Source organism: Notolepis coatsorum (genome assembly GCF_963971535.1).
Source record: "Notolepis coatsorum genome assembly, chromosome: 1".
NCBI lineage: Eukaryota > Metazoa > Chordata > Actinopteri > Aulopiformes > Paralepididae > Notolepis > Notolepis coatsorum.
In genome coordinates, this window is record NC_140165.1 from 213812032 (window position 1) to 213884120 (window position 72089).

Genomic DNA, 72089 nt, shown 5'->3' on the forward strand with positions numbered 1-72089 from the left:
ATTATTTTATTTAAGTGTAGGCTATAGTTAATGTTTTATTTTTTGTATTTTTCTGACATGGTAAATGGCTGCTTTTTTATATAGCGCTTTTATCCAAAGCGCTTTACAATTTGTTCCTTACATTTTACCCAATCACTCACACATTCACACAACGACGGCGCAGGCAACCATGCAAGGTGCCAACCTGCTCATCGGGAGCAGTTAGGGGTTAAGTGTCTTGCTCAAGGACACATCGACACGCTGCCCGGGAGGAGCGGGAATCGAACCGGGAACCTCCGGATTGCCAGACGACTGCTCTACCTCCCGAGCCACTGTCGCCCCTGACATGGGGGCTCAACAATAAATGACAATCAGAAATGTCAAGTTGCATGTTGTTATTCTAACCAGCTTAGTTCTGTTGCATTTCCAATTTATTTATTTAAATTATAAATTGATCAGGTATCGATAAGAGAATCGATAAAGAATCGAATCGATAAGCAGAATCGATAATGGAATCGTATCGATAAAATCCTATCAATTCCCATCCCTAATCATAGGGGGGGACTTCAACCTAGTTGGAGACACCTCGCTAGATAAATCATCTCAACCCAGGAACACTGACAATACAGGGAGATTGGCGGTCAGTGTATTGGTAGATGAACTGGGCCTAGTGGATATTTGGAGGGTCTTGAACCCACAGGAAAGAGACTACACGTTCTACTCTCACCCACATGCCTCATACTCTAGAATAGACTATTTCCTGATCTCTAGCACACTGGTGGAACAAATAGCAGATAGTAGGATAGGGAACATTGTAATATCTGATCATGCTCCAGTTGAATTGATAATCACATCCGTAGAGGAAGGGCAGCGGTCCTTGAAATGGCGCTTCAACAACCTAATGCTGAATGACGAGGTATCATGTGTGCATACATTATATGCACACTACGACGACACTACGACGAGCTAGTCAAGATGAGAAGCTCGTTCAGCCACAGACTCATTCCCCCCCGACACTCAACTAACCGCCTCGGACAGTCCTTCATACCAGCGGCCATCAGGCTCCACAACAGTGGGCAGCGACTAGCAGCCTCCAGGCTCCACAACAGGGGGCAGCGACAGCGACTGCTACCAGACATTGACCTGGGACTTATAGGAACCCAAGGAGGACAACCTACACTACCTTAGGCTTACTGCACCCTATGTGGATACTGTGATACTGTGAATAATGTATATTTCAGTGGATACCGTGATACTGTGAATAATGTATACTCAGTAGATAGTAAATTATAACACTACCTCATGCATACGGCACCTTATGTGACACTGTGAATAATGTGAATATTCCTCAGCTAGTCAGATAGTAAATTATATTGACCATATTGATCAAATTGTTTACACTGCCTGTGTTGTTTTTTACTACCTGTATACTGTGTTGTTTTACTACCTGTACCCCCCCCCTCCCCCCCATGCTGCTATGATGCCTGAATTTCCCCAAGGGGATCAATAAAGGAATATCTTATCTTATCTTATATTTAAGGAATTCTGGGAACTTAATGAGGGATCAATAGATGATAGTGGCATAATGTCGGACACATGTAAAGCATACATGAGAGGACGACTCATACAATACAGTGCAATACTAAAAAAGGCAGAGAAACAGAAAATGACAGCATTAGATAAAGAAATTAAAGCACTCTCGAAACAGCACAGCCAAAGACCAGACCCAGAAACATGGAGGAAACTGAACAAATCCAAATATGAGTTGAACAACATATACCAAAAAAATACTGAGTTTGCTTTATTTAGGACCAACCAAAGATATTATGAACAAGGGGAGAGAGCGGGTAAAATACTAGGGAATCGGGTTAACCAAATGCAAAATATTATATCCTCAATTCATAATAAAGACAACGAAATTATTACAGACAAAAAGGAAATTAACAATGTTTTCAGGTGCTTCTACCAGGATTTGTATACCCCACAGGCGGCGGTGGATCAGGTAAAAATGGATGCGTTCTTCACCAAGATTAAGTTACCATCGTTATCGAAACAACAAGTGAAGTCAATGGAGGGGGATGTCTCGATAGAGGAAATACACGCGGCAATCAGTAGCCTTAAATTAGGTAAAGCACCAGGAGACGATGGGTTTACTCCCGATTTCTACAAACAATTCAGTGATATAATTTCTCCAAGATTATTAAAAGTATATCAAGACTCGCTATTAAAAGGGAGCTTGCCCACTAGCTTGAGGTCGGCCACTATTACGTTACTACAGAAAAAGGGCAAAGACCCTCAATATTGTGGGAACTATAGGCCTATTTCCCTGAGTAATTTAGAAGAAAAAGTATTAGCAAAAATACTAGCAAATAGAATAGAGGATGTACTACCAAATTTGGTACACTCAGACCAAGTGGGTTTCGTGAAAGGGAGAAATTCAGCTGATAATATTCGCAGACTCCTACACATAATGTGGAAGGTTAGGAACGATGTAGAGCCTACAGTGGCCTTCTCATTAGATGCCGAAAAGGCCTTTGATAAAGTGGAGTTTGCGTTTTTGTTTCACACGCTAGAGCGTTTCGGATTCGGACCATCGTTTGTTGGATGGGTAAAATTGTTATACACAAATCCGATGGCCTCTGTCCTGACTAATGGGATCATATCCTCGCCCTTCAACCTAGAACGGGGGACGAGGCAGGGCTCACCGCTTTCTCCCCAAATGTTCGCGCTTTTCCTCAAACCACTTGCCATCGCACTAAGAACAAGTCAAGACATCAAAGGGGTAATGGCGGGACAGGTGGAACATAAACTATTTTTATATGCAGATGATATTTTATTGGTATCCAGCAAAAAACAACAGCTGGGGTCATTGGAACAGTTATCGAGTCCTTCTCAGAAATATCTGGATACACAATCAACTGGAGCAAATCAGAAGCAATGCCTCGCTCTAGCCTAAATGCTGTCCCTCTGATATCAGGAGGGGGTGGCAGTTCAGGTGGATGCCGTCAGGGTTGATATATTTAGGAATAAAGCTGATCCCAGGTCTGAAAGAGATAGTACAAGCTAATATTGCCCCTATAATCGAACACGTTAGTGCTTTAACCCAGAATTGGGCCAAGATGAATATGTCCCTTCTTGGTAAGATAAACTTAGTAAAAATGATATTGGCTCCCAAATTAAATTATATCCTATATATGCTTCCACTAACCCTCCCAACTCAGTTACTCAAACAATATGACAAGGTAATTAATATATATTTGTGGGGGGGCAAAAGGCCGCTATTTGGTCGGGCCAAAATGTATGCAGCTAAAGAAGATGGCGGCTTATCCCTGCCTAAACTAGACTGGTATCACTATGCGTTCTCACTCTCCCAGCTCTCCAAAATGAACCACTCGGCTGAAGAAGCACCTGCTTGGGTCAAGATGGAGGAGGAAATGGTATATCCCTCATCTCTGGAATCCTTCCTGACACAATCAGACAGACCTATACCTTTTAAGAACCCTCTCCTGGCATTTACCAGAGAAACTTGGAATCAATCACACAGGCTGACTAGAGATAACCCATATCTAACTACAAGAGCCTCTATATGGTTTAATAAAAAACTTAAGATTGGTAAGAAATCAGTCATATGGGAGGACTGGGTTAAAAAGGGGATGTACATGTACTAGGTGATGTAGCTGGGGAAGATGGGGTATTACCGTTTGAGGATATTAGAAAGGACTTTGGCATAGATAATAAAAACTTCTATAGATTCCTGCAGATTAGACATTGTATATCGTCATCAGTGGTTGGGGCAAAATGTGGCCCGATTACTGCAATTCAAGAAATATTTTATAAAGGATGGCATAGGAAAGGCGGTGCGTCAAGGTTCTATGATGTTATAATTAAGCATTACATCACACGCAGGAGTGGGTTGTGACAATTAGACCATGCCTAGGGGTGGTCGTTAGGCCCGAGGCGCAGCCAAGGGTCGTTAGACCCCCCCTAGGCATGGTCTAATTGTCACAACCCACGACTACAAGTGGTGTAATGCTTTTATACAACTGGCACATTCATCCAACCTTATTATGGTTAAGGTTAGAGTTTGGAATCAGGGCTGGTGGTCTATCGCCCTGCTCTAAAGACAAACTCTAACCTTAACCAACTTCGAAAGAGGGCCTAAACTTAACCAGTTGGAAACAAGGTGTACAGTAATAAAATTAGCAATCAATCAATTCAATAGTCCACGCTCACTTAAAACAGCGCACCTCCCAGCTGCTTCTATAGATGACTCATGACCCATCAATTACATCATCCAACATTGTTTAAGCAACTAAGACATTCGCCGTGACAGAATCGTTTTCCATTTAGTCTTTATGACCCTATCACCATTATCCTTTCGTAATGTTTCCTGTCCGGTTTGTCCGCCATCTTGCTTTAATTCCAAAAACCACGAACGGCGGAGTGATTGTAATTCGGTTGTGGGCGGGTTCTGGGACCACGAGCGTGGGTTATAAGAAATAACCACGTGTAATTTGACTGTTTCAGCCAATCAGAATCGAGAAATTTGCATGCCGTTGTATAAGGGAACACAATGCACCCAAATTGGCGGGTCTGAGGTTGAGCTGGGAGAACGATGTACGTGAGGATATTACTGAGGAAATATGGGAGAAGCTGGTGTCCAAATGGGGTAAATTCTCTCGGGAGGCGCAGTCACAACTTATCTTTTACAAAGTCTTAAACAGAAGCTATTGGACGCCTAGTAAACTAGCCAGACAAAAATTAAGAAACAGTGACATCTGCTGGAGATGTGAGAAGGAGACAGGTACTCTACTACATGTTATACGAATGTGAGAAAGTTCGGAAAATGTGGGATCAAATTGTGATATTCAAGTAAAGTTCTGAATGTAAAGGTGAATAACTCCCCAGTGGCATGCGTATTGGGTATAGTACCGAAAGAGATTAAACTGTCTAAGTACCAAGGAATGTGGTATAGAATGGCCATGATATCAGGATGTAGAATTGCCTTACGACATTGGAAATCACCCATTGATATTACTTTTAAAGAATGGATGGAACTAATGTTCCGGACAGCATCATATGAAAGGGTAACATATAGAGTCGCAGGGAGAGAGGATATCTTTGCTGAGATATGGGATAATTTTCTACACCTAACTGAACGGGACGAATGATTGAGGCGGGGTTTCAGTATTGTCAATGATGAATGTGAAAAGTAGGATCTCACCTGATGGTACCTATATTTTATTTTGTATTATGTATGTATATACATATATTGTATGTCCGAATGGTGTATCTATGGAATAGCCACTTGCTCTATCACACTCTCACATACGCATATCTAGCCGCATACGCATGTCTAGGACACACACACTCTTATGTGTACATAACTGAGCTACACACACTCACATGCACATGGCTGAGATATACATATATGAGGCACACATACACGCATATACTCACATCAGGGTTAGAAATTAAAAAAAAAAATCCAGGGCTTTTTTTGCCCCCCTTAATTGATTTTCGGGGGCTTTTTTTTGTATTTCGGGGGCACCGAATTTGTATGATAATTTACATAATGATTATAAAACAGTCGACACTTTTTTTTACAGTCTTCGTCCCTATGTTTGATAACGTAATGTTAATGTCTCCATATATTGTAAGTACTTTTTTAATTTCCATGTCTGTTTTTGGTATGTCTGTATAAGTCTTTTGTATGTTTTATATGTCGATACGAAAAAGAAAAAGACAAATCTTGGATTTTGCATATTATGCTGTTGAAAGATGTCTTGAATATTTGTAAGATTTGTGCAAAAATATCAATAAAAAAAATAAGAAAAATAAAAAAATTACTAGGCAACCTTGCATGGCTGCCTCCACCGTCGGTGTGTGAATGTGTGAGTGAATGGGTGAATTTATGGCATAAGTGCTTTGGATGAAAGTGCTATATAAATGCAGTCCATTTACCATTAACCATTTACCATTACATGTAATTTTCCTGCACGAAAAGCTCTTTCAAACAGTAAACAAGATTTACAAAAAAAGATCCAGAACTTGCTCTACACAGTCTGGGTATATACAGCTCATATATAAATAATCACGTATGCATTGCTTGTGTTGCTTAGCAACAAGAGCAGAACTTGGTTTTGTGAGTGAAAGGGGACATGTCAGCAAATTGGTGTTTTTCTTGGGCAGTGTGACTGGGTCTGGAACCAGCAGTGTGAATTGGTATAGATCCAGTGGTGTGACTGGGTATAGAACCAGCCGTTTGAATGGGTATAGAACCAGCCGTTTGAATGGGTATAGAACCAGAAGTGTGAATGGGTATAGAACCAGCCGTTTGAATGGGTATAGAACCAGCTGTTTGAATGGGTATAGAACCAGCAGTTTGAATGGGTATAGAACCAGCCGTTTGAATGGGTATAGAACCAGCAGTTTGAATGGGTATAGAACCAGCAGTTTGAATGGGTATAGAACCAGCCGTTTGAATGGGTATAGAACCAGCAGTGTGAATGGGTATAGAACCAGCAGTGTGAATGGGTCTGGAACCAGCAGTGTGAATGGGTATAGAACCAGCAGTTTGAATGGGTATAGAACCAGCAGTGTGAATGGGTCTGGAACCAGCAGTGTGAATGGGTATAGAACCAGCAGTTTGAATGGGTATAGAACCAGCAGTTTGAATGGGTATAGAACCAGCAATGTGAATGGGTATAGAACCAGCAGTGTGAATGGGTATAGAACCAGCAGTTTGAATGGGTATAGAACCAGCAATGTGAATGGGTATAGAACCAGCAGTGTGAATGGGTATAGAACCAGCAGTTTGAATGGGTATAGAACCAGCAATGTGAATGGGTATAGAACCAGCAATGTGAGTGGGTATAGAACCGGCAATGTGAATGGGTCTGGAACGGCAAAGCTGCATTTGGAAAATTCCACCTTTTTGCCATCTTCTCTCTGTGAAAAGGGCTTTAAGATTAACAGCCTGACCCCTTCTACACATGCACCATCCAGTGGCAACCACTCAAGAACTCACTTTTCACCTCATATTGCAGCAGATTATAATTTTACTCAACATAAAATATCATCACATTTAATTATTTTCTCTGAATATATTGGTTTTGTAGGAAGTACTTTCATCGTTGCCTCCATTTTTAGCGTTACAGATGTCTCCATTCAAACCCCCCAGGAGTGCTCCATCTCCTCATTAGAGTGTTTCTGGCTTCCCCACATAACGTGAAATGTGAGAGACCAAAATCCAAAATGGCTGCCGTGGAAATTAACGTTTTAATGGTTTGACCTACAATGATGCACAATACATGGTACCAGCCCCCTCTCAGTCATGTACCAGCCAGCCCCCTCTCAGTCATGTACCAGCCAGCCCCCTCTCAGTCATGTACCAGCCCACTCTCATTCATGTACCAGCCAGCCCCCTCTCAGTCATGTGTACCAGCCCCCTCTCAGTCCTGTATACCAGCCCCCTCTCAGTCATCTACCAGCCCCCTCTCAGTCATGTACCAGCCAGCCCCCTCTCAGTCATGTATACCAGCCCCCTCTCAGTCCTGTATACCAGCCCGCTCTCAGTCATCTACCAGCCCCCTCTCAGTCATCTACCAGCCCCCTCTCAGTCATGTATACCAGCCCCCTCTCAGTCCTGTATACCAGCCCCCCTCTCAGTCATGTATACCAGCCCCCTCTCAGTCATGTACCAGCCCCTTCTCAGACATCTACCAGCCCCATCTCAGTCATGTACCACAGCCCCCTCTCAGTCATGTATACCAGCCCCCCTCTCAGTCATGTACCAGCCCCCTCTCAGTCATGTACCAGCCCCCCTCTCAGTCATGTACCACAGCCCCCTCTCAGTCATGTACCACAGCCCCATCTCAGTCATGTACCAGCCCCCCTCTAAGTCATGTACCACAGCCCCATCTCAGTCATGTACCAGCCCCCCTCTCAGTCATGTACCACAGTCCCCTCTCAGTCATGTACCACAGCCCCATCTCAGTCATGTACCAGCCCCCCTCTCAGTCATGTACCACACGACTGGCGGGGGGGGGGGGGGGTGCTTAGTAAGAGATGTGATTGGGCCAGCCCAGTGTCAGTCAGTACCAATGGGCCGCTCTACCAGCATAGTAGTGGGCCGGTCATTGGCAAATATATATATTAAAAAAAAAAGTATTATTATAAAAAAAATATATATATATATATATATATATATTTTTTTTATAATAATACTTTTTTTTTAATCAAATTATAACGGCCCATACCTGTATATGCGTCGGCCGACTGGGAAATTGCCCGGTATGCCAGATGGCCAGTCCAGGCCTGATTGGTAATGGACATATCACAGCATGAAATGAACATGAAATAAGAGTAGCACTATTTTGACTGAAGAGATGCTATAAAAGACTCAGCATTTCCCCCCCCCCCTCTCTCTCTGATGTGGTATGTCAATGTTACAGAAAGCTAGCTGACTGGAATCGTTGGTGTAATGAGGTTTGCACATCAGGGGGGCGCTGACATAAAAACAGCAGAGGAAAGCCCTCTCTGTAAACCCTGCTCTCTCTAAGCTTATTACCTTTTATTTATTTCTGCGCTGCTATTTCCAGTATGAATCCCCCCCCCCCCCCCCCGAAAGGCACTGGCTGTACAGAATAATACAGCTTTAATGAATAATTGACACTCAATAATAAAAGTTTAGGGCAGTGATATGATGTTGCAAAATACCTAAATAATACTTCTTGTTCTAGGCCAAAGACAGGAGGCTACTGGCTACTGGCTAAAGGCGTCTGAATTACAGCAGACTACCTGTGACAACAGAAGAAGAACTGTTAGGATTGGTGGGGTAGTGAGGGAAGGAGAGTAGAACCCAATTTGCAGGAAAATAATGAGGGAGGCAGAGACGGCAGGATTCGTGTAGATAAGGACTTTACTAGTTCAACTTAACACTACATGAAACAAAAAGAACATAAACGGCGCAGCCGTGCTGGCACTAATAACAGCGAACTGAAGACACGGAAAATGAACAGGCAACATCAAAACACTAACACTTACTTAAACATACTAAACATACTTGATAACACAGGTATGATAGCATGCACCATCTGATGCACCATCTGATGGTACCCACTAGAGGGCGCCATGAGACTACTGAAGGGAGGTAGGGGACCAATGTTTCTCTTCTCATCACAGGCCCACAAAGGGCTGGGCCTGGGATCGAAAGACCTGAATGACCTCTCAGCTGCTGAATATCCAACATTCTTTCAGAAATGTTCTTATTTGTTCATTGTAATTATACCAAGGTGTTTGTTGTAATGATACCAAGTAGTGGGGCAGCTTAGCTGAAGAATTGTGCACTTTGTGATAAAAGCGTCAAACTTGGTAGGCCTAGATATGTAACGCAGGGTACAAAATAGTTACACGCCCAGCGCCATTGACTTGTAGATTTATTCTTTGGCGATTAGAATTTAAGGTCTGCCCGCCACCTGGCGGCTAACAAAATAGACTGCATCTACCGCTTCTCCTCCGCTCCAATCCACTCCCTCCAGGCCGCTCACAGTGGTTTTACATGTAATATACATGTAGTACAATGCCAAAGCAACAGATGGCGATGTACAAACATGAAGGCCATTTTCAACCAATGAGAAGGGTGAACCTGTGATATCCTGTTCAGGCTTTGTCACTCACATCCTGTTAGAAAAAGTTTTGACGCCATTGTTGTTGTCGTTAGCTTGTTGCTAACGTTAATGGCAGCGACCATAGCATTGTGGCTAGGCTAGCTATCATCGCTTAATAGAGCTAGTGAATGGATAAACAACGTTATTTAACATTGCAGAATGGGTACAATTACAATGCGGCTCAATACAAACAATTGTTAAGGGGCCCAGGGGGTGTAGACTGTTGTAGTTTGAGCTAATGTACACCATGCTCAAAAAAAAAAAAAAAAAATGCCGAGCGATGTGGCGCGGGGAGCGCTCGATTCAAGGTGAGCGGTGAGCGAGCGGAGAGCGACTTGGGGGCGGGGTCAACATGAGCGATTAGCGGAGCAATTCATTTCCTTATATCGCTTCCAAGTCAAGTCAAGTCAAGTCAAGAGTTTTAATTGTCACGGCATACAGGTATACAATGAAATGCGGCTGGTCTTGCTCCAGGGTTCCAACTTGTGTTGACAAAATGCAACCCTGCTCAGCTACGGGGAATCAGCGCTCTCTCTCTAGACTAGAAAGGTGCACTCAGTAGAGCACAGATGTCCGCCAGGGCGGCAGCCACACATAATAATAATAATAGATTGGATTTGTAATGCACCTTTTGTTCACTGGGATCCCAAAGTGCTTCACTACATGGTTAAAACAGTTAAAAAAAAATAAAAAAAAAAAATAGAACATAGTTAATTCAAAACATAGTATAAACAGACAATTTAAAAACAAAAGCGCAATAAAATTTAAATAAAAAGCTAACAGTCAAAGGCCTTTTTGAACAGGTAGGTTTTCAGGCCTGCCTTCTCTCTCTATCTATCTACCTCTCTCTCTCTCTGTTCAATGATTTAAAGTGGCCAAACGTTACAATATAAATACTAATTGGATTTGTGGCTGGTAAAAAATCTGCCCGGCTGGTAGTTTTTAAAATCTACCAGCCAAATGGCTAGTAAGTCAAAAAGTTAAGTTTGTTCCCTGATGTAACGGTTGTGACATTGTCAGCTCAAACTTCGATGCCAGAGGGAGTTTCGAACCCGTGGTCTCCCACACCGCGGGCAACAGCACAGACCGCTATAACAAGAAGTGAACTCACTACTTTGCAACATGTCTATCTGTCTTTCGAGAATGAGAGTGAGTTTAACCCATAGGAGCACCGCTACTCACCCCAGCCAATTCACAACATCTGAAGTCCTTCGTGACTGCGCTTCACGATACCATCCGTTACACATATGTAGCTTAATATATTTAGAATAAATCTGGATTTTGGGCCAGTGCAAATTCCCCTACTGGCCATGGCAGGCATCAAGAATGTTACCTTTTCAGAGATACCAATATTATTATTGTAGTCAAAATAGAACCAGAGACATGCCATTTTACATATTGAATGTCACCAATGCATGTTGTAAAGGTTCCCAGTAAATTTTGAGACATTCAATGGCCGATATGAAATTTAGGGGTGCATAACTATAATCTTTTTATCTGAAAAATTATTTAGCTTTTATTTAACCAGGTTTTCCCCATTGAGATCCAGGATCTCTTTTACAAGAAAGATTTGGTAGAGAATAGCAGCAACACAGAAGCTAAGCTGCCACACTAAAGTGTTCATTGTAATTATACCACCAGGTAAATCACCATGGGTATTGTCATAGTGTCCTTGAAGCATTTCCACTAATAACCATCTATGGAGCAGCTCTGGGATTTATCATCATCACTTGGTATTCAGAAGCAGAGACTTGTATACAAATAACATGTGGACTCCATTATAGGGTAGATTTTTCCATTTGAGCCATAATCTCCCAGGGCCACCTTAATTTATTGTCCCATCCTCATCATCATAAACCTCAAATTAAATAATTTAGCTTCTTCTGGTAAACTAGTGTTCTCTCTTGGGGAAATCATGACACAGTGACTGGCAGGGGAAACCGCCCTTGCCTTCGACGTTTCACACAGGAAGCAAGGCGAAGACGATAACCAGAGGTGGGCAGCACCGATGCTTAGAATTAGCAGCTGCCATAGTGATGCTTGTGTGAGCTGTCAAAGACGAGACAAAGGTTTTTTTCAGTTTCTGGCAAACAACAGCTGTCTCCAAGAGCCATCAAGAGAGAGAGAGAGGCTACAAAGAAGGATCCAACCGCTCATTTAAGAATGTTTGCTGCGGGGAAAGTCGTTTGCTGAAGGAACTTAATGAACCCGTCCAGGACGGATACCAAAAATAGGTCCCTTATATCAACTAGACTCTACCCCAAAAGTTATTTTCAGTCTCAAGTTCTGTTGTTTGTTACGTTTTCTGGGAGAATGGAATGAGATAAACAGAAAGTGACACTATATACACATACCATATACCAGGCAATGAGGATTTGTGTGTCAAAGTGACATGCGTATACAGAAGTATTGCACATGTATTGCACATTGGGTATCTAGCAATCCGGGTTCAATAGCAGTAGTTATAGTTGATGGTGCATTTTTATGTAAACAGTGCAGACAGCAGGTAGGCAGACACGTGGTATATTTAGGTTTTTTAGTTGAGATGCCTGATGGCCTGGTGGTAAAAACTGGTGTCTGGTGGTGCATCCTGTATCGTCTGCCAGACAGTAACAAGGAGAACAGTCTGTGCGCTGGGTGGATGTGGTCCTTGATGCTGTGTGCCTTCTGCAGGCACCGCTGATGAAAGATATCCAGGATGGCCGGGAGTCTGTTGCCAGGGATGTGCTGTGCCGCCTCCACTTCTCTCTGTAGTGATGTGTGGCTGTGGGCAGAACAGTTCCCGTACCGGACCATGATGCAGCCCGTCAGCAAGCTCTCCATGGTGCCTATAGAAGGATGCTGGTGTTCATGCAAAACCTCCTCAGTCTCCTCAGGAAATACAGCTGCTGGCGAGCTTTTTGACCAATGTGACCATGTGTAGTGTCCAGGAGAGGTCATTGGAGAGGGAATATGAGCTTCCATTGTTTTTCGTAGTTTTGTCAAATGTTTTGCTCACAGTGATCAGCTCGAAGACGACGAAGAATCACCCTTAAAATTATGAAGAGTGTGAGCGTCCCTGGTATCACAATAGACCTATATTTGTGTTTGGAGGAAGGGGGGGGGGGGGGGGTCATGACCTAGCCTAAATCTCTGACGGACACGTTTCAGTTGAATATCACTAACTGAGGAGCTCCTTTCAATGTCGTGCTTTGTTGGAGCACTTTACTTTACTGTATTTGTTTATTTGGATGGGGCAATGCAAAATTAATAAACACAGTGAACATGAAGCAGATACAGTCACCTGGAACATGGTAAGAGTGTAAAGATTGCCGTATTTAGCATCAGGCTAATTTCCATCCGTTGTCCCCAAACATAAAGATGGATATATAAAACAGTAAGAAATGTACGAATAGCAGCAATACACTAGAAAATCCATAGCAGCAATACACAAAAATACTAGTGGCTAGAGACATATCACATGTGATGTCTTCAGCAATTTTTTTAGTTGACCTCTAATAGTAGTGTAAAAGGGTAGGGCTTTCCCTCAGGGAGACTGTTCCACGTTTGGCTGCCTTTTATAGACAGGACGTTTTGGCCAAACGTGGTCAGTCTACGTTGGACCATGCAGTCACCGCTCCATGCAGTGTCTGACCTGGTGCTAAGTCCAATGGTTCTTTTTTATATATGAATTCCTGTACAGGAGGGGGAGCTAGTCCATGTAGGCATTTGTAGATAAAACAAGCACCTTTAACACTCGCTCAAAAAGCGATGTTGTTCCATAATGTTATAATGGTGGTATGCCAATGGTTTTCTAGCAAATACCTTGATGGCTCTATGAAAAAGCTGTTCAATGGGTTTCATGACAGTGGCACCTGCAAAATGACCAGTTTGGAGGAAAATACCATGCAATGAAGATACGTTGCAGCCTCAACTGTTAAAAACGGCCGGATTTGCCTAAAATTTTCTCAATTAAAATGACTTTGTTTTATATGCTAATTGTTCAGGCTCATTAAGATTACACACCACTTTCTCATTAGTCATATCACCCTCTCAAAGCAGGTGAAGCCTTTTATGCGAAAGCTTAGCGCAGTGTTCCTATAACACAGGTGACTACAGAGGGTGGCTCCCCAGTCCCTCGCTCGCAGACAGGAGTGCGCCTGCTGTTGAACAGGCCCACTTCAGCTGCACTCCAACAGCCACGCAGACAGAGCCGTTTGCTTCCCCGAGAGGCTGAGGGTTATGTGAGCCAGCAGCTGGTTCCATAAATAGGTTCATGGTTTTTCAATACTCATGTGTGAAATGAACCGCGATGAGAAATGTGAAATGAACCGCGATGAGAAAATTGTGAGCGTCACCACCACCACCTCGATAACCTAATTTAATTTGTATTCCCCGCACACGGCAGAGGTTTGCGGATGAGTGAGATATATTTACATTTATATACGAAAACCGAGATGAGAACAGGGATGATGCCTCTGGTATCTGCTCTCGGGATTCAGTGTGATAGAATTTAGAGTCATTTCATGCCGGTAGGTTGTATGGACTAAGCCTGCACAGTGTTGCTGTGCTATTCTTGGAAGATGAGAGTGCATCTACGGTCTGACTGTGATTATAGAGTGGAGGCAGTGAGACTGAATGACCTCGCCACTACACCCCCTGGTGATGAAATGCGTAAGCTTCCTGTATGCAAGCCGGGGCTTCCCACTCTCCAGGACATTTACAACAAGCGGTGCATGGGTAAGGCTAAGAGAATTATCAAAGACTCCAGCTACCCAAACAACTGCCTCTTTGAACTGCTGCGGTCGGGCAAGCGATACCGGAGTCTCATGGCAAGCACAGAGAGACTCAGAAGAAGCATCTATCCTCAGGCCATCAGAATGCTAAATGACAATAACACTATGTAACAACCATCAAATGCACGCACAGCACACACATCCACACGCACACACTCACTTTAAACAAACAACTCACTGCAGCACCCACTTTACCCACTTTAGAACACCTAAACACACTTTATATTTATTGGTAAAGAATTTGCACTACAACCCATACCTCATTACACCTTACTATAAATTGTACCTAAATTGTACCTCATCCCATTTCTGCTTTGCACTGTATAGTATAATGTATTGTAAATCAGTTACTTCTACTCTGCATTGTACATTGTATATATGTATATACTGAACACTTTTGTCCATGTACTTGACTTCTATTTTATACTTGCTATACTTATTATTTTTATAATTATCTATTTTTGTCTAGCACAGTCTCTGGAGCGTAACAGAAAGAAGCATTTTGTATAAAAGTATTCTGTACTTCTGTATGACAACTAATAAAGAAACTTGAACTTGAAAACTAGATGAAATGGAATAAAAATTAAATATAAAATATATAATAATTACTTTTTTTTCTTTCTCCCAGTTGTAAAAAAAAAACAATACTTACAACACAACATCCGCTGGGCCACAGAGCTGCTTACCGCTGCTGAGCCTGAGCAGCAGACCTGGCTGGTGACCAGTGGTCTGAACCGCTTAGTTCACGATGGTGATGATTTATATGGAAGGAGACCGGCTGGCCCTGATAGTATTCCTAATGGCTGCTGTTAGTGTCTTTGTCCCGACGGTGCAGGACGCCCTCCTCCTGGTCCCGATGTTACAGACCATTACTCTACATCACCTCTTTGTCCCAAACACTCACACACAGCATAAACCTGTCCATGTATCAACACTTCAAGTGTGTGTGTGCAGGGCCGCCTTGGAGAAATGCGAGGCCCTGTGCGAGATTTAAAGGCGAGGCCCCCCCCCCCATATACATATTATCGGCCGATATCGGCAGTAAAATGTGATATCGGAAAATATCGGTATCGGTTTAAAAAAAATAAAAAACAATAACAATATTTGTTATATATATATCCAGTGAAATTATTAGTTACCTGAAATTATTCAGTTTTTTGGACGGGGAAACCCTGCATATATCGGTATCGGTTGATATCGGTTGATATCGGTATCGGAAATTAAGAGTTGGACAATATCGGAATATCGGTATCGGTAAAAAAGCCAATATCGAGCATCCCTAGTTATAAATAATGTAGAACTAATCTGTAAATGTTATACAAATATATTTATAAATGATTTAATAATCATTTATGAATGTATATAAATGCTTTGTTCATGATTAGTTCATTATCCACTAATGCGTTATAAATACTTTGTAAATGTTATACAAATATAGTTATAAATTATTTAATAATAATTTATGAATGTATATAAATGGTGTGTTCATGATTAGTTCATTATCTACAAATACCTTATAAAAGTATTATAACAGGGTGTTATTATAAAGTGCTACCCAATCTACTAAGATGATGTAGGTTACTGTACTTTTCTTGCCTTCCTTTGGTGCAGAAGAGGGTTGTAGAATAGCAGGATTCTGTACTGGGTGGGTAAAACTGAAAAACTGAATTAAAGTAACACCTTTCCCCATGAGTAACTAATGAGTTTTCTGCTGCGGTCTCAAGAGAGATGCTGACTATCTCTGACGTGGGCTTCAGCTGGGAGTCTTACTGTGTTCTGTACACTAATTGCCAACCTGTAGCTATTCCCAGACAACCAAGTCCTGATGATGGCTTCATACTGTCTTTTACTATTATTCACATTGCTACTAAGGAATCTACCTTGCCTATATTACTAATGTCTATACTACTATGCAGTTCAACACTGTTTGACAGACAATGTTACTTACCCTTAGCTGCCAGAGTTGTACCCTTCCTGCACAGAACTTGTAAGTACAGTAAGTCAAGTCAAGTCAAGAGTTTTATTTGTCACGGCATACAAGCATACAGTGAAATGCGGGGGGTCTTGCCCGCAACGATTGTGCCATAATACAATAATAAGAATAGGATGAGAATAAGACATTTGTGCAATAATACAAGTAATAAGAATAAGACATAACAGGTATATGTACATAAAGTTTACAAAAAGCATGGTAGACATGCTAAGGTCCTGCGATAGTGCAATACACTGTTAGCTACGGATGAGGCACTGGGTCTTATGTACACTACTATACAATGCTATACTATACAATCTACAGTTATACTATGTGTCCGTATGCTAGCTTGCTATCCATCTGTTTACTATACAAGAACCACTCCCGTTCTTGTTTTTAAAGTGACTGGTAGCTTTGGTGTCAGCTAAATGACTATGTAAATGTATTCATCAAACACTTTGCTTTATTGTGCTGTGACATCACAGCAGCCATCATTCAGCTCAACCTATCAATAAGTGGCGAGCCTCTGGGTTCTTTGTGAAGGTGAAGTGACAACACATGTGTCCATAGATAGATTTTCAAACGAGTTCCAAACTAGAGTTTCAGGACAGGTTTGTTGGATTACCGGCAACTGAGAAAAAGTAGTTACTGGTAAAACACAATGCATGCCCGCTGTAAGCAAGGTTTTTATCCACTGCTTTTATCCACCCTGCACATGTTCCCCACGGCACACAGGACTGCTGCCATGGGCTATACGTGGCAGATTGTGGTCACTCACTCACTCACTCACTCACTCACTCACTCACTCACTCACTCACTCACTCACTCACTCACTCACTCACTCACTCACTCACTCACTCACTCACTCACTCACTCACTCACTCACTCACTCACTCACACATGGCCATTTTAGTGACGGCTTTCTCTGGATCTCCCTGAATCATCAGCTCAAACAATATTATCCACATTATCCCTCCTTTCTTTTTTCTTGTAATTGGATTTTGTTGTTGCACTAAATTAATTGTAGGGGGGTCGTCGGGTACAATTGCCAATTTACTCTCAGGGCTGGATTGTTAAAGGCACCTTATCATTAATTTGGTCTTCCTCAGGCGGGTTCGCCAGCGGAGATTCCAATCATCCCGGTCCTCCATACATCCGGCCAGTTCCGTAGAGCTCTCCACTCCTGCGTCCTTTCTCAGTATGTCCATTCTGCTGGGTGGGCTTCAGGGTCCATGATTTGCAGCCATAGAGGAGTACAGACTCCACGGTTGCTTGGAAGAAGCTCATTTGTATGTGTTGGGGGAGACTGGATTTCGACACGCTATTCATGCACCTTAGAAGCTGTAGGAATTACACATACCCTTAACCTCGTTAGTACATACCCGTAACGTTGTTAGTACATACCCATAGCATCTTTAGTACATACCCCTAACGTCGTTAGTACATACCGGTAACGTCGTTAGTACATACCGGTAACGCCGTTAGTACGTCGTTAGTACATACCCGTAACGCCGTTAGTACATACCGGTAACGTCATTAGTACATACCCGTAACATCTTTAGTACATACCCGTAACGTTGTTAGTATATACCCGTAACATCTTTAGTACATACCGGTAACGGCGTTAGTACATACCCGTAACATCTTTAGTACATACCCGTAACGTTGTTAGTATATACCCGTAACATCTTTAGTACATACCCGTAACGTCGTTAGTACCATAACGACGTTAGTACATACCGGTAACGTCGTTAGTACCATAACGACGTTAGTACATACCGGTAACGTCGTTAGTACCGTAACGTCGTTAGTACATACCCATAACATCTTTAGTACATACCCGTAACGTTGTTAGTACATACCCGTAACGTTGTTAGTACACACCCGTAACGTTGTTAGTACATACCCGTAACGTTGTCAGTACACACCCGTAACGTTGTTAGTACATACCCATAACATCTTTAGTACATACCCGTAACGTTGTTAGTACACACCCGTAACGTTGTTAGTACATACCCATAACATCTTTAGTACATACCCGTAACGTTGTTAGTACATACCCGTAACGTCGTTAGTACACTGCAATTGTATTCTAGACACAGGCTAGTTGAAGGTATTTTCTTAGGGGAGAGGTTATGTAATGACACAGATGATTATAGGGAGGTGTGTTACAAAGATGAAAACAGGAATGTCCAGTCGTTGCTTTTCTTTTTGAATCAAATCTTAATTTATTTTATTTTCTATTAGTTACAATTTCTAGTTCAGTTCAGTTCTTTTCGTTCAGTTCAGTTCAGTTCAGTTCAAAATCATTTTACATTCTGTGTGCTTGACGAGCCGCACCAAACATATCACAGCTGTTTCTAATACAACAATCAATTCGGTCACACGCAGCTCAGCACGGCTGCAGTGTTGGCAGTGCGTTGGCAGGAGCTGTCCACTCTTGAGTGGTGCTGAAAGACAAATGTGTTATTTTGTGGCAAACACGCAGTGCACTTTCAATGTCATTAAAGCAAATAAAAACAAATAAAACAAAAACGTTATCACCAATTAAACTATGTGTGTGTATTATATTTTACTTTATGAGTCTGTAATGAAAGTGTATATTATCTATATAATAGTTGCAACAAACTCCGGCCCGATGAACACTGTTCATCAATTAATCTCAAGGTTATGCAATAACTGTATTGGCCGTCTGATTATTTTTCTTCCTGGCAACTGTATTGAGCAACTTCTAGTTTTGCCATCACGACCTGGGAATACTTCATGTATCCTACCCATTCTCCAGAGTTGTCTTGGCAACATGTGTTCATTCACTAGTACCACATCGCCTTCCTTCAATGGTGTTGTTTTCTTTGTGGAGGATGCGTGAGCAGATCTTAATTCCATCAGGTATTCACTTCTCCACCGATTCCAGTATCCATTGACGAGACGTTCTCTGTACCGCCATCTCTTGTTCATGACATATTTAACCTGTCCTTAGAACAGGCTGTCATCCCCACCTGCCTGAAGAAGTCCACTATTATCCCTGTACCCAAAAAATCCAAGCCTGCTTGCCTCAACGACTACCGCCCTGTAGCTCTCACCTCCATAGCCATGAAGTGCTTCGAGAAGCTAGTAAAGGGCTACATCTGCTCCTCCCTCCCCATCAACATGGACCCCCTGCAATTTGCATACCGCCCCAACAGGTCCACGGAGGACGCCATATCCCATGTGCTGCACACAGCAGCATCACACCTGGACAAGAGGCAGGGGAACTATGTGAGAATGCTATTCATCGACTACAGCTCGGCATTCAATACCATAGTCCCCTCCATACTCATAGCCAAGCTCAGGGACCTGGGCTTGGGCTATGACCTCTGCCAGTGGGTCTTGGACTTCCTGACTGGCAGACCCCAGGTGGTGAGAGCAGGCAACTGCACCTCCTCATCCATCACCCTCAACATAGGGGCCCCCCAGGGCTGTGTTCTGAGTCCCCTCCTCTACTCCCTGTACACACACGACTGTGTGGCTCAGCGGAGTAGCAATACAATCGTCAAATTTGCTGACGACACAGTGGTGGTGGGCCTGATCTCTGCCAACGACGAGAGGGCCTACCTGGAAGAGGTCAAGGTCCTGGCGGGATGGTGCCAGGAAAACAGCCTCTCCCTGAACGTCAGCAAAACAAAGGAGATGATTGTGGACTTCAGGAGGTCGGGGGTCAAGGACTACAGCCCCCTCAGCATCGACGGGGCACCGGTTGAGAGAGTCAACAGCTTTAAGTACCTCGGAGCCTACATATCCGAGGACTTGACATGGACCACACACATTAGCAGTGTTGTGAAGAAGGCACGACAACGCCTCTACTTCCTCAGGCGCCTAAGGAAGTTCCAAGTCAGCCAGAAGATCCTTAAGAACTTCTACTCATGTACAATAGAGAGCATCTTGACCGGCAACATCACCTCCTGGTTTGGGAATAGCACTGCACAAGACCAAAGCAGACTACAAAGAGTGACACGTTCAGCCGAACGCACAATTGGAGGGGGGCTCCCCACCCTCCAGAACATTTACTACAAGCGTTGCAAGGGCAAGGCTAAGAGAATCATTAAAGACTCCAGTCACCCGAACAACTGCCTCTTTGAACTGCTGCGGTCAGGCAAGCGATACAGGAGTCTCAAGGCGAGCACAGAAAGACTCAGAAGAAGCTTCTATCCCCAGGCCATCAGGCTGCTAAACGAACAATGAATGAACACTACACAACAACAACCAACAAACGCACATAGCACACACATCCACACGCACACACTCACTTTAAACAAACACACTGTAGCACCCACTCCACACACTTATAGCACACACCCACTTTAAACAAACACACTGTAGCACCCACTCCCCACACTTTATATTTATGGATGAAGGATTGCACTACAACTCGTACACCTTACTGTAAATTGTACCTAAAATTGTACCTCATCCCATTTCTGCTTTGCACTAGATAGTACTGTACATTAGTACACTGCATAGTATTGTGTATTGTATATTATATGGTAACTCAGAACATTGTACATATGTCTATACCGAACACTGTGACCTCATTTTCTTCTTCTAAATTCATGCTATATTATGTTATTATGTTATTTGATACTATCTTGTCTAGCACAGTCTCTGGAGCGTAACAGTAAGAAGCATTTTGTATGAAAGTATTCTGTACTTCTGTATGACAACTATTAAAGAACTTGAGAACTTGAACTTGTCCTTTCGAGTTCCTTGTTGTATGTTTGACTCTTTTACCGTCTGTGGTGGTAGTGTCGTCAGTCGGTTTCCTACCAGGAAGTGAGCTGGGGTAAGAGGTGCCACCTCGCTTCCGTGGTCCACATAAGTGAGCGGTCTTGAATTATCACAGCCTCCACTTCAGTCAGAAAGGTCTGCAGTTCCTCGAAGCTCAGAAATGCCTTTCCCACGATTCTTTTGAGGCTGGTCTTGACTGAACGCACCATACACTCCCATATACCTCCCCACCATGCAGCTCTTTCCACAATAAACCTCCAGGTTATCCGTTTTTCTGCAAAGAAGTATTAACGTGCAGGTGCTTTCATCGTTCCCAACCGTGCGTAAATAGCCTACGGCGCCGTACGCGGTTTCACTGGCATCGCAGAATACGTGGAGTTGTCGCTCTGTGATTGAACTCGGGGTTCCAGTGTCGTAGGGTCTGGGAATGACCATAGTCTTGACAGTTTGTAACTCTCCATACGATTCTTTCCATTTTGAATTTAAATTGGTGGGCAAGTCTTCATCCCACTCTAGGCCTCGTTCCCATGTTTCCTGGGATAGTCGCTTGGCCCTCACCGTGAATGGTGACAGGAACCTGATAGGGTCGAATAGCCTGGCGGCTGTTTGCAGGACTGTCCTCTTTGTGCATTTTGTATTCTTTGATTCTCGTATAATACTTGTCAGATCAAACATGAAATCGTCCAATGTCGTTCTCCACGTCATTCCCAGAACCTTGACTGGGGCATTCTGGTCCAATTTCGTTTCCTGTAGTTTGTTCTGTAGTTCAGGCGAATTAGTTTTCCATTTACACATCTTCATCGCGGCCTTGTCCATGATTATTTTGGATTCTTTATACAACTTGTATGCATCTTCTACTGTATCCGCTCCATTTATGAAATCATCCACATAAAGAGTTTCTCTTAATGCTTTTACCGTAGAGGGGTATGTTGACTCCAATCCCTCCAGATGATGTCTGATCGTTGCTGACAGCAGGAATGGGCTGGCAGTCGCGCCAAATGGAACCCTTGTCATCCTCATTATGCATTCATTATGTTCGTTTTCATTCTCTGTATGAGGTGTCTTGTCTGTCCACAGGAACCTCAGTGCGTCTCGATCTGTCAGGTTTATTGAGATTTGTAGGAAGGCCTTTTCAATGTCCGACATGAAAGCAATTTTGTGTTGCCTGAATTTCAATAGAACACTCAATAAATCAGGGTTCAAGTTGGGCCCAGTTAATAGACAGTCATTAAGTGAGTCACTATTTCCATCATGTGACGACGCATCGAATACAATCCTGACTTTCGTCGTTGCGCGTTCCTCCTTCACAATAGCATGATGTGGCATGTAGTACAATGGGTTACCGGTAGTATTGGTTTTGACTGGTTCAATGATTTTCTTCTCCAAGTAGTCATCGATCACCTCATTGTATCTTGTGAAGAGTTTACCATCATGTTTGAATCTTCTCATCAGACGTTGAAACCTGTTCTCTGCAATTCTGTAGTTGGATGACAGTTTCAAAGTATCTGTGCGCCATGGTAGTTGCACTTCATAACATTCTCCGTTGTGCGTAATGGTTTCTTTGAATTGTTTCAGGGAAATTTCATCATTGGCGCTCAACTTAGTTTCTGGTTCAGGGTTGATTCCCAGGGATTCTAGCTCCCAGAATAAGCGCAACTGTTCAGACAGTATTTTATTATCTACATTGACATGCATCACTCCAACGTTGGTTATGGTGCTGACGTGCATTGTAGTTACCGTGCCTTGAATGAACCATCCGAAACTGCTCTCAGCTGCCACTAGTCCATCTTGTAGTCTTTCAATCTTTCCAGAGCCCACTTTCCAATAGTAGTCGGATCCGATTAATATTTCCACATCTTGATTTTCCATTCCGTGGACCTTTACGTCGGCCAACAGCATTCCTTTTCCTTCCATCTCCGTGTGTAATGGCTCTCTGGGTACACTCATTAGTGACGTGCACTCTTGTGGTGATTCCAGTAATTCAATTTCGATTGTTTGGCCATTTCTCACATCGGATAATTTTGCCTGTACTTTATTGCAATGCACTCGTTGCAAACCTGTGTAATTGTATTACCTCGGAGCCTATTACCGGTAGATTTAGTTTGCGTGACAATTCTGTTCTTATAAAGCTACGTTGACTCCCACCGTCCAACAGGCATCTGGTCAATTTACTCCTGGTTGCTTTTTGGCTAACCAACCACACTGTTGCTGTTTGGAGTAAAACATTGCTGTTATGGCCCGAATTATATCCGACGGTAGTATCAGTTTGTAGGTTTGTAGGTTGTTGCGCTACGCGCAGTCTTGGTTCATAGTGGCGCATATCGTGGGGCTGAGCGCATATTACTTTGTGGTGTCGCCGGCCACACTTCTCGCATGAAACATGCGCCTTACAAGTTCTGGCCATATGTCCTGTCCCCAAACACACAAAACAACGTCCTTGTTTTTTAAGGAATTCTCTTCTCTGTTCGACTGTATTTTCCGTGCAGTGTTTGGAGATATGGTTGGCTTTGTTGCAAAATATGCAGTTCTGTGGCGCTCCCGTATATAATGCAGCGGTAGACGCTCTATAGGCTGCGGTGCGGTAGGCCTATGTCTTTGCTCATAATTTGGTTTGTCAATTTGTGGGTTCAGATCAATCAAGTTTGCCGTTCTTTCTCGGCTTTCAACTTCTCTTTTCAGGAATTTCATTAACTTCCAACATGTCGTCTTCCTCTCTTTGGCGGCTGAACGCGAGCGTTATGCTCTCTGGCACCATTTTCATTAGGATAGGGCAGAGTAGGCTACCATACATTTCAGAGACGACTTTAAGCGCTGACAGACTTCTGACTTGTATTTCGATCTCATCATATAGTTTTCGTAGGGCGACTGTGTCGTTTGCACGTTTAACCGGGGTCAAGTTTAATAACTTATTCATATGGGCATTGATTAAAAGATCCTTTCGGCCAAATCTGTTTTCCAACATTTGAATTGCAGTATCATAATTTTCATTGGTTAATGCGAGACCCGTGATTGCGTTTGCAGCCCTTCCCGTGAGATAGGACTTCAGATAATTAAACTTGTCAGCCTTGCTGAGGTCTGGGTTTCTATGAACTGCCATGTCGAACTGGCTCCAGAATGTTTGCCATAGGCTAATTTCTCCGTTGAATTTGTCAATGATCAGTCTCGGGAGTTTGACTGCAAAACCATATCCCTTGTTGGAGCCCACTGATGAACGGTCATCTTCTTTTCTTCTCATAGCCTTTTTCAGTTTGGTTTTGCGCACACATATATCCTCTTCATATCGTTGCACACCCTCAAGTTCATCTTCAAAATCCTCTTCCTCAATTCCGTCTTCAATTTCTGTGTTCAAGGCTTTCAATGCAATTTCTTTTTCCACAAGCATGTCCAATATTTCTTCATAATCCGCGTCCACATCTTCTAATGACACTCTTGTCTTCTCATCTATCACATTGATTAACTTTGTTATCGCAGTCCTTACCACCCCTCTTTTCAGAAGTAGTTTCTTTAGTTGTGTCTTGGACATCGCTGCTGTAGGCATGTCTGTACATTCCCTTGATCCTTCTTTGTCTTCAAAGCACTTCTTTTCTTTGTTCCTCCCTGGTTTCGGCACCAGCTTTTGTTACAAAGATGAAAACAGGAATGTCCAGTCGTTGCTTTTCTTTTTGAATCAAATCTTAATTTCTTTTATTTTCTATTAGTTACAATTTCTAGTTCAGTTCAGTTCTTTTCGTTCAGTTCAGTTCAGTTCAGTTCAGTTCAAAATCATTTTACATTCTGTGTGCTTGACGAGCCGCACCAAACATATCACAGCTGTTTCTAATACAACAATCAATTGGGTCACATGCAGCTCAGCACGGCTGCAGTGTTGGCAGTGCGTTGGCAGGAGCTGTCCACTCTTGAGTGGTGCTGAAAGACAAATGTGTTATTTTGTGGCAAACACGCAGTGCAATTTCAATGTCATTAACACTTTCAGTGCCACCAGGGGGCGCACGACTTAGTGCTTGAATGCCACCATCCACTTCAATGTTAACGTTAATATCGCCTAATCTATGTTTTAAATTATGGCTATATGTCTAATCTGCCCGTCGCTTATCAAAGAATCATTTTCCAGTCAGTGCTGTCAAGGCAGATTGGTTTTTTATCACTTCATTTTCGTTTGAGAGCATTTTGAAAAGCACCCGTTTTGAGGTAAAAAACAGCCCATTCTGGGCCATTCTGTGATAATCGTCTTTTACTGGAATATTCCAGAACGTTGATATTTGTCAGCCTATTTATGAATCGTTTTCAAATAAACGCTAGATGATCAATATTATACGTACATGCACGCCCATTCGAGCCGTGCGCTGATAATAGCCGTTTTCATTTCCTCATGGATTTTACAGTGAAACCGATAGAGCACATTTCACAAAACAGCTTATATCTTCATCAAAACGAGTCTGATTATCCTAACACTGATAACATAGATTCCTTACCTGACATCAGATGGTATCCAACTGGTATATTCCAATTCCTGATCACCATTCGAAAAAATCGATAAGTGTATAGATCTAACGTGTATACAGTAGAACTCATGATCCGCGGCGCTCAGAGGATCCATAAAGAACTCTGGTAACCCCGGCTGCATCAGTGGACTGGAAAATGTGGAGTACAGGATTTTTTCCCCCATCCATTTTCATTGAGTCCATTCCAAAATCCCTGATGTCATCTGGGAGACGATAGGGGGCGCTTTTTTCCACATCTGATCGCCGGCGGTTCTTGGGTAGGCTAGGGTAGGCTCGCGTAATGCAATATGATTTCAGATCGCTAAAAAAAAAAAAAAATCCGAGAAATCTCGTGAGTGGCTTTCAACGCAACTATTATAAATCCGAGAAAACTCGTGAGTGGCAATCAAAGTAGCAAATAAAAACAAATAAAACAAAAACGTTATCACCAATTAAACTATGTGTGTATTATATTTTACTTTATGAGTCTGTAATGAAAGTGTATATTATCTATATAATAGTTGCAACAAGGTGTAGTCTGACGTCACTTTAGTTTCCCGCACGATCCACCCGCATAGGGATTTATCATTGGGAAAATGTATTATCGGCTATTGTAATAATTCTGCCTCATGAACATTGGCAAGTGTTAAGTGTAAGTGTTAATATGTTTGCATGTAACTGCACTTTAACTGTTCCACAGTAAGAGGGCACTATAGGCGTATGGAGACGCAGCTATTGTAGCTGACGTCAGGTAGCAGGTATAAGGGATTGTTCCCTCCCCCTCTGTCTCTCTCTCTCTCTCTAGCTCTCACGGAGAGCAGGTCTAGTGGTGCAATGTACATATGTGAAATAAACCACGCCAGTTAAGGCTAAAGAAGACCTCGTCGTCATGACCAGTTATTGCTCCCCATGTGACTCTGTCAACAGTAAGCTTTCCATTTTTGCACAAAATGAGTTCCCTTCTATCACTAACATTATTGTTTACGAATTTTTGGTTGAAATAAAGTTAGTTATAATGTTGTTTAATTTGTCGTTAATAAATAACTTACCAGTAGAACACCTGTCGTTCAGTGCTGTCGCCTAATACACGTCACAGCCATTGACAGTTGTGCTGATACCAAGCTAACTAACGTTAACTTTACCCATAGCTAACGTTACCTAGCTAAACATACTAGACGTTAGCAATGTCTACTGTCGTGTCCATAAGTTCCCTGGCAGCATACTTTGTTGGTGAGGACAAAAGTATACAAAGAGGAGAGAACCATTTAAAATTAGGGCATGTAGAGGAGTTTTGAATCATATAGAATACTGAACCATAGATATAGAATAATGAATTGCCAAAGTGAAGTGTAGTTTCTCAGTGAATGAAAACATACGATTAATTGCGAATTTTTTCATGTTGAGCTATAGATTATGGATGAATACACACAGAAAGGTACACCATGCCAATGTTCACGATTTATTTGTTTTAAATTAGACGATTTAGAAATGTGTCCATTGGAAAATGGAAATACATTGCAATTTCAAGTTGGGTGGACCGTGCGGGAAACAACAATGACGTAACCACTTCACCTCACTATAATGATCTCCTTTTACGAGCTGGAGCTGGAGAAGTGATGCCTCACTGCACAGCAGGATGAGAGTCTTTGGATACTTTTACTGTCCCTCTATTGCACTGACTTGATGCTGTAGTTATACACCCATGTCTGAGAATCACAGCAGGTTGGATATCTTGGATATCTCATTACTGGGGCTAGTTGACGCACGTTCCCTCACACCAGGCCACGTGAGCGGATCGGCGCGGCCGAGAAATCCGCTCTTCGCTCTTTAAAGCTTGGTCCGCTCCGCTAATCGATCATGTTGACCCCGCCCCCAAGTCGCTCTCCGCTCGCTCCCCGCTCACCTTGAATCGAGCCCCGCGCCAGATCGCTCGGCAGATTTTTAATTTTTTTTTGGAGCATGGTGTAAATTAGCTCAAACTACAACAGTCTACACCCCCTGGGCCCCTTAACAATTGTTTGTATTGAGCCGCATTGTAATTGTACCCATTCTGCAATGTTAAATAACGTTGTTTATCCATTCACTAGCCCTATTAAGCGATGATAGGCTAGCCGAGCCACAATGCTATGGTCGCTGCCATTAACGTTAGCATGTAAGCTAACGTCAACAACAATGGCGTCGATACTTTTTCTAACAGGAGTGAGTGTGGGCGTCTCTACAGTGACAAAGCCTGAACCGGATATCACAGGTTCACCCTTCTCATTGGTTGAAAATGGCCTTCATGTTTGTACATCGCCATCTGTTGCTTTGGCATTGTACTGCATGTATATTACATCAACAGTGTTAAACCACTGTGAGCGACCTAGAGTGGATTGGAGCGGAGGAGAACTCTCGCTCCGGACGTCGCGCCGACCCATTTTAAAACCCACTCCTCGCTCACGTCAAAACCGCCCGCTCCGCGCCCCACGCCGCTCACGCTCCGATCCGCTCACATGGCCTGCCTCACACCCATTGAAAATGGTCGACCTGCCGATCGCAGGTTCACTTCCTTGGTTATTTAAAAGCACAGAAGGTCCCGAAGGCCAGCTACTATTGATTCATTCTTGGGTCACTATCTGTGCTGAAAGAATTCCCCAGGGGCCTCTGTCTGCTGGACTCTGCCTCCCGACAATTAGAAATGTATTTCTCTGATAGCAGAAATAGCCCGGGCCTCTGTCCCGCCGCAGCTGAACCTTTGTGCCTTCCTTACTACATGCTGAGATCATGATGCTTAAAGCACGAAAATGTGCATCAAGTTCAAGGTCATACAATTTGTAATTTTTTATATTAAACTTTTTTTTTCCACAATTACCACTAAGAACCTTACCTCAAGATATCTATAAAAGATTAAAAATATTTCTGAATTATAACCACTTATATTCCTGTTTGTTTGATAATAACTGCCTTTTTATGACAAAAAAATACACAAAACGGCATTTTTTTAATATTTATATACGTTTTCGACATCATAGTCCAGCGTGGGAAACCAGCGCAAAATCCTTGTGAATAAGATAATGTCCTGGTTTAGAAAAATAATTGACTCATTTGGTCACGAATAGCCGAAACGCCAACGTTAGTAAGCACTAAGCACTCAAGCACTAAGCACTCAAGAGAACAGCCTCTCCCTGAACATCAGCAAAACAAAGGAGATGATTGTGGACTTTAGGAGGTCGGGGGTCAGGGACTACAGCCCCCTCAGCATCGACGGGGCACCGGTTGAGAGAGTGAACAGTTTTAAGTACCTCGGAGTCCACATATCCGAGGACTTGACATGGACCACACACATTGACAGTGTTGTGAAGAAGGCACGGCAACGCCTCTACTTCCTCAGGCGCCTAAGGAAGTTCCAAGTCAGTCAGAAGATCCTTAAGAACTTCTACTCATGTACAATAGAGAGCATCCTGACTGGCAATATCACCTCCTGGTTTGGGAATAGCACCGCACAAGACCGTAGCAGACTACATCTGAGTGGCCCGTTCAGCCGAACGCACAATTGGAGGGGGGCTTCCCACTCTCCAGAACATTTACAACAAGCGGTGCATGGGTAAGGCTAAGAGAATTATCAAAGACTCCAGCCACCCAAACAACTGCCTCTTTGAACTGCTGCGGTCAGGCAAGCGATACCGGAGTCTCATGGCAAGCACAGAAAGACTCAGAAGAATTCACAGCACACACATCCACACGCACACACTCACTTTAAACAAACAACTCACTGCAGCACCCACTTTACACACTTTAGAACACCTAAACACACTTTATATTTATTGGTAAAGAATTTGCACTACAACCCATACCTCATTACACCTTACTGTAAATTGTACCTAAATTGTACCTCATCCCATTTCTCCTTTGTACTATATAGTATATTGTATATTAGTATATTGTATAGTATATTGTATGGTAACTAAGTTACTTCTACTCTGCATTGAACATTGTACATATGTACATACTGAACACTTGTGTCTACGTATGTGACTTCTATTTTATTTATTTTATTTTATACTTGCATATATTTACAGCGGGGGATACAGTGCAGGGTCGCCGGCCATAATCTGAAGAGACAAGCCCTGTTTACTCAACCACCAGCCCCTCCCAAGCAGAGCAAGCTCAGCGAGGAGCCGGCGGGGCGGCACCAATCAAAGTTATCCATGTTGCCAGCTGCGGTGACATCAGTGTGAGGTGGAGGAGGAGGAGGAGGAGGAGGAGGAGGAGGAGGAGGAGGAGGAGGAGGAGGAGGAGGAGGAGGAGGAGAGTGAATCTTTCACCACCACTACCGCCTCGCCTCTCCTCGCGTCCCCTCCCCCGCGGAGCACTCTACTCTCTGTCAGCAGCCTGCATATCTCCGCCTCTGGGAGACATGTGATGGCTTCCTTGCTGGTAACAACAGCCATAGGACAATTGCGCCACTGTGTGTAGAAATCCGGTAACAGAATTCCTGGAGCATTGCTTCAGTCCCCACATTGTGAAAAAGTGTTCATCTTTTAATTGTATCGAAAATTAAATGAATGATTGCAGATAAAAAAAACAGCATTTAACATGGGAGTCAATGGCACGAAAATTGCCACTAGGGTCCTCTTCAAATCTAATATGTATAACTTTCTTTTGAGAGACATTCAAATGATAATCTTTTGACATATTGAAAAGATATGTAAAATAACGACATGGACCCAATTTCATGACATAATCATCAACACAGCCACCGTTGTGCACACAAATACACACAAAACAAGGCAAAAAGCACAAAATAAGCGCGAGGCCTGCACAAGGGTGACCTGGCACCACTTTGTATCCCTCCTTCTTGAAGCCTGCAGCTTGTTGTCCAGTAGCTGCCTGATTGTCCACTGATTGTTGCAATACTAGAATGGCTTAGGTGGGCAGGTTTCTGTGGAGCCAGAGGGAACGCATTGTGAATGGTTACCAGCGGGGACATTTGTCATCTCCCTCCTTTGTCTGACCCCCCCCCCACTGGACTTTCAGAATAAAAGACACTGAGTTATGAAAGAAAGCAAGCAGGCTTTTGAGAAGACCTCTGCCCCTGCAATTACTTGAAGACGGACCTTGGTTACACAGTATTAGATGGTTCAACATTTTCTCTTGTGCCTGCAGTCTTCATTCACATGTCATCCGATCAGGAGCTACATAGAATTACTGTTTATGTTTTTATGTGAGAGAGACCCATTGATGTCACTGACTCATACTGTTTTCCAGACAAGGAAAGACTTTTAAGGTTTCTAATGGATAGGGTTAGAATTGGGGTTAAGGTTAGGGTTTAAATTACCAGTGGTCATTTAAACTGTGCATGTATTTTCGGTGCTCACAGAAATAGATGTATTTGTCCTTTGTGTATACAGGTAAGCACATGAGATCTCTTTTTCATGTGTGACCTGTTTATAATAGACATATAAAAACACAAGTATCTGACAAACAGCTCTGACAAAAAAATCTGTCGGAACATCAACATACATGTATATCAAAGGAAACAAGTACAAGCTATATCTAAAATATCAGAGTTCAAAACATTAGGATCTTCTAACTAAGGTTTTTTTTGTATTTAATTCCATCTGTATGGGGCATAATACTTTAAAAAACAGTGTTGCCAAACTCAGTTTTTACATGTGGTGTATCTCAATAAGTAATCCTGTGGTCTGTGAGATGAGTCATACAAGCGGCTTGTAGACGTTCCATGTTTCTCCCCAGGCTTTGCTTAGCCAGACCCTTTGAGCGTATATGGAGGTTGTAATTACAAGTTACACACATGGCACACAGCATCACTCTCTCTAACCAAGAACAGGCCTACGGTAAGAGTCTGACACCGAGACTACCAACCAACCCACCCACCCACACACACACCCCCACACACACCCCCACACACACACACACACACACACACACACACACACACACACACACACACACACACACACACACACACACACACACACACACACACACACACACACACACACACACACACACACACACACACACACACACACACACACACACACACACACACACACACACACACACACACACACACACACACACACACACACATAAACCCCTAACCATTATCATGACAGAGAGACCTGTGTAAAATACAGGTTTGTTCTGTAATGTTCTGCGGTGACCTAGTTTTACCTAGAATCATGGCAATCACCACTGGCATTAGTATGGTAGGTGCTGTTCTGAGCATCACACGACACAGACACGGAAAACGGCTTGATTCACTTTGTCATCCTGTGTGAGACCCAGCTGGTTCATCTGTGACAGGTGACGGGGGCTGTAAGCGTCCAAATGTCAGATGTGAGGTGTAATCAGTGGGATTTATGACCTGCAGCACACTGTATACTGCATAGGAGGCAGGAAGTAAGGAAGAGTGCAGGTGATTAATCCTTATGCTCCACATTGGAGTGGGAAGTATAACAGTTTATATATAAACTAGAGGTGCTAAGGTATACATTTACCTTAGGAATATACTAGAAGTTTGTGCTATGGTATACATTTACCATACATTTAAGTTTGTGCTAAGGTATACATTTAAGTTTGTGCTAAGGTATACATTTACCTTAGGTATACATTTAAATTTGTGCTAAGGTTTAAGTTTGTGCTAAGGTATACATTTACTTGGGCAGTATACCAGTTTATATATAAACTAGAGGTGTATGCTAAGGTATACATTTACCTTAGGAATACACTAGAAGTTTGTGCTAAGGTATACATTTACATTTACCTTAGGTATACACTAGAAATGTGTGCTAACTGCTAAGGTATACATTTACCTTAGGTATACCGTATACACTAGAAATGTGTGCTAAGTAGGGGTGTAACGATGCGACCTCACAACGATTATTATTTTATTTGTATTATTAATTTCGATTATAATCGATTCTAACATTTTCAAGCGATGCGGTTGAGTCGTCACATTAGAATTGATGCATTTCGATTATATTGTTTCTACCGGATGTGTACACAGAGAACTATTGATCATTATTACATGGCGTTTTCACATTCGCCGAAATGCTTGCTTGTGATTGGTCAATAGCCCCCCGACAGCGGTCATTATTTTTCAATAATGACCGCTGTGGGACAATAATGACCGCAGAGCGCAGCTATTCGCAATCAAGCCCACTGACACACACTGTTTCAGTGCAATTAGACACTGCCGGTGTTCTGCTGCCGGCGATGACAGGGGGCGGAGCGACGAGCGGAGCCAGAACGCAGCCAGAACCAGTGTTGCGAGTCGATGTAAAAGGAATTAGGTATATTGTTAGTAAGTTAGCCATGTAATAAGCGGGATAATGTATAGCTATACTCGGTCATTGTCGCAAAATAATTGACCTTCACTGACGTTTAAAACACCTCGCCGAAGCGGCTCGGTATTTTAAACTCCGTGTCGGTCAATTATTTTACGACAATGACCTCGTAGCTATACATTATCCCTTACTTATTACATGGCGTTTTCACATTCGCCGAAATGCTTGCTTGTGATTGGTCAATAGCGCTCCGTTACCCCTAGCAGCGGTCAATTATCACACAATAATGACCGCTGTGCGCAGCTGTTCGCAATCAAGCCCACAATAATGACCGTTGTGCGCAGCTGTTCGCAATCAAGCCCACTGACATCAGTGCTGCCGCCGGCGAAGCTGCCGGCGATGACAGGGGGCGGAGCACCGAGCGGAGCCAGAAGCCCAGAACCAGTGTTGCGAGTCGATGTAAAATGAATTAGGTATATTGTTAGTAAGTTAGCCATGTAATAAGCGGGATAATGTATAGCTATACTCGATCATTGTCGCAAAATAATTGACCTTCACTGACTGTAGTGGCCAAAATCCTAACAGGTTTGTCTTATAACCTATTTGAATCTTCCACTTGTAGGTTGGGAAGCAGTGTCAGACTCGCAGTCGCAGAACAGAAATCACTGCACGTTTTTGTTGTTCCTTTTGCTCTTTTAATGGTCCAGCGAGAACAAAACATGAAAACAATATCGCACATAAAAGTAAAACAGGAGATCCTAATAATCTTAGTAACAAAACAAGAGATCCCAATAATCTCTAAACAAAAAGGTTGCGTCTGCGTTGCGTGTCAATGACAGTATTGCTGCTGCCTGCTGCTCTGCCGTCACACGCCGCACCTGTGGCTTATAGCGTTAGCCCCGCCCCATTCACCTGAGCAAAGCGCCCCACTCACTGCAACAGAGAAATGTATTAATACAGATTCACAATTAATCAAAACAAATAAGCTTGAATGCGGCTCTTACACCGGCCCCTAATTGTTCTCTAGGAATCAATTACTCAAACAAAATAAAGAGCCGTATAACTATCAACAAATGAATTTAGAAAGTGACCTGGATGTTGAAATGGCATTTTGTCGCTCACCCTCTTACAACCCTGAGTTCACAGTTTGACTCTTAAGAATGTGTCATTGTCTAAATCATCTTAGCGATCCGGAAAGTATATATAAGGTATATATCTCAAACAGTAACACATGCTTCTTTGCTCTGTGCTTGGTTCATGACCAATGACTATATTGCCATAATGAGGGTGGTTGCTACTGTATAATTCATTTTAGATTAAATAGTAACTCATTAAATATAACTTGAAGGGGAACTTTTAAATCCTATGGACTATATGAATTGGTCTTCACCACTGTGGTAAATTTACCTAAGTGAAATAAATAAAGTATATACATTACATCCCTTTTTGGCTGTTGAAAGAAGACCTGTTATTCTTCAATCTCCAGGAATGCGGCATAGCTTAGCTATGGGCCTATCAATATTGGATGTTTTCGTCTGGAGCTTCACTGCACGGGTCAGACCTCCTGCATCAGGCTTGGTCTCCTGTACTCTGCCTAGTGGCCACGACCCCTGTGGAGTGGTTGGGTCAACTACCAGGACGATATCTCCAATGTTAAAGTTTTTTCCTTTTTTTTCCTCACTGTGCTCCATTTCGGTCTTCCTTGGAGTAGCAGAAGGTATTCTTGTGTCCTGGCGTAGAGGTCAGATCTCTCGCAGAAGATGGTTGGTAGGCCTTCATCCAGTATAGGATCGTTTTTACTGTTCTTCTGCACTCTGAATGGAGCGGTTTCCAGCACTGCCATTTCCACTGGGAAGGATTGCTTTTGAACATAGGTGATGATTGACCTCTCTGCCTGTGAGAAGTCTTCAACTGTGAGGAGCTGTCCACCAAGTGTGGTCCTGAAAGCGCCTAGCTCAGTGCTCACCTTTTGGCTGCTCGAGTGGGTGTGGCTGTGACCTGGGGAAAGCTATTTGCGCTTTTTGACGGTCAACATCAGAGCATTCTTCCTACTCCTAGTGTGCTCGTTACCAATGTACTTGAGTACTGTTTGGCTATCCCCGGCCCCTATGTGACCACATAACTCTGCTTGGCTATCCCCGGCCCCTATGTGACCACATAACTCTGCTCTCTTCATATCTGCTGGGGTCTTCTCCTCTGCCCTCTTCATATCTGCTGGGGTCTTCTCCTCTGCCCTCTTCATATCTGCTGGGGTCTTGACCTCTGCCCTCTTCATGTCTGCTGAGGTATTGTCCTCTGCCCTCTTCATGTCTGCTGAGGTCTTGTCCTCTGCCCTCTTCATGTCTGCTGGGGTCTTCTCCTCTGCCCTCTTCATGTCTGCTGGGGTCTTCTCCTCTGCCCTCTTCATGTCTGCTGGGGTATTGTCCTCTGCCCTCTTCATGTCTGCTGAGGTCTTGTCCTCTGCCCTCTTCATATCTGCTGGGGTCTTCTCCTCTGCCCTCTTCATATCTGCTGGGGTCTTCTCCTCTGCCCTCTTCATGTCTGCTGAGGTATTGTCCTCTGCCCTCTTCATGTCTGCTGAGGTCTTGTCCTCTGCCCTCTTCATATCTGCTGGGGTCTTCTCCTCTGCCCTCTTCATATCTGCTGGGGTCTTCTCCTCTGCCCTCTTCATGCCTGCTGAGGTCTTGTCCTCTGCCCTCTTCATGCCTGCTGAGGTCTTCTCCTCCGATGCCAGGCTTCTGGATTTTTCCTCACAGGGACTCTGGACCGGTGTGGTGAGAACAGGCGCCTCCCTATTGGCTGCTGCGATGGCCTCAGAACCATGTGGCCAAGACACTGGCTTTGAATATACCAGCGCGGTAGCTGCTGCTTCAGCCCGTGCAGGGCGGCACCTTTGTGATTCAATGTGCTTAAGATAGTCAATTTTGGCTGTGCGGGCTGCTATTTCACTTTGTAATTCTAATGTTTCTCTCTTTTTTTTTAACATTTGTTCCTGTCTTTCAATGGCATGTTTTTCTTGTAACATAGAAGCTTTGGCCAATAAATATCGTCTCTCTGCCTCCGCGTTGATGCGTGAGGAAGAGGAGGAGTGGTGGGAGGAAGAGTGAGACCTCGTTGAGCGTGTGTCTGCCATCCTATTTGGATGCGCGCAGCTGCGCCTCATATGTCATTAACGGGCAGGTCTGCCTTATCTGAACTCGCCATTTTAATTCAGAATAAACAAATAAATAAATCCACAAGGTCTTCAACGTGTTTAGAAACAGTGGCTGGTTATTTCATTATCATTGTCTTTCTCAATTGTTGGTTTGGTTACAGCCGCACGCCAGGCCGGCGTTTCCTTGTCTCGATGCGCGCAGCTGCGCCTCATCCATGTCATTAATGGGCGTCTGAACTCGCCATATTAATTCAGAATAAACAAACAAATGAATCCAAAAGGTCTTCAACAGTGGCTGGTTATTTCATTATCCTTGTCTCTCTTCTTTATCCATGATATGTCACCAGCACAAAATAAAATATTCACTATCCATAAACAGCGTTATCAGAGGCGAAGTTTGTTTAATAATAATCCTGGCATTTATTCCAAACGAATAATTATTCATGTGGCGTTGGGTTTTGCAAACACATACCTCAATTATTTGTTTGCTTGCTTGTTTACAGCCGTCAGGCCGGCGTTTCCTCTGTTTGTAGCCGCGCGTCGGGCCGGCGCTTTACGTTCCAATTTGGACCTGTTTGATCCTCCAATTCTTTTTTCGTTCCGGATCCCAATAATCCGTGCTCTTCAATCGCAGCTTGTCATTGACTTGATGTAGTGGCCAAAATCCTAACAGGTTTGTCTTATAACCTATTTGAATCTTCCACTTGTAGGTTGGGAAGCAGTGTCAGACTCGCAGTCGCAGAACAGAAACCACTGCACGTTTTTGTTGTTCCTTTTGCTCTTTTAATGGTCCAGCGAGAACAAAACATGAAAACAATATCGCACATAAAAGTAAAACAGGAGATCCTAATAATCTTAGTAACAAAACAAGAGATCCCAATAATCTCTAAACAAAAAGGTTGCGTCTGCGTTGCGTGTCAATGACAGTATTGCTGCTGCCTGCTGCTCTGCCGTCACACGCCGCACCTGTGGCTTATAGCGTTAGCCCCGCCCCATTCACCTGAGCAAAGCGCCCCACTCACTGCAACAGAGAAATGTATTAATACAGATTCACAATTAATCAAAACAAATAAGCTTGAATGCGGCTCTTACATCCTAACAGGTTTGTCTTATAACCTATTTGAATCTTCCACTTGTAGGTTGGGAAGCAGTGTCAGACTCGCAGTCGCAGAACAGAAACCACTGCACGTTTTTGTTGTTCCTTTTGCTCTTTTAATGGTCCAGCGAGAACAAAACATGAAAACAATATCGCACATAAAAGTAAAACAGGAGATCCTAATAATCTTAGTAACAAAACAAGAGATCCCAATAATCTCTAAACAAAAAGGTTGCGTCTGCGTTGCGTGTCAATGACAGTATTGCTGCTGCCTGCTGCTCTGCCGTCACACGCCGCACCTGTGGCTTATAGCGTTAGCCCCGCCCCATTCACCTGAGCAAAGCGCCCCACTCACTGCAACAGAGAAATGTATTAATACAGATTCACAATTAATCAAAACAAATAAGCTTGAATGCGGCTCTTACACCGGCCCCTAATTGTTCTCTAGGAATCAATTACTCAAACAAAATAAAGAGCTGTATAACTATCAACAAATGAATTTAGAAAGTGACCTGGATGTTGAAATGGCATTTTGTCGCTCACCCTCTTACAACCCTGAGTTCACAGTTTGACTCTTAAGAATGTGTCATTGTCTAAATCATCTTAGCGATCCGGAAAGTATATATAAGGTATATATCTCAAACAGTAACACATGCTTCTTTGCTCTGTGCTTGGTTCATGACCAATGACTATATTGCCATAATGAGGGTGGTTGCTACTGTATAATTCATTTTAGATTAAATAGTAACTCATTAAATAAAACTTGAAGGGGAACTTTTAAATCCTATGGACTATATGAATTGGTCTTCACCACTGTGGTAAATTTACCTAAGTGAAATAAATAAAGTATATACATTACATCCCTTTTTGGCTGTTGAAAGAAGACCTGTTATTCTTCAATCTCCAGGAATGCGGCATAGCTTAGCTATGGGCCTATCAATATTGGATGTTTTCGTCTGGAGCTTCACTGCATGGGTCAGACCTCCTGCATCAGGCTTGGTCTCCTGTACTCTGCCTTGTGGCCACGACCCCCGTGAAGCGGTTGGGTCAACTACCAGGACGATATCTCCAATGTTAAAGTTTTTTCCTTTTTTTTCTCACTGTGCTCCATTTCGGTCTTCCTTGGAGTAGCAGAAGGTATTCTTGTGTCCTGGCGTAGAGGTCAGATCTCTCGCAGAAGATGGTTGGTAGGCCTTCATCCAGTATAGGATCGTTTTTACTGTTCTTCTGCACTCTGAATGGAGCGGTTTCCAGCACTGCCATTTCCACTGGGAAGGATTGCTTTTGAACATAGGTGATGATTGACCTCTCTGCCTGTGAGAAGTCTTCCACTGTGAGGAGCTGTCCACCAAGTGTGGTCCTGAAAGCGCCTAGCTCAGTGCTCACCTTTTGGCTGCTCGAGTGGGTGTGGCTGTGACCTGGGGAAAGCTCTTTGCGCTTTTTGACGGTCAACATCAGAGCATTCTTCCTACTCCTAGTGTGCTCGTTACCAATGTACTTGAGTACTGTTTGGCTATCCCCGGCCCCTATGTGACCACATAACTCTGCTTGGCTATCCCCGGCCCCTATGTGACCACATAACTCTGCTCTCTTCATATCTGCTGGGGTCTTCTCCTCTGCCCTCTTCATATCTGCTGGGGTCTTCTCCTCTGCCCTCTTCATATCTGCTGGGGTCTTGACCTCTGCCCTCTTCATGTCTGCTGAGGTATTGTCCTCTGCCCTCTTCATGTCTGCTGAGGTCTTGTCCTCTGCCCTCTTCATGTCTGCTGGGGTCTTCTCCTCTGCCCTCTTCATGTCTGCTGGGGTCTTCTCCTCTGCCCTCTTCATGTCTGCTGAGGTATTGTCCTCTGCCCTCTTCATGTCTGCTGAGGTCTTGTCCTCTGCCCTCTTCATATCTGCTGGGGTCTTCTCCTCTGCCCTCTTCATATCTGCTGGGGTCTTCTCCTCTGCCCTCTTCATGTCTGCTGAGGTATTGTCCTCTGCCCTCTTCATGTCTGCTGAGGTCTTGTCCTCTGCCCTCTTCATATCTGCTGGGGTCTTCTCCTCTGCCCTCTTCATGACTGCTGAGGTCTTCTCCTCCGATGCCAGGCTTCTGGATTTTTCCTCACAGGGACTCTGGACCGGTGTGGTGAGAACAGGCGCCTCCCTATTGGCTGCTGCGATGGCCTCAGAACCATGTGGCCAAGACACTGGCTTTGAATATACCAGCGCGGTAGCTGCTGCTTCAGCCCGTGCAGGGCGGCACCTTTGTGATTCAATGTGCTTAAGATAGTCAATTTTGGCTGTGCGGGCTGCTATTTCACTTTGTAATTCTAATGTTTCTCTCTTTTTTTTAACATTTGTTCCTGTCTTTCAATGGCATGTTTTTCTTGTAACATAGAAGCTTTGGCCAATAAATATCGTCTCTCTGCCTCCGCGTTGATGCGTGAGGAAGAGGAGGAGTGGTGGGAGGAAGAGTGAGACCTCGTTGAGCGTGTGTCTGCCATCCTATTTGGATGCGCGCAGCTGCGCCTCATATGTCATTAACGGGCAGGTCTGCCTTATCTGAACTCGCCATTTTAATTCAGAATAAACAAATAAATAAATCCACAAGGTCTTCAACGTGTTTAGAAACAGTGGCTGGTTATTTCATTATCATTGTCTTTCTCAATTGTTGGTTTGGTTACAGCCGCACGCCAGGCCGGCGTTTCCTTGTCTCGATGCGCGCAGCTGCGCCTCATCCATGTCATTAACGGGCGTCTGAACTCGCCATATTAATTCAGAATAAACAAACAAATGAATCCAAAAGGTCTTCAACAGTGGCTGGTTATTTCATTATCCTTGTCTCTCTTCTTTATCCATGATATGTCACCAGCACAAAATAAAATATTCACTGTCCATAAACATCGTTATCAGAGGCGAAGTTTGTTTAATAATAATCCTGGCATTTATTCCAAACAAATAATTATTCATGTGGCGTTGGGTTTTGCAAACACATACCTCAATTATTTGTTTGTTTGCTTGTTTACAGCCGTCAGGCCGGCGTTTCCTCTGTTTGTAGCCGCGCGTCGGGCCGGCGCTTTACTTTCCAATTTGGACCCGTTTGATCCTCCAATTCTTTTTTCGTTCCGGATCCCAATAATCCGTGCTCTTCAATCGCAGCTTGTCATTGACTTGATGTAGTGGCCAAAATCCTAACAGGTTTGTCTTATAACCTATTTGAATCTTCCACTTGTAGGTTGGGAAGCAGTGTCAGACTCGCAGTCGCAGAACAGAAACCACTGCACGTTTTTGTTGTTCCTTTTGCTCTTTTAATGGTCCAGCGAGAACAAAACATGAAAACAATATCGCACATAAAAGTAAAACAGGAGATCCTAATAATCTTAGTAACAAAACAAGAGATCCCAATAATCTCTAAACAAAAAGGTTGCGTCTGCGTTGCGTGTCAATGACAGTATTGCTGCTGCCTGCTGCTCTGCCGTCACACGCCGCACCTGTGGCTTATAGCGTTAGCCCCGCCCCATTCACCTGAGCAAAGCGCCCCACTCACTGCAACAGAGAAATGTATTAATACAGATTCACAATTAATCAAAACAAATAAGCTTGAATGCGGCTCTTACACTGACGTTTTAAACTCTGTGTCGGTCAATTATTTTGCGACAATTACCTCGTAGCTATACATTATCCCTTACTTAACTTACAGACTATTGAGTGTGTGAAATGTTGTCTATGTGTTGCACAATATGAATATTATACTGAATATTATACCGTTGAGACCTATGGAACGTTCCCATGCAGCCTGTGCTCCGAACATTCTTTGTCTGGCTGATATTGCAAGAAGAACAAATACACAATGATATTGTTGCCGTCCAATATGCTAAATATACCATGATGTGAGATTCATATAGCTCACCCCTGCCTGCAGACAGTAATGTTTTTTTTCTTTTTTCTGAGAGACCAGATGTAGGGGTGCCAGTGTAGGAAGTGTTGTTTTCAATGTTTGATGGACTGTCTCTGCTGGGCCTCATTACTTTGCATATATTACAGTTTGAGAATTTGAATTGCCAATTTTAGCAGCTGGACAACTTTGAAGCCTGGTTTTGAAATAGATGCAATGTATGGCAGTAGGTGTTTTTTTCAGAGAAATTTAAGATAAAAAGATAAGAGAAACATAACCTAGATTAAGAAACATAACCTAGATTAAGAAAAAAATAACCTAAATTAAGATCAGGCTGAGGTGCTCTGGATAATTCTGTGAACCTGAACACAACACTGATTGTGAAGGTGTCTAAAGCAACTACAGAAGTTTCTTGGGGGTGCTGTGTGGTTTGGCACTCCTAGGGGGATCTGTAGCCACCTAGAGCCACCTATGTGCATAATGTGAACAGATATTAATAATATTAATAATAATAATAATAATATTAATAATAATAATAATAATAATAATAATAATAATAATAATAATAATAATAATAATAATAATAATAATAATAATAATAATAATAATAATAATAATAATAATAATAATAATAATAATAATAATAATAATAATAATAATAATAATAATAATAATAATAATAATAATAATAATAATAATAATAATAATAATAATAATAATAATAATAATAATAATAATAATAATAATAATAATAATAATAATAATAATAATAATAATAATAATAATAGATTAAATTTGTACCGCACTTTATATTTGTGAAAATATCAAAGTGCTACAAAGGTTATAAAGTTTAATGAATAAAAACTATTAAAATGAATAAAACAACCAATGAAAATGGAAGAAACATACAGCCTAAAATAAAATAAAAGTAAATAAATAAAAGTAAAAATAAAAGTAAAAGAATAATTCAGGCAAATGCCTTGTTTAAAAATAAATGTTTTTAGGGTTAGGGTTAGGACCCTTTTAAAAACCTCAACGGACTGTGGTGCTCTCAGATGGTCATTCCACAGCCGAGGAGCAGCTGAGCAGAAGGCCCGGTCGCCCATGGTGCCCAGATATTGTTTCAAGTTTCTTTAATAGTTGTCATACAGAAGTACAGAATACTTTTATACAAAATGCTTCTTACTGTTACGCTCCAGAGACTGTGCTAGACAAGATAAGTATGAAATAAAATAGTATAGCATGTAAAATAGAAGTAAAAATAGAGGTCACAGTGTTCAGTATAGACACAATGTTCGATGCAGAATAGAAGTAACTGAGTTACCATACAATATACAATATACTATGCAATGTACTAATATACAATACTATATAGTCCAAAGCAGAAATGGGATGAGGTACAATTTAGGTACAATTTACAGTAAGGTGTACGAGTTGTAGTGCAAATCCTTTACCAATAAATATAAAGTGTGTTTAGGTGATCTAAAGTGTGGAGAGTGGTGCTGCAGTGTGATGTTTGTTTAAAGTGAGTGTGTGCGTGTGGGTGTGTGTGCTGTGTGCATTTGATGGTTGTTGCATAGTGTTTATTGTTCGTTGTGCAGTCTGATGGCCTGGGGATAGAAGCTTCTTCTGAGTCTTTCTGTGCTCGCCTTAAGACTCCGTGATACACTATACTGTATATCTATATTGGATAATTCCAGATGATTATTGTGATATGAATTTATTTCATTATCGTATAGCCCTACTTTGTTACACATCACACTGCTTCTCTCTACCCCTGCTTTCCTGTCACCTACTGTCCAATAAATTAAACATATTGTAACGTTGCTAGGAGTAGCACGTTATTCACGACTCTCAAGGCAGGTTGTTAGTTCTCAGTTCACTTATTTATTCACCATTAGCATAAATAAAATTAAATCAAATCAAATCAAATGTATTTGTAAGGCCCGACAACACACGTTAATGTCCCCATGGGCCGGACCCATCTTCTTTAAACAAGTCAAGAAGAAACATCACAATAAGTCAAGAAACAAAACAAGAACACCATAAGGTCCAACAAATTTAGAATAAATGCAAAATAAATGAATGCAATGCGAACACTCCCAGACATACCCCACGCGAAGGTAAGGAAAAACTCACTAAAACCTAGCAATAGGAAAAAATGCACCACAGGCAATGTGGAGGAGAGAAACCTTAGAAGGGCCAATTCAAGGGGGGATCTCCCTTCTTAGATGTCGGTGATAGTAGTGTTGCAGACGGACAGTTGGTAAGCATGCACTCATGTGTGTAGTGAAACAGCATAGGCTGCAGCATACAAGTGACCCATTGCTACCATTTCCCATGCCTCAAGAGAGTGCACCCTGGGTGCCACACCCAGTCTATACCTTCCCCAGGTCAGCCCCTGCCCCCTCAACTCTGTCAACCCGCGGCTTGCGCGACCAATAGCGTCGCCGCCACCCCCGGGATTTAGATTAGATTAGATTAGATTCACTTTATTGTCATTACAGATGCCAGTAACGCGTTACTAAGTAATGCGTTATTATAATCTGATTACTTTTCCCCGAAAATAGTAATCTAACGCGTTAATCTTTAAAAGCCAGTAATCTGATTGCAGTTACTTGTCCAAATGGCTGTGCGTTACTATTTTGTTACTATCTCATCATAAATTCATAATGCAGGCGGAATGCAGTATTTTATTTCGTTTTCGACAGTCAAAAATACATTTTGAGCTGTTTTTCTTATTTGGGAGTGACGTGGTGTGGCAGTGAAAGGGTTAAATACAAGAATGTGTCCCGTGGCGTGACTGGACTCTCTGTCTGTGAGTGACTCTGCTTTAGTCCAATCACATTCCCCATCCACAGTCTGCGAATCAGAGGCAGAGTAGGGCGGGTCTTCACAGCACGTCATGTGACATATGCGCCAATCGTGTGACAGCAGGGCTCCGTCGTCGGAGAATTCCACCCCAAAACGCTTGGCAAAATTAAAAGTGAAACCGCAAGATGACTTTTGCGGTTTCTGTTCAGAATTCCACCCCAATAGGGATAGGAAACAAAATACTGTCTACCGCTAAAAACATCACATCCAATTGCATTGAAAGCATCTGGAATAACAACACTAGCCGACGCTTCGACTAGGTACAGGAGGGTTGATGGTGGCAGAGCAAAAGCTCTTATTTGCCAGATTTACAGTTAATTTACATGTTAAAGAGAGACTGATTGTATGTTTATAGAGAGACATTTATAAAAACAATTTAATAGTTACAGTTGATATAATTGAATAGTTCAGCCTGCATTTGTTAGATGTGATACACTTGTTTTGTAAAACCACTGGCTGGCTGCTCTAATGCTGTGAGCATCATAGACTGTTGCTTTACCATACTTGATGGTACAGAAGCTGAAGCACTAGTTTAACAATTTACGTTATGTGCAGAGAAACAAGTTAAAAACAATTTATGCACTTTCAATAAAGCGTTTAAAAAAAACTGTTGGGGGAACGACGACGACTTTGTAACCTAGTTACTTTCAAAGTAACTAAGTTACTCTGATAATCAAGTAATCAGTAAAGTAACTTAGATTACTTTTTAAAGGAGTAATCAGTAATCAGTAATCAGATTACTTTTACAAGTAATCTGTGGCATCACTGTACACAGTAACAGCAACGAGATGTTGTACGTCTAACCAGGATGTGACAATCAACAGTCATTTGCAATATAAAACACATATAAATAAAACTGTACAGTAAAGTGCAATGGTTAGCACAATGTGAAATGGTGAAAAATATACAATACAAAATACAATACAAAATATAATAAAAAATAATCATTAAAATAAAGTCTACATAAGCTATGGCTATATACACAGGTATACAGTGAGGTGCAGTGGGCTATGTAGAGTTTTGATTCAGAAGTCTGACAGCTGAGGGGAAGAAACTATTCGTGGTCCTGTTGGTTCTGCCTGGGAGGCTGCGGTAGCGTGCCCCAGAGCGAGTACCCCGCAGGCGGGTGAACAGTCCATGGTTGGGGTGAGAAGCGTCTTTGATGATATTCCATGCTCTCCCTGAGCACCGCTTCTCATAGATTGATGAGATGGGGGGAGTGGGGTCTTGGTGATGCGTTGGGCTATTTTCACTACCCTCTGCAGTGATTTCCGGTCCTTAATGGTGCAGTTGCCGTACCAGACTGAGATGCAGGTGGTGCGATGCTCTCAATCGTACAGCGATAAAAGTTCACTAGCACGGGGATAGGTGAAGTTTGGCCAACTTCCTCAGGAAAAAGAGGCGCTTGTGGGCCTTCTTGACCAGGGTCGAGGTGTTGGTGGTCCAGGACAGGTCCTCAGAGATGTGGACTCCCAGGAATTTGAAACTACAGACACGCTCAACCTCCTCTCCATTGATGTGGATGGGGCTGTGCGTGCCTGTTTTATTTTTCCTGAAGTCCACCACTATCTCCTTAGTTTTTTTGGTGTTGAGGGCCAGGTTGTTGTTAGCACACCACAGAGCTGGACCTCCTCTCTGTACGCCGACTCATCATTGTTGCTGACTAGTCCCACCACGGTGGTGTCGTCTGCAAACTTGACTGGTGTTTGAGCCATGCACCGGTTTGCAGTCATGGGTGAAGAGGGAGTAGAGAAGAGGGCTCAGCACGCAGCCCTGCGGTACACCAGTGTTCTGGATGAGAGTGGAGGACTTGAGGCTGTCCAGTGTGACATGCTGAGGTCTGTCGGTCAGGAAGTCCAGTATCCAGTTGTAGAGGGATGGGTCGATGCCAAGGTCATGGAGCTTGGAGATCAGCTTGGAGGGGATGATGGTGTTAAACGCCGAGCTGAAATCAATGAACAGAAGTCGCACATACGTGTCCTTCTGGTCCAGATGGAGGAGGGCATGGTGTAGTGGTGCGGAGATGGCGTTGTCCGTACTCCTGTTCTGGCGGTAGGCAAACTGGTAGGGGTCAAGTGGGAGGGTGGTAGGCAGGATTTAAGGTGAGCCAGGACTAGCCTCTCGAAGCACTTCATGATGATGGAGGTGAGTGCTACGGGTCGGTAGTCATTGAGGCTCTCTGGGGAGGCGTGTTTATGGACAGGAATGATGGAGGTGACTTTGAAGCATGTGGGAACTTTTGCCTGGGCCAGGGACAGATTGAAAATCTCAGTCAGGACCCCCGTCAGCTGCACAGCACAGACACTGAGTACCCGCCCGGGGATCCCATCGGGTCCGGCAGCTTTTCGTGTGTTGGTTTTGCACAGTTCCACAAACACATCAGTGGGGGAGAGTGTGAGGGTCAGGTGGTTGGCAGGGGTGTGGGTCTTGATGGCCCTCTCGTGGTTGTCCCTGTCAAAACGGGAGTAAAAGTAGTTTAGGTCGTCTGGGAGGGAGGGGTCAGTGGTCAGGGGGGTGGCATGTTTGGGTTTGTAGTCTGTAATGGCCTGCAAGCCCTGCCACATGCGCCGGGGGTCAGAGCCATTTAGATGCTCCTCGACCTTGAGCTTGTGTTTGTGCTTGGCCCGTTTGATGCCCCTCTTCAGATCGGCCCGGGCTAGACTGTAGGCTTGTGGGTCACCTGATCTGAAGGCGATGTCATGTGCCTTCAGCAGCTGGCGGACCTGCCCGTCCATCCATGGCTTCTGGTTAGGGAAGATTGTGATCAGCTTGGTGGTGGTGACCTCGCTGATGTTGGTGCTGATGCAGTCCAGGGTGGAGGAGGTAAAGGTATCAATGTTTGTGTGAAAGTCCACTGTGGCCTCCGCAGCAAAGTTACTCCAGTTGATGTTTTGAAGCCGATGCTGGAGGTCTGCTCCCTCGGGCCAGATTTTCACAGATTTAACTATGGGCTTGATTCGCTTGATGAGTGGTTGGTATTTGGGTAGGAGGAACAGTGAGATGTGGTCCGACTGGCCCAGATGGGAGAGAGGGAGGGCCTTGTAAGCATCTTTGGTGTTAGTATAGTATAGTATAGTGTACAAAGGGTCAGCGCGAATATATTGGGTGAATACACTAGACATGAGTATGCAAATAATAGTTGATTTATTTTATTTTAAATGTTTTAAATTCCTGGTGAGACAAAAAGCCGCTGCTTGTTTCAAGCGCCGCCATGGCAACTCCCCGGATGGCGGAGTGCAGAGTGACAGCTCGGCTGACCAACCGACCCAAATCCCAGGGTCGCTACATTACCCCCCTACAACAAAGTCCCTCGCCCAGAGGGACGAACCAAAACCACCCACAGTCAACACAATTAACCCCCCCAACAACAATGCTATGCCAGCAGCTAGCCATGCAACGCTTCCAGTGGCTACACTTAGCCACCGGTTACGACGCCACGCTCACTGCTAGCCCCTTCGTGCTCTGTTGGTTACCGGCTGCTCCGCTTTCTGTCAGGCCCCAAGAGACGACAACCACCAAATTCCATTGGTTCCAGGTTGCTCGCGCCCTCTTGTTCGCAGACCGACAGAGAGACGCCCTCCCCAACAGATACAAGATACAACAAGATACAAGATTCCTTTATTGCCACACAACCAGGTTGGTGGTATTCTTGATCGGTACAGAGTGTAATAGCTCTACAATACATAAAACTGGAACATAGATACAAATGGATACATAATACAGCACAACATGACACAATAAATACATAAATACAGCACAACACGACACAGCACAACATAAACACACAGAAGAATCTAGTCCATCAGGTCAGGAGCTTGGTTGGTGTAGGGGCGGGAGGGGGGGCCAAGGAAGAGGTCACCTGGAAGAGGTCAAGGTCCTGGCGGGATGGTGCCAGGAAAACAGCCTCTCCCTGAACGTCAGCAAAACAAAGGAGATGATTGTGGACTTCAGGAGGTCGGGGGTCAAGGACTACAGCCCCCTCAGCATCGACGGGGCACCGGTTGAGAGAGTCAACAGCTTTAAGTACCTCGGAGCCTACATATCCGAGGACTTGACATGGACCACACACATTGACAGTGTTGTGAAGAAGGCACGACAACGCCTCTACTTCCTCAGGCGCCTAAGGAAGTTCCAAGTCAGTCAGAAGATCCTTAAGAACTTCTACTCATGTACAATAGAGAGCATCCTGACTGGCAACATCACCTCCTGGTTTGGGAATAGCACTGCACAAGACCGAAGCAGACTACAAAGAGTGACACCTTCAGCCGAACGCACAATTGGAGGGGGGCTCCCCACCCTCCAGAACATTTACAACAAGCGGTGCAGGGGCAAGGCTAAGAGAATCATTAAAGACTCCAGTCACCCGAACAACTGCCTCTTTGAACTGCTGCGGTCAGGCAAGCGATACCGGAGTCTCAAGGCGAGCACAGAAAGACTCAGAAGAAGCTTCTATCCCCAGGCCATCAGGCTGCTCAACGAACAATGAACACTACACAACAACAACCATCAAACGCACATAGCACACACATCCACACGCACACACTCACTTTAAACAAACACACTGTAGCACCCACTCCACACACTTTATAGCACACACTCACTTTAAACAAACACACTGTAGCACCCACTCCCCACACTTTATATTTATTGATGAAGGATTGCACTACAACTCGTACACCTTACTGTAAATTGTACCTAAATTGTACCTCATCCCATTTCTGCTTTGCACTATATAGTATTGTACGTTAGTACACTGCATAGTATTGTATATTATATGGTAACTCAGTTACGTCTATTCTGCATCGAACATTGTACATATGTCTATACTGAACACTGTGACCTCATTTTCTACTTCTAATTTACATGCTATACTATGTTATTTGATACTATCTTGTCTAGCACAGTCTCTGGAGCGTAACAGTAAGAAGCATTTTGTATGAAAGTATTCTGTACTTCTGTATGACAACTATTAAAGAAACTTGAAAACTTGAAACAATCGACCACAGCTCTGTACACGACATAGTTCTCAGTTAGCTGTGTGCTCCGCACACTCGGCACATGTCCTCATGCCCACCGGGCCAGGCCCCCAATGTCCTCGGCCAACCCCTGCAGTGGCTCCCTGGGTCTTCCGGTGTCCACGCTGTTGAGCCCGCCATGTGCCATGGGCGCCGCCATCTTTGTACACCTCCGTCGAACTTTCTTCCAGCCACTTTTCTCTGTGTTCTTCTTTCTCTCTCTCCTCTTTCGACCCGCCACTGATATCCATGCCGCTGCACCAAGCTAGCCGCTAACTGCAGCTAAGCTAGGCTACGCTAAGCGAATGTACACCTCCGGCGGACCCCTTCCGACGCCAAGTGAAACATCTTCTCCTTTCTCTCTCTCCACTTTTACTTCTGACACCAATGTAACGTTGCTAGGATTAGAACGTTATTCACGAATCTCAAAGCAGGTTGTTAGTTCTCAGTTCACTTATTTATTCACCATTAGCATAGGCTGCAGCATACAAGTGACCCATCGCTACCATTTCTCATGCCTCAAGAGAGTGCACCCTGGGTGCCACACCCTCTTATACCTTCCCCAGGTCAGCCCCTGCCCCCTCGACTCTGTCAACCCGCGGCTCGCGCGACCAATAGTGTCGCCGCCAGCCCCGGGATGGCAGAGTGCAGAGTGACCAACCGACCCAAATCCCAGGGTTGCTACAATATCTATAAATAAATGTCTGTGTACATAATGTGAGATAAACAGATTAACCCATTAGCAGAAATTACCTACTTCTACCGTCTGCAGACACTGCTGTAACTGCATATGGTTAACAGTTGGTTAATATAAATATTCACTTACAATTTTATATGTTTATCTTTGCATATTAATAATAATACACATGATTGTATTTCATTGTATTTCATATGGGTTTATATAAGATATATGAGTGGCGCATGATTTCTCTTTGTTTGTGCAATTATTTTAGTCTCACGAGACTTGGTTCCACTTAATATCCGGTGATGTGTTTCCGCCTTCCTTCTCTTGAGTCCCGACATGACTGGAGGGATGGATATATTGACTTTGTTGTCAATCCCAACAAGTAAAAGATAGTTGTCTACAAGACAACTTAACAAGACAATCTACCAAGACAAAGATTAAAGACACAACACCAGAACGTATCGATGTTCTCTTATACTGGCACGCAGCCAATAAGGTATTGATTGTTATGGATGATGATTTTGTATATGTTGACGGTTGATGTTTTAGCTACGGTTTTGATGGACTTTCAATTGCTAATGGTATCATTTGTATGTTGTACAGATTTTACGGTTTGGATGAAGGTTTGGATGGAGATTGGTTCAAGAAATCTACTTGTGTTAATTGCGTCGTGCCCGGAGGATGTCACAACTGCATTAAATTGGTAATAAAAATTGTACCTTTACATTCAGTCATTTAGCTGACACCTTTATCCAAAGCGGAATTGGGTACAATGTGTCAGCAAGAGTCTGGCAGCTAAAGGTGAGTGCTGTTGTTCCTCTAGCAGTGCCACATTTGAGTAGTATAGGCATAGTAGCATAGTACATAGTAGTATAGATATACTGTATTAGCATAGTACTTAGTATATAGGCATAGTAGCATAGACATAGTAGCATAGCAGATAGTAGTATAGACATAGTAGCATAGTAGATAGTAGTATAGACATAGTAGCATAGTAGATAGTAGTATAGACATAGTAGCATAGTAGATAGTAGTATAGACATAGTAGCATAGTAGATAGTAGTATAGACATAGTAGCATAGTAGATAGTAGTATAGACATAGTAGCATAGTAGATAGTAGTATAGACATAGTAGCATAGTAGATAGTAGTATAGACATAGTAGCATAGTACATTGTAGAAGGTCTGTCTGTGTAAAATATTTGGATGGTTATGATGACACATAGTGATAATGAAATAGCCCAATAATATTCTATGATGTCACTTAGTGATGATGACACATAGCCCACACATCATATTCATCATATCAATCACATTTTTGCCTTTCTGTTGAAGTCAGGCAGATGCAGTACTGCATATACACTTTTTTCTTATTATGCTGAAAAATTGGAGAATTTCTTTTTTGGGAAACATAATCTAGATTAAGAAACATAACCTCGATTAAGAAACATGACCTAGATTAAGAAACATAACCTAGATTAAGAAACATAACCTAGATTAAGAAACATAACCTCGATTAAGAAACATAACCTAGATTAAGAAACATAACCTAGATTAAGAAACATAATCTAGATTAAGAAACATAATTTAGATTAATACAAGGCTGAGGTGCTCGGGGTAATTCTGCTAACCTGAACACGACACTGATTGTACTACTGATAACATTAAGTGTGATTGGTTAATCCACCTTGAAATACTGTGTGTGTGTGTGTGTGTGTGTGTGTGTGTGTGTGTGTGTGTGTGTGCGTACGTGCGTGCGTGCGTGCGTGCGTGCGTGCGTGCGTGCGTGAGAGAGAGAGAGGGAAAGAGACCTTGTGTTTCTTAGTAAATCATCTTGAGACACGTCATTTCACAACGGAAATGTAAGATTTACGATAAGAGTCAGAACATGAACCTGCGTATGAATGAGTCACATCTTTGTGCATCTGTGTATTCCTTAAAGGAGAATGCCGCCAATTTTAACAACTGTGTGCCTCGCGACACTTCAGTCCATATTTGTGAATGCGTTCCAGAGGCTAGAAATCAGAGAAAACCCCACGTTTAAATTCTAGTTCAGACCTGTTACCAATACTTACAATATAAACCTCATGTGGGAAACGTCTACTTCACATGTTATGGCTCCACTGAGTCTGCTCCCCATTCATTGTCTATTTACCATCCAATGGATAATATCAACTTCAACAAATGCTCTGAAAAAGACGGTAATGTATAGAGCAGTTGCTTATTGGAATAATATACCAAAAATGTAACTATGGTAAGGAACAAATGTATGTTTAAAAAAAAGTTTAAAATTGCGCTCATGAATAATGAGTTACATTTTGGTCATTGACTTATTATTGAAATTAGTATGGAAATATAAAGGTGATCGGTGACTTGAGAAAAGTTATGCTATATTATGAGTTAAAATCATATAAATGATTTTGATCAGGCGGCTGGGTGGCGCAGCGGACATTGCGCTCGTCACCAACGCAAGAGACACCGGGTTCGACTCCAGCCGTCATTCTAACTCAATTGGCAGAGTTAGCGGGTGGAAGTCGATGGGTGGTAATCTGGACGTTGTGGACAGCGACTCCTACAGGTCGGTTGGGGGACGCCTGCACAGCAGAGACAGGAAATGGTAGTGTGAATCTCCCACACGTTACACCTTGCCAATGAGAGTCCGCGCTGGCAGGTGAAAAGATGTGACAAGCTGCCTCCTCGTGTACCGGATGCAAGGCTTCTATCCTCCCTACAACCGGCCAGTGGGGGGCATATGCGAGCAACGTTCAAGACAGGGGAGGAAGAATTGGCACAGTGGAATTGGGATGGGAGAAAAATAGAAAAAGAGGAGAAAAAGTGGATAAAAAAAAATATTTTGATCTGTTTTGTTCTTATGGACTGACTATGTAATTTGTATTTTATGGTTGGAGAATTGTGATATCTGACTTAATATGAATATTGAGTGAGCTTTGATTCACTATTTTGTTTGTTGTGATGTTTTCTTGTGAGTACTTCAATGTTTGTGGTTTTATATTTTTATTAAAAAAAAATTTGTGTTTGTATTTTTTATGTTTGGACCCCAGGAAGAGTAGTCTCACTTTGGTGTAGACTAATGTGGATCCACAATAAAACAACAACAACTTCAGCTGTTCAGATGTCTAGCTTTAGGAAAGAGAAGTGAATGTTCACACATATTTACTGGGCTGCCCTGAGGCACAGGGACAGCATAATATTTACAATAGCACTGTATACGCCCGTATATACAGGTATCTATATCTGTATACCATGTGTATCTATTACCGCTCCTCCTGGGCAGTGTGTCGAAGTGTCCTTAAGCAAGACACTTAACCCCTAACTGCTCCCGATGAGCAGGTTGGCACCTTGCATGGGTGCCTCCGCCGTCTGTGTGTGAGTGAATGAGTGAGTGAATGGGTGAATGTGAGGAACAAAATTGTAAAGCGTGTTGGATAAAAGCGCTATATGAATGCACCATTTACCATTTGTTTTTATTTTTTATCCACTTTTTCTCCCATCCCAATTTCGTATTTCCAATTCTCCCCTCCCCTGTCTTGAATGTTGCTAGACTATACCTCCCACTGGTCGGCTGTAGTGAGGATAGAAGCCTTGCATCACGTGTCCCCTCCGGTACACGAGGACTCAAGGAGGCAGCCTGTCGCATCTTTTCACCGCAGCAGCTTGAACTCTCAGTGGCGAGGAGTAACGCGTGGGAGGCTCACGCTGCCCCCGATACTTCCTGTTTCCGCCACACCGGCGTCACCCAACCGACCTGTAGGAGTCGCTGTCCACAACGTCCAATCCCCACCCACCGGCTTTCCCACCCTCTAACACTGCCAATTGTATTAGTATGAACGACCAGCCAAGCCGGTAGCAACGCCGAGAGCTGGGCTCGATACCAGCATCTCCTGCGTTAGTGGCGAGCGCCTTGCCCACTGCGCCACTCAGCCGCCCACCATTTACCATTTGTATACATATATCTACTGCATATATATCTGTGTATATATACCCATATTGTACACACTGTATATACATTTATCCATATCTGTATATATACAGTATATATATACATACCTACTCTTATTAGTGATACCACTGGGTAGCATGGTTTACTACCATGGTGTATTCATATTTGTACCACTGTGTATAATAATAACGTACATACATTAGCTTAGCATATTTACTCCGTAACTTTGTCATATGCTCCACATACTCACATTGTTACACTGTGTACCGCTATGCCCGCTTACTGCTTCTTGGCACTGTGGTTAGATGCCAATTTAATTTAGTTGTACTGTACTTGTAATCTAATCTAATCTAATCTAATAATAATGTGCATTCTTAAAATGGCTGGCATTCTGCTCTAAGCATGTAGGCTAGTTGTTGCGCATGCAGACCTACTGTATACTGCATACTGCTCAGTGTCCTACTGTATACTGCATACTGCTCAGTGTCACTCTTCTAAATTCAATTAATTTGAGTTGCAAAGTGGACTGGTACACAATGTATCCACTGTAATGGTATAAGAGCTTTAATGATCCCAAAATAAGAGCAAGTTAAATTTAGCCCGCAAAACAAATTCCATCATCCCATTGTTACTGTGGAAACTGTGCAAAATTGTCATCCTCCCACACGTGTACTGTATGTTTATTACTTCATATCTCACACACCAAATGTGTGAAAGAGTCTTTTCATGCAGCGTTGTGGGGAGGAGCGGAGAATAAGGACCACAGATTCCTCTTCCTCAGCCCTTCTGGAGCTGCCAGATACATTGCTACTGAAGATGAATGTGATGTTGTGGCAAACTGCAATTACCTCGTTCCCTGCTCCCCACTCTCTCTCTCTTATTCACTCTCTCACTCTCTCTCACACACACACACACACACTCTATCTCTCTCTGTCACTCTCTCCTTCTCTCTATCCATCAGCCCACCCCCCCCCTCTCTCTCACATACACACACATAGGACCATTATCTTGTACAGAACAACAGGCCTGTTTGACGTAGCTACAGTATGTGCACCTTTCCACTGAAGTCACTCCAGTTAGCTTGACTTGTTTACAGTATTGCACATTAAACCTGTTGGTTCCCATCACTGACAGCTTTCCTCTCCTGGCTGCAGAGAGCCCCAGACAGCCTTCCCATCCTGGCTACAGAGAGCCCCAGACAGCCTTCCCATCCTGGCTACAGAGAGCCCCAGACAGCCTTCCCATCCTGGCTACAGAGAGCCCCAGACAGCCTTCCCATCCTGGCTACAGAGAGCCCCAGACAGCCTTCCCATCCTGGCTACAGAGAGCCCCAGATAGCCTTCCCATCCTGGCTACAGAGGGCCCCAGATAGCCTTCCCATCAGTGGCTACAGAGGGCCCCAGATAGCCTTCCCATCCTGGCTACAGAGAGCCCCAGATAGCCTTCCCATCCTGGCTACAGAGAGCCCCAGATAGCCTTCCCATCAGTGGCTACAGAGGGCCCCAGATAGCCTTCCCATCCTGGCTGCAGAGGGCCCCAGATAGCCTTCCCATCCTGGCTACAGAGAGCCCCAGATAGCCTTCCCATCCTGGCTACAGAGGGCCCCAGATAGCCATCCCATCCTGGCTGCAGAAGGCCCCAGATAGCCTTCCCATCCTGGCTGCAGAGAGCTCCAGATAGCCTTCCCATCCTGGCTGCAGAGGGCCCATCAAATATGAATTAACATCCAGCCATTGCATATCCTGTTTTTCGCCCAAAAATTTTATTTGTGTTGTTCATATCATGTTCATATTTTCGTGAACCCTTTAGTTGGAAAAATAGTATGTTTACAATATGTTCTTTCATGTTCTTTCTTCCAGCATGGTTGCCTGTAACATAGAAACCATTGTTTTGTACATGGCAATGAAAGACTTGGTTGCTACTGTATGTGAAATATATGTGAAATGTATCAACAGAAAGATAATCATTTGGTGCTTTATTACTGGATATTGTAAGCAAGTCAAAGTGGACCAGTAATATGGTGCTTTTCCAGTGTTTTACCTACTCTACCATTGCATAAAAAACATAATTTTTTAAGTGATTGCCAATGGTTACAGGAAGAAAGAGAACTCATCACATTAGGCCATTTCTCCAGAATAATTGGCATTAGATGCTGAATCTTTTGGAAATTTTAATCAGTCCATTCCCAAATTATACTTGGAGCCTCCTCCTCCAAGGAATGCGTTGTAATCACAAGAAGAGGTGAATGATGTTGTCCCTTTGATATTTCATGTGTGAATGCAATAAACATAATCACCTGTAAAATAGCTCTGGGCTTGCTGGGCCAATGTTTTTCTATGTAGAGAGTGGTGGACATGGCGGCAGTGCTGCCCCTTGGCGTCGCGTAGCACGACCCCTGCTGAGCACGACCCCTGCGTAGCACGACCCCTGCTGAGCACGACCCCTGCTGAGCACGACCCCTGCTGAGCACGACCCCTGCTGAGCACGACCCCTGCTGAGCACGACCCCTGCGTAGCACGACCCCTGCGTAGCACGACCCCTGCTGAGCACGACCCCTGCTGAGCACGACCCCTGCTGAGCACGACCCCTGCTGAGCACGACCCCTGCTGAGCACGACCCCTGCTGAGCACGACCCCTGCTGAGCACGACCCCTGCTGAGCACGACCCCTGCTGAGCACGACCCCTGCTGAGCACGACCCCTGCTTAGCATGACCCCTGCTGAGCACGACCCCTGCTGAGCACGACCCCTGCTGAGCACGACCCCTGCTTAGCATGACCCCTGCTGAGCACGACCTCTGCTGAGCACGACCCCTGCTGAGCACGACCCCTGCTGAGCACGACCCCTGCTGAGCACGACCCCTGCTTAGCATGACCCCTGCTGAGCACGACCTCTGCTGAGCACGACCCCTGCTGAGCACGACCCCTGCTGAGCACGACCCCTGCTGAGCACGACCCCTGCTGAGCACGACCCCTGCATAGAGTGACCCCTGCTGAGCACGACCCCTGCATAGAGTGACCCCTGCTGAGCACGACCCCTGCTTAGAGTGACCCCTGCTTAGCGTGACCCCTGCTTAGCGTGACCCCTGCTTAGCGTGACCCCTGCTTAGCGTGACCCCTGCTTAGCATGACCCCTGCTGAGTAAGACCCCTGCTTAGCGTGACCCCTGCATAGCATGACCCCTGCTTAGCGTGACCCCTGCTCTCTACCCCCTGCACCCCCCCCCCCCCTCTGCTCAAAGTTCAAAGACAATATTTTAACTCTGGTTGCCAGTGGCCTTTTCAAAGCATTTTCAATGAGATTAGCTTACAGCTTCATGTGATGTAAGCCAGACTCAACACCTAACAAATTCATGAACACAGAGAGAGGGAAGCAGCCAGACTCAACACCTAACAAATTCATGAACACAGAGAGAGGGAAGCAGCCAGACTCAACACCTAACAAATATAAACACAGAGAGAGGGAAGCAGCCAGACTCAACACCTAACAAATATAAACACAGAGAGAGGGAAGCAGCCAGACTCAACACCTAACAAATATAAACACAGAGAGAGGGAAGCAGCCAGACTCAACACCTAACAAATATAAACACAGAGAGAGGGAAGCAGCCAGACTCAACACCTAACAAATATAAACACAGAGAGAGGGAAGCAGCCAGACTCAACACCTAACAAATTCATGAACACAGAGAGAGGGAAGCAGCCAGACTCAACACCTAACAAATATAAACACAGAGAGAGGGAAGCAGCCAGACTCAACACCTAACAAATATAAACACAGAGAGAGGGAAGCAGCCAGACTCAACACCTAACAAATATAAACACAGAGAGAGGGAAGCAGCCAGACTCAACACCTAACAAATACATTAAACACAGAGAGAGGGAAGCAGCCAGACTCAACACCTAACAAATATAAACACAGAGAGAGGGAAGCAGCCAGACTCAACACCTAACAAATATAAACACAGAGAGAGGGAAGCAGCCAGACTCAACACCTAACAAATACATTAAACACAGAGAGAGGGAAGCAGCCAGACTCAACACCTAACAAATTCATGAACACAGAGAGAGGGAAGCAGCCAGACTCAACACCTAACAAATATAAACACAGAGAGAGGGAAGCAGCCAGACTCAACACCTAACAAATATAAACACAGAGAGAGGGAAGCAGCCAGACTCAACACCTAACAAATATAAACACAGAGAGAGGGAAGCAGCCAAACTCAACACCTAACAAATACATTAAGTTTCATGTTTGTTTATTAAATATCACAATAAAATACACATACTTTACGGTGAAATGCTTGGTTCTGTAAGAGCCCCTGAGAGTGTGCTTCATACAGTAAAAAAAAAAACTAAGTAAGAAAGTAAGTAAAGAGGAATATACAATATACATATATACAATATACAGTACAATATACAGTCTAAAGTAGTCAAAATTAGTAAACAGTGAGGTACAATGCAGAAAATGAGGTACATTTTTTTTAGGTAAGGTGCGATTGCAAATGAGGTATAAATGTAGTGCAAATCTCTTTAATAATAGATAAATATAATTAAACACACACACAGAGGGCAAAGCAGCTAGACTCAACACTTAACTAATACATACACACACAGAGATGGTGGAGCAGCCAGTCTCAAGATCTAACTAATACATAAACACACTATGAACACAGACTCAAGTCAAATAAAGCAGTTTTATTGATTTTTATTTAAACATGCACACAGCAATAGATCAATGTAAGATAAGTCATCCATATATATCAGAGGCATTGAGAAAGAGAACCCCTCTGAAACATTCCTTTCACAATTCAAATTAAAAAGCGGCTCAAGCCGCCCTGTTTTCCTGCTCCCCACACCCAACGTTGTGGAGTTCTCTCTACTGATTGGATAAAGTGGGAACGGGATACCAGAAAATGGATTTTGTGTTCACAGACACATGTTACTGACCAAACATTCTATATCAGTGATGGCTGTTGGAATGTACCGTAGAGCTATTTAACACTTAAAATAAAACAGCACCTTTAAAGGTCCCATGCATTATAAATGGCCTTTTCCAGTGTTTAGCATTGTTTCCTAGCAATAGGGGTTTATATCAATGTGGTCTGTGTCGTTAATTATCATATTGACTTATCAGTCTAGTCTCGAGTTCACGAGATCTTCCCTCACTCAACTAAGCCATTCTGATTTGACGGTATTGCTGACGTGAATAAGGCATAGTGCAGGGGTGCCCGACCTTTTTTGAACCAAGATCTACTTTTTAATTTGCCACCTAGCCGAGAGCTACCAGCCCAAATTTGTCCTACTCTCGGCTAAGATAAGATAAGATATTCCTTTATTGATCCCCTTGGGGAAATTCAGGCATAATAGCAGCATGGGGGAAGGGGGTACAGGTAGTAAAAACAACACAAGCAGTGTAAACAAATAGGTCAATATAATTGACTATCTAACTAACTGAAAAATATATTCACAGTGTCATAAGGTGCATAAGGCTAGTATTAGTAGTAATAGTATTACCCATTCAATATGCACATGACAGAAAATATTATATGGCATATAATATTTTCTGTCATGTGCATATTGAATGGGTATATAATATAATATGCTATTTTATATATCATTGTAACAGTGTAGTGTAGGAATTACAAGAATGACAAGACTGTAACTTCTCACGTTTATTTCACACTCTGCATACACACTGACAACACACACACACTCAGTTCAATGGGCATGAGAAAACATGTGTTTACATTGCCAAAGCAAAAGTGGAACAATACAATCAAAACAAAAATATATGTACAATTAACACTATGATCGCCGGGGACGAATTAAGACGTCATTCCTAGCCATGCTCATTCTGCCGAAGACGCCGTAACTCGTCTTTGATGTCAATATTTCAAAAATCTGTCATCGAAATCATATTTCCCCTCCGGAGCCCTGAGACACACTGCAAAGCTCCACTCAACTCTCTAGCGGTTCAAGAGCGCCATCTGGTGGCCGATCGGCAGATCGCCAACCGGAAATGAGCCTTTGAACCGGCAGTGCTCATCCATATGTGGTCCGGGCACTCGCTATCGTTAGAGAGACTCTGTCTTGACACAGTGAACATCGATCGGTGCAAATAACTCGAAAAAACAACATGATTTGGACGTATATACTATTATACAACCTGGAAATGGATCGGGCATTTCTCAATCCCATAATAGAAAAAATTCTGTTCCACGCTCATCTGCCAGCGGCGCGAGGAAGCCACGGTAAGATTCAGCGTTATATTCTAACGTGTTCCATATAAACTGCTATGATGAACATATGACCCACTCTGGATGAATCATCTAACGCTGCCCACGGAATTATAAACGATCCCCCGCCCATCCGGTCATCATCAGATGACACGTAGTAACTTCTAGAACCACGTCCAGTTGAAATTTTATCTCGCACAGATTCCTACCAAACTGTATTTGATCATCAATATAATGCATTTAGGGCTATAAATCACGTTCTGAAGAAAGCTGCAGAAAACGATAAAAACATACTTATACTTTAGACCAGGGGTGGCCAACCAGTCAGAGACTAAGAGCCAAAAAAAAATTACTGTGGTACCACAAAGAGCCACACCATATACCAGCGTTTCTCAACCTTTTTTTTCAGTCACGGCACCCTTCATGTGTTTATAGGTCTCACCCTCTGGCCTCTGAAGTTGCTAATGTCTTTTTTATTTGGGCCTCACAGGGTTAAAAGTACCCTGTGAGACCCACGGTTGCAAAATTACAAAATCACTTTTAGCTATTTAAAAAAATAATGTTTATTTAAAAAATGTTAAAGGGGAACTATTTTACTATTTCTTTCACTATTTGGGCACTTTTACACAATTCCTGTGAGTCTATGGAACACCTAGGTTTTTTTCCAAAAAAATGCATTGTTTTGTATTTCTAATCAAGTACTAAAAACTGCATTTTTCTACCTCAAGATCTTAAGCCGTTTTGAGGCTGGGCTCCAACCACTGTGTGGCCTGGTGCCAACTGCCACATCAACTGCCACATTATTATGCAGCTGAGAAATCTCTGACATCACAGATATGCACATTTTCAGATGACTCAGTTCAGTGAGGGTGAATATTGTGAGAGGAGAATTGGAAGAATTCGCCAATATGAGAATTAGAGACATATATCCTATTAATATAAGTCCACATAGCTAAGAAACAATGGTAAACACTGAAAAAAGCCATTTATAAGATAGTTCCCCTTTAAGCACATGTATAGTCAATTGGTCCTGTTGTTCAGCCTCACAATGCTATTTGATAGTAAATGTGTTTATATGTCCCACCCTCTGGCCTCTGAAGTTGCTAATTTCTTTTTAATTTGGGCCTCACAGGGTTAACCTCTTAAGCCCGAGATATACAGTAAAAGTGTATATTTTCAGCATTATGTTTGTTTACCAATTATTTTAACTGTTATTAGTGAAATATAAGATTATAGAAATCTCAGGGCATTGAGTCGGAAACCGGCGCATATTGACAGGAGGAAGTGGCACAGCCAAAAGTGAGTGTAGTCTTTTGAAGGAAGAGACTCAGGGCTTTCAAATTTCGAAAAACTACCCTACCCAGCTCACACCAGCCCCTGTCAATCATCTGACTTCTGGATTTACTTTTTAATTTCTCTTATTTTTTGGGATTATCTCCCACAAACCTGAACGTTATTGCCATAAAACAGAACGCAGTTAGTTTCTCTACCTTTCTGTGAACGTCTTGCAAAAAACGGTGTTGCAATATGATGAAAATGGTGGAGAAATTTACATTATAAAAAAGATGGCAGAATTCAGTACTGTATCTACAAAACCTTCTGTTTATTCATCTTCCCTTTATTCATTTGCTTAGATTTTTCAGGTCTGGTCAATTTTAGCATGGTGTTATTTACAGTCAAAGATAAAAAAAAATTTAAATAGAATTGATATTCTCCTTTGGTTCATTACAATTTACTCAAGCCTAGTAACAGACACACTATTTCTGACACTGATCCATATATGTCCCTAGATTCAGATACCAAGAACATGCAAATGGACCATTTAAAAAAAAATTGTAAATGTTTATTCTACGTCCTTATGGAATGAGTGACATAAAAAAAAAAAGTAAAAAAAAAAAAAGTAAAAAAAAAATAAAAAAAAAAAAAAAAATTATTTTTATTTATTTTTTTTATGGATGGAAGAGCCGCACATTGACGGGCAAAGAGCCGCATACGGCTCGCGAGCCGCGGGTTGGCCACCCCTGCTTTAGACCATATTTTAGTATGAATATGTGAATGAAAAAGTTTAACGTTGCTACACCCTGAACAATACATATAGGACATTGAATGGGCCATAATAATGGCAATTTAGCAATAGAATTTAAAAAGTTATAGCCCTGCAAAGAAGGGGAACTTCTCCATAGACAAATAGAGATGGCGAGGGATGGTAAATTATGAATTTAACCCATGGCGATCAAAGTGTTAAAAGGGAATAGGAATGATGTGTAAACAGAGCTGTCACATTGCAAAATGGAATACAATCAAAAAACAATTCCACAAAAAGGTCTGTCAACAGTCACTGATAGTTCTCCTTTATCTTGTTTTTATTTTTTTTTATTAAATGTCTCTTAGTGAGAACGCTGGCACTGGGAAGAGGTAGCTTGTTTTTCAAAGTCTGGGTTGTAGGAGCTGGTTGCAAGCCTCAGGCAGTCCACAAGATGGTCATCTGTCAATGTGGTTCTGTACTTGGACTTGATGATCTCTTCATGTGAGAGAAAGCAGACTCACACAGGTAGGTTGATCCAAAAAATGCTGTTAAGTTCATGGCACATCTCCTGAGGTTGGGGTACTTCTCAGGCAGCAGTAGCTCCCAGAACTCTGCCTTCATCCCTTGTGTTGCCCTGGCTTTAATCTCAATGTCAGTTTGAAGTGTGAGGATCTCGTTCTCCACAGCATGGCGGTCCAGATTAAACAATGTGGCCACTTTGGACAGTTCCAAATGGAAAACACATGTAGCTTGCAACAGGTTCAAGTATTGAAAAGTCTGTGAAGCGCTTATCAAACTCTGACAAGATGCTTTGAACTTGCTCCTCATAATGTGTGCAATCAAACTGTGCGGTGTCCTCACCCTGACGTTGAAGTTCTGCTTGCATGTGAGGAAAGTTGCGCGCAGTGTTTCTTGTGCATCGTTGTATAATGCCGCTCCAAATTACCCTTTTTTGGCACAGCCACGGTTTGTTTACAAATCAGACTTTCAGATTTTGCGTTGAAATAAACAAAAAAGGAAGCCTCTTCCCACTCTTCATGGAAATTATATGTTTTTGGTCTTTTGGCTGCTCCGGTTCTGCTTGCGGCGCTGACGCTGGTGCTATCCGGCAGCTCGTCGGAGGCGGCGTTGGAGCAGCTCCCTGGCGGCGCCGGCAGCTCGTCGGAGGCGCCGTTGGAGCTGCTCCTGGCGGCGGCAGCTCGTCGGAGGGTCCTGGCTCTGGCGGCAGTGAAGTCTTGCTTGCGTTGTTGAAAAGTAGCGTCCTCTGAATGAACCTCTTTTTAGCTGGTGGTGTTCCATTCATCTTGCAGTTTCGAGTGACTCAAGGCTGGTCTCAGAGCCATGTTTATACTGTACCTGCCAGATGATGGGCCCGACCCCCACTCATGCCACTCCATGAAAACAAAGGCATCAATTTGCATCCCTATGGGTGAAGCTCGCTGTCCGGAATGTACGGAATGTAGACGGTATCGATTGGCTCAGGCTGCCGAGTGCCGACTGCCTGTTATACACAGGACTGCTCGAACGTGTGTTGTCCTCCCCTCCAAATCAAATCAAATTAAATGATTTTCCAAAATAATCTCGCGGTCTACTTGAAACCAGCGCGCGATCTACCGGTCGGGGGCACGACTGGCATAGTGTAACCCGACACTTCCTCAAACAGGTTTTGACAGAGAGGCAGAGAACGAGCGAGCGAGAGAGAGAGAGGGAGAGAGAGAGATAGAGAGGGAGAGAGAGAGAGAGAGAGAGAGAGAGAGAGAATAGAATAGAATAGAATAGAATAGAATAGAATAGAAATACTTTTATTATCCCGTGGGAAATTTGACACTGCAAATCGCTCAACATTTAAACATTTAGACAGAACAGGTCACGAATTAGAATAATAAAAACGAATCAAATCAAGTTGCCTAGGATAAGAGTAGAGTAAAATAGAATAAAATGGAATAAAATATACAGTAAATAAATACAGTAAAAATATACTGAGGTCTACAGTAGGTGTAATATTGCACAGTGCTGTTTCAAACTAAGTCCAGGAAGATGGTAACTGCCACTCTGTGCTCAGTGATGCAGTGAGGCACAGTGATGCATTGTATAGTCTGATGGCTGTTGGAATGAAGGACTTCCTGTGCCGTTCAGTGCTGTATTTGGGTAGTGTGAGCCTAGCACTGAACATGCTCCTCCTGTCAGCCAAGTCTGTGTATAGTGGGTGGGAGGGGTTTTCCCTGATGGCCTGGAGCTTAGCAAGGCTCCTCCTCTCCGCCACCCTCGCTAGGGAGTCCAGCTCCACCCCAACCACGCTACTGGCCTTCCTGACCAGCTTATCCAGCCTGTTTGTGTCCCCTGCTCTCAGTCCTCTGCCCCAGCAGGTCACAGTGTACAAGAAGGCGCCCGCCACCACCGACTCATAGAACATCCTCAACATCCTTGTACAGACATTGAAGGATCTCATCCTTCTGAGGAAGTAGAGTCGGCTCTGGCCCTTCTTGTACAGTGTTTTGACCTGTTCAGTTTGTTGTCGATGTGCACACCGAGATATTTGTACACCTCAACCAGAGAGAGAGAAAGAGAGAGGGAGAGAGAGGGGCCGTGCGGTCCCCGCGCGCAGGAGTGTGTGTAAAAATGTGTGTGTGTGCGCCACGGTGATGGGTCTTCTCTCACACACACGGAGCATTTACACAGGTTGTGTGTAAAGGCTCTGTGTGTCCCTCTCTCTCTCTCTCTCTCTCTCTCCCTCTCTATCTCTCTCTCTCTCTCCCTCGCAGTCGGGAGCACTAGCTTATCACTGTCAAAATATCTTTGCGCATGCTCCCACGCGCACGCCCGTATTCCGATCCATGCAATAATAATCACAGAGGTATATGTTGTCATTTGAAACAAGTTACCAATGCATTGTCCCGTGGGCTTATGCCCCCCGCGGCGAAATTAATTAGTCTCCCCTCAATCTCTCTCTGTGCCAGTCGCAGACTATGTGGGTGACTGCCACTCAAAGCGCTTATGGGCAGAGCCCATCCAATAACAGCCTGAATTCCAAAGGGAGAAAAATTATGCTTTTGAGTACTTGATTAGAAATATAAAACAATGAATTTCTTTGAAAAAAAACCTTACAGATGTGTTCCATAGACTCACAGGAATTGTGTAAAGTTGCCCAAATAGTGCAAGGAATAGCAATGCATGTCCCCTTTAAATAATACCCTGGTACAGTATAATCCAATACCGGTGGTAATATTGTGGTATTTCCATAATCTTTTGGTTACTACTGATGAAAATGACCAGAAATTTACGGAAAAGCCATGATACTTTTTTGAAAATATCATGATACCTTTATCGTAAGGGCAGTTGAAAGGTTCCAACTTCGTAAAGATGGAAAGAAATCCTAATTTGTTACTTGGACGTGCAAAAGAAAAACAAGATATGTTGCAACTTCATCTTTCAAGCAAAGTGCATCAACTGGAAACAACTAGTAAGAGAGACGAATTCAGCAAATCTTGGAAGGCCGATGGATGTTCTAAAAATAATGTTCTTTATTGATATAATTAAAACCTAACCTAGAACATCCATCGGCCTGCCAGGAGTTGCCTTCATTTTAGGGAACTTTTACTTTTACTCCACTACATTTCAAAGGAAATATTGTGCTTTTTACTCCACTACATTTATCTGATCCCATCAGTTACTAGTTAATTTGAAGAAAAGGATTTTGCATAGAAAACATGGCAAAAATGTATGAAGATTATACTTTCACATTTGAAGCCTGTCCACTTCAAGAGGATGTAATCAGAGCAGCATAACTGGACCACATACCACTTTAGTATAACCTTTAATCAGAGCAGCATAGCTGGACCACATACCTCTTTAACCTTTAGAGGTCAATGGGTTGAGGATTGAACGCTCCTAAGCAGTGGAATACACAAATGTCACGTAGAATGCATTATTTTACTTTAGATACTTAAGTACATTCAATATCAAATACTTCTCTACTTTTACTTACAGATGAAGCCAAAAATAGTCATGGAACCACTGTTTGGGGACTGTTTGGGCATCGTTAACAGTAACAATGACCAGCGGGGGCGCTCGAATACAGCTGGTGACAACGGCCCGACGCGCCGGCTTTTTGTTCATTCATTGGAGGAGCTCCGCGCTGGACTAAGCTCGAGTTACATTCAGTTCGATTACAGCTGGTGACTTCATTCATAGGATGCTACAACGTCCTATGTCTACAGACTGTATGAATTAATGTTGCTGAATTAAAGAATGAATAAGTTAAACGTAGAATTTTAATGGAGGACTTTTACTTTTACCAGAGTACTCATTTATCTTGGTATTTCTACTTTGAACTGTGTACTTCGTCCACCCCTGGCAGGAATATTCTGTCCTGGCCTGCCAGAGGCTCCTTCCACTCGTCCTTCTTACAGACGTGCAGAGGGTACTTGAGGTGCAGGCACTCAGATGAGGAAGTGGGCGTCTGTAGCACACACTCAGAGGTGTTTGATTTGGCTTTCCCGTCGCCGTGCATGGCGGTGTGAGTGGCCGTGGGCTGTTTGTGTTTTCCTTCGGTCATGACATGCTTCATCAGGAGGTGTGTCTTGGATGGGGATGTGGTCGGGATTGATGTGTGGGGTGTTTTCGGGACTGGCTGTTCCGGGGGGGTTCACATGCCTTCGAGCAACACTGTACTTATTGTACTTATTCTATGCCTATTCTTATGTCTGCACGTTCTACGTTGCATTACTTTTATTGTATTTTATACCTATTCTTATATCTGTACTTTATGCATTGTTGTTATTCTGTCAACTGTATGCTAATTGTATGCCTATGTTAATTGTATGCTATTTGTTGTGGGGCACTTTCGGCTGCGGTCCATGTGTGAAAGGTGCTATATAGATTATTATTATAGTTATTATTATTTATTATTATTATATTGTAAAAAATAATTATGCATTGAAATGTCTGTAAGTCTCGACGACATTGAAAATGAGGGTGACCTCAATTGTCCTTTTCGAGAATAAATAAAGGTTTGAATTTAATTTAATTAATAGGGTTATTTTTTGATGCATGCACAGTCTAGGGGGGGTCTCACAGAAGAGGCATTTCGCTGCCACTGTGCATGTATAAGGTGTAGGCTATATGTTACCAGCAGTTGCCAAAGACATTTGTGTAGTATGTTTATTTTCCTCTGAGAGTGGGGGGCATTCATGGCTGAGATTTCATTTGACCCCCACATTCCTTTCACATTAAAATAAAAGGCAGCTCATAACAAGTTCTCAAAATGTCGCGCAGTTTCACCCTGCGCCGTTTCTGAGAAGTTATTCACTTAAACTTGATTCGAGGTCTTGCCGGTTTCTCTCTTTGAGTTCCTTTGGTATTTAAAGGTCAGGTTTAGTTTTAGATCTCATTCCTGTTGCCTGTTTAATCAAGCAGGCCAGAGAAAACAAAAACTCCTTTGCAATAACCTTTAAACACCAGCTACAGTAACTACAGTAACTACAGTAGCTGGATATTCTCATCAGCATTATGTCTTGAACGCCACAATCAATCTCCAAATGCATTAAGGACAGATCTTTAATATGTCAGACATGTGGTCTAGTGAGAGCAAGTTGTCCATCATCCCCAAACATCAAACTGGAGAGAATAGTGATGAGATAAGATATTCCTTTATTGATCCCTTTAGGGAAATGCGGGCATCATAGCAACATGGGGGAGGGGAGGTACAGGTATGGATGGGGCAGGGTAATAGAAGCCGGACCAGCACTCACAGGTTCAATGTTTTTTAATGGCAGCCTGAATAAATAGCAGACATGTTTCGGACAATGTCCTTCTTCAGTGATAGGGCTGTCTGCTATTTATTCAGGCTGCCATTAAAAAAACATTGAACCTGTGAGTGCTGGTCCGGCTACCCTGCTTTTTGATATACTGAACTTTATGGGATTACAGCACCCAGTGTGAGAATTTGTGAGCGCGGTCTAACTTGACTATATTGCAGGGTAATAGAAGAAAGACATAAATATGGGCAATCAAATTAAATCTGAATATAGAATGAGAAACTTAAACAGTATAAACAAAGGTGCAGATGAGGGTCTGTGTGCCCTATCTGTCATAATACACAGTATGTTACATTAAATATAGGCAATAAAAAGAAAATGCATCTGAATTTACAGTATACTATGAGTAAAAGTAAACCGTATACACAAGGTACAGATGAGGGTCTATCATATTATATGTTAGGGCTGGTAGGACTGCATTAGTCGATTAACCGGTAGATTTGGTCTTAGTTGACCACTTTGTCAATTAGTCATTTCCTGAAAAATTCTAAGCATACACTGTATCTGGTCAGGCTATTCTCACAAGTGCCACGTTTTCATTGCATTTCCTATTAATCTGTGTGTGTTACCAGCGTGAACCATGACCATGACCATGTGCATATTTTTCCATTGGGTTTATCTTATCGGGGGGGAAACCCTTGCAAGCACGGGGAGAACATGCAAACTCCACACAGAAAGGCCTGGGAGATAATAATCAATTTATAGTCAATAAATTACATGACTGTTGGGCTCAGGGCGTTTGACAGACAGACAAATCATAGAAACACGGTAGTAATAGTGATGATGGTATGTATACATGGTCCAAATCGTAGTAACACAGCACCAGAGTCCGTGCAGTGTTTATTAATAAGAGTCAGATAGTCCTAACAGTTCTCAAGTTCACCAGCTGTTAGTTCTCCAGCGATTGGCAGCAGTCCGTGCCCATGATTGTGGATCCTGATGGCTACTGGCACGAAGGACTGGCCGAAGCAGTTTGTTTTGTGTCGTGGGGGGGATAAGTCTATGGCTAAACGTGCTCCTCATCTTGGCTTCTCATAGAAAGGGTGGGAGGGGTTTTCCAGCATCCAGCTTCTTTTTTTTTTTACTAGTTCAATTCCCACTATGGAGCTAACCTTCCTCACCAGCTTGTTCAGTTTGTTAGTGTCTCTTGAGTTGATGTTACCCCCCCCCCTCAGCATACAATGGCGAAGAAGAGGACACTGGCAACCACAGACTGGTAAAACGTCTGCAGTACCCGGCTGCACACGTTCAAAGACCTGAGTCTCCTCAGGAAGAACAGTCTGCTCTGTCCCTTCCTGTAAAGGGCCTCAGTGTTGTCTGACCAGTTCAGTCTACTGGTCAACTGGTCACGATGTAACTGATGATGGAGGAGTCGTCAGAGAACCTCTGTAGGTGGCACGTGCTTGTGTTGTGGCTGAAGTCAGAGGTGTAGAGGGTAAACAGGAAGGGTGACAGCATGGTTCCTTGGAGGGCACTGTCGTTCGCTAGACACAGAGGTTGTGACATCTTCTGTGGCAGCTTTTCACACTAAAAGTCAACAGGAGTGATTCTCGACAAGCTCACCCCAGAAGTTTGACGGGATTCACTAAAACACCATCATGTACTGTGTCATGCACCACGTTCAGATTCAGATCTCAGATGCTGATTCTTTATTGTCATGTCAGTATATACTTTTTACAGCGAAAAAGCGTTTAGTCGTGATTCCTCTGCCATGCAGCGGTAACATCTATAGAATTAAGATACATAGGATAAAAAATACAAGCAACAGCAATAGTATAAAGTAGCAGCAGGAGGCAACGTTGAAGTAGCTGTGAATATAGCTCTAAATATAGTACAGTACAATATAGCTCTAAATATAGTACAGTAATCACAGTATGGGTGTAGTGTGTGCAATTTGCATGTGGGCATGCCCCAGGAAATGTGCATGTAGATTGTTTACGGCTTTTGTGTGTTGTGAACGTCTATTCATGTCTATGTGGGTGTGTGTGATGGTGGGTGGGCAGGCAGGCAGCAGGTTAGCGTTCTTTGTTTGTGGTTGGGGTGGGTGGGGTCTTTGATAATCCGGCCTTGCTGACACACCGTCTAAGCTCATGTTGTTCTGGGCTGTCCGCACAGCTCTCTGCAGCACTTTATCAGCATGCATCCGATAGCCGGTTAAGTTGGGATGTGAGTCCCCCTCAGCTCCCCAAGCCCAATTAGTTGACTTTAGTCAAGGACAGCCCTACCAATAGAATACGTGTCCTAACAGAGTATGAATAGAAATGAATAAATACAAACTCTGGTTTGATATAAATAAATTATATTTAAATCTAAATAAAACAAAATGTATGGTGTTTGGAAACCGCCAGATAAAAACAGACATTCAGTTGATAATAGATAATTAATAATAGAATAGAAAGAGTATATGAAAATAAATTCCTGGGAGTGATTTTAGACCATAAATTCTGCTGGAAACCCCATATAGAATATGTGAGGGCTAACATGGCAAAGAGCATCTCAATTATTAGTAAGGTGAGACATGTACTCAATCCCAACTCATTGCACACTCTGTACTGTGCAATGATCTTGCCTTACCTGCATTACTGCACAGAGGTATGGGGTAACACTTACAAAACAACCATAAATAGATTGACTATCCTACAAAGAAGAGCAATAAGAGTAATAAACAATGCAGGATATCGGGACCACACACACAAACTGTTTCTACAATCACACATTTTGAAGTTCATTGATATGGTAAACTTTAAAACTCTTTAAAAGTTTTGTACAAAGCAAGAAATAATCAATTACCGGTAAATGTAAGAAACAAATTTCTGGATAAAGAGGGGGGATACAACCTCAGAGGACCATTGAACTTCAAAAAACCTGTGATGAAAACCAACCTGAAAATAATGTGTATCTCCTCTTACGGAGCCACCCTGTGGAATGGGCTAGACTAGAGGATGAACTAAAATATTGTGAAAACATAAATCAATTCAAATCTAGACTAAAAAAAATCTATTTTTGATAGGTACAGAAGGGAAGAAGAGCTTTAATAGCATATTAATAAATAAAAAAAATACGTATGATACTGTATTGTACATTATATCATATTACATTATATAATCATATTATAATTAATTTGTATATTATATTGAACTATATTTGCAGTATATGCTATTATATTATGGTACTATATTGTATATATCATGTACTATATATCTCACATCACATTATATATGTGCTGTATACACTATTATGTACTATATACTATTATATATACTATTATATACTGCAGGTATACTATACTGTAATATGTACTGTAATGTGTACTATGTGTGTACTGTAATGTGTACTATATGTATGTACTATGTATGTAAATGAAAAAAACAAAAAGAAAAGAAACGTAAGTCTTCAGGGGTAGGGCCCGACAAACCTAGTGCTTCTTAATTGGACAATGCTGCAATAGCAGCTGGTAAAACTTTGACGATTTATGGAATGACCGTTGTTATGTGTCCAAAGCCAGAAAAAATTAAAACTGAACTGAACTGAACTGAGTACAATAATGTATTAGCTACAATAAGGTGCATGAGGTGCAAAATAAACAACATAAGCCTAAAAGCGCTTTCAAAATTAACTCACCTACAACAACCTACACACTCATCCTTGCCATTGGCAAGATGCCTCCCCAGTGTGTGTGTGTGTGTGTGTGTGTGTGTGTGTGTGTGTGTGTGTGTGTGTGTGTGTGTGTGTGTGTGTGTGTGTGTGTGTGTGTGTGTGTGTGTGTGTGTGTGTGTGTGTGTGTGTGTGTGTGTGTGTGCGTGCGTGCGTGCGTGCGTGCGTGCGTGCGTGCGTGCGTGCGTGCGTGCGTGCGTGCGTGCGTCTGTCTGTCTGTCTGTCTGTCTGTCTGTCTGTCTGTCTGTCTGTCTGTCTGTCTGTCTGTCTGTCTGTCTGTCTGTCTGTCTGTCTGTCTGTCTGTCTGTCTGTCTGTCTGTCTGTCTGTCTGTCTGTCTGTCTGTCTGTCTGTCTGTCTGTCTGTCTGTCTGTCTGTCTGTCTGTCTGTCTGTCTCTGTTGAATAGAAGCATTGTTCAGCTTGATCACCAATAGCTGCCAAGTGGCTGGTGTGTCGGACAGCAGTCTGACAACTACTGTATAGACCAGCCATAGTGAGAAACACACAGTCTGAGGAGGAGGTGGGCTGTAATGATGGCACAACACACACACACACACACACACACACACACACACACACACACACACACACACACACACACACACACACACACACACACACACACACACACACACACACACACACACACTAAAAGCACTGTCCCCATGCACAGATGCACAATACTCACACTGTCAGCTAATATGCCCACATTTCAGTCTGTGACCTTTGACCCTCTGTTCCCTGGGAGGCGTGAGGATCAT